The sequence below is a fragment of the Zingiber officinale genome, chromosome 8A (genome assembly GCF_018446385.1).
Source record: "Zingiber officinale cultivar Zhangliang chromosome 8A, Zo_v1.1, whole genome shotgun sequence".
Classification (NCBI taxonomy): Eukaryota; Viridiplantae; Streptophyta; class Magnoliopsida; order Zingiberales; family Zingiberaceae; genus Zingiber; species Zingiber officinale.
The window spans coordinates 136,505,105-136,577,193 of record NC_056000.1 but is presented as its reverse complement, the minus strand read 5'-3'; the positions used below and the strand labels follow the sequence as shown (position 1 = coordinate 136,577,193).

The window sequence follows — 72,089 nt, the reverse complement described above, 5'->3', positions numbered from 1 at the left end:
TATCCGGCTGGTTAAAGTCGAATGGTAGCATCATACGGACGAGGAGGCTACTTGGGAGCTTGAGGATACTATCCGAGCTCGATACCCCCACCTTTTCACTTGAGGTATGTGATTTAATTTACCGTTTAGCATTTATACGCTTTACCTGTTGTTAGTATATGTTGATGGTAGATACCGAAATTTGGGGACCAAATTTTTATTAGTGGGGGAGAATGTAAAATATCGAAAAATTGGTGAAACGCCATAAGAGAATTTTCTGGAATTTTTAGAATTTTTTCAGGAATTTTTCGGAGACCGTATGGACGAGTTTACGGGGATAGAAACGGGGCCCGGGAAAGCCTATTTAGGCTACCCCACCGAATGAGGAAAAGTTTTTTTTTCTTTTCTTATGTTCTTTTCTTTTTGTTTTCCTTTATTTCTTTCCTCCGTTTCCTTCTTCCCCGCGAACCTGTGCTGTGCCAAAACTGCTCCGAGGCAGTTCCTTCTTCTCCTCTTCTTTTATTTCCTTTCTCCTCTTGCGTGCCGACGCCGCCTCCCTTCCTCTTCCCTGCCCAAGCGCCGGCGATGTGCGAGCCACCGCCGACCGAGCCCATCCCGATCCTCTCCTTCGCGGGGCGCTGATCCTTTCTCTTCCCTCTGCCCTAACGCCGGCAGCCTGATTTCCTCTCCGACTCCACCGCTCGACGCAGACCCCTCTCCTAATCTTCCGGGGGGGGGGGGGGGCTCACCAGGAGTCGGTTGACACGTCTGCTGCCCACAGGTCTCACTGAGCAGAGCCCTAGCCGACGATCCACCATCGTCGATCAGCCCTTGCTGAGCTTAGTGGATCTGCCCGCAATCACCACCGACTGCCAATTAATTCTCTTCCATCTACTTCCCATCCCTTAGTCCCTGGTGATGAGATTTTCTTCCTCGCGCATCACAGCAACATCCGGATTTGCATCAGAGAGGAAGCTCGAGTTGGAATTCGGCTTTGGCGAGGGATTGGCTGTTCATGGATAGCTGCTGCCACTAGATACTTTGCTTCGGCTGGTTCCCTAGCTCTAGGATCTGTAATGGACTTCTCATTTGGTTCGACATAAAGCCTTGGCCAAATTCCCAAATAGCACTAGTTCGGTCACCATTACCGCAGTGAACGCACTCCGACACTGATCAAGCAGGTAATCTTCTAGAAATTAATGAGTTGTTGGAGGTTAATTCATTGTTTTATCATACTGCTACAAATTGAATCAAAAGATAGTTGGGATTGGTCCGAATGGTGGAACGATTAGTGTTAATGGGTGATTAGTTGTTTATGTGTTAAAAAGGGTTAATAAAGCTAAACCTAGATGGTTGGTGAATTAGGAATTTGTTTAGCTATTTGTTTATAATTATATTAGCTAAACTGTACGATTTACCACAGGACTTTGACGCGAGACGAGTACCTCGATTACCAGATTTGGACTTTTCGATTGGAGGCGGGTACTTTGACTTATGTCTTTTGATATGCATAATAATGTGTTTAACATATAGCAATGATTGTGTTTTCCATTTGTTTCGGTTGGTCACTACATGATTTGTTACATGTTGCTTGTTTACTTATTATGCACTGCATGTTATTATTTACCTGATCATACATGCTTTAGAGGTAGTGACACAACCATATTATATAGTATGTTCAGGACCTAAGGTTTATTTGATACCCTATCTGATCGGTGTACCTTCCATTTGATACATTGTACTGTGGTACACACTTTGTATTTATTTATATGGTTATTGTTATGTTGTTCATGATATTGCCATATTTAGTGTCATGCATCATCTTGCATGATTGCATGTTGTGCGATTGTCTGCTCCATTATTGTCGAGCACATCGCCAGTTACATGTATCTGTACACACCACCACTCATGGGTTAGTGGTATATCAGACAGATGTGTGACAGTTCTGCTGTTTGGCTCCGTTGGTCTGGTGACTCAGCGTGGTAGCCGGCAGACAGTTCTGCTCTGTTTGGCTCCGTTGGTTTAGTGTAGCAGCGTGGTAGCCGGCAGGCAGTTGGACTTTGTTTGGCTCCGTTGGTCCGCTCATGGGTAGTGTGACGCAGCGTGGTAGCCGGCAGAGAGTCCTCCCCGTCATCGTGTACCGGGAGTTGAGGCATTGCGCTCCCCCATTTATGATTTGGGGTAGGAGTATGTGTGTACTCCGACAGCATCCCGTCCACTCGGTCACTCATCAGGGGCAGTGATGTCAGAGTGCACGGTTGTCACAGCCCTACCCACTCGGACTCACCATTGTGTGTGAGATGGCTGACTGGCGTCAGGGGTGACCATATCATTGGCATCATATGCATGATGCATTTATTGCTTGTGTTTGCTGCATTTACTTGCTGCATTTATATGGATGCATATGATTGACATGCATACAGGATTATGACACCCTCGGTCTGACGACCCTGTTACCCTTATACCTTGGTCCGGGTTAGTACAACTTTTCTCCTGCATTCCTCAGTTGCATTTACCTTTCTTGTGTCAGGAGACTGTACGCATGATTAGTGCTAGTTGTTATATTCTTTATTATGCATATCAGTTGTACCTGCTGAGTGTTGGACTCACACCCTCCTTCGTTGCTATTTTCAGGATGATGATGTCCGGAGAGAGTTCAGTCGCTAGTCTCCTGCAGTCCACGAGGATGGTTATTTGTCTTTTGGTGTTCTTTTCTAGACTATGTTCGGACTTGTTCCATTTTAGATACTTTGGATCTTGTATGGATTGTTTTACTTGTGGATGACTTTTATTCGGATTTGTTTTTACTACATGTGTGCCTAGAGGACAGAAGAGGTAAGTTCGTTGTGATTTGAGCTTTATGAGTGTAGTGGTGTAGGATATCGGTTTTGAGCTTTACGAGTGTAGTTGAGTAGGGTTGTTTTTGAGTCATATTATCCCTGTTCTAGTTTGTTAAATTGATATAAACTGCATGGATGGCTGTGTGATGTATTTTTATTATTGTTATTATTCCAGCCGCATGTGGCTGAGGTATATGGTGGTGTAGGAAGTTTCAGATTTTTCCCCGTACAGGGGAGATGCTGCTGAAATTTCTTCGGATAGGGACTCCTCCGGGGCGTGACACTAGGTTTAGATAACCTAGTAACCCTACTGGATTCGGGACTTGCTACCTCGGGCCTATTTAGGGATGCGCACATAGCAAGTACAGTTGGCGGGCCCATCAGCAGCATGTTTATTATTTTTATCTATTTATGAAAATAGTTTTCAAACGTCACAAACCAGATATGTGAATGCAACTTAGCTTTAGTTCAATTTTCTTATTGATATAGCAAATAGCTTTATGTTCAGTTCTTGATTGCCATGACTTACATGCCCATATGCCATGTTTTTAGCATTTTCCGTATGATCATTAGCATCTATTTCATTAGCATCTTTTAAAAGCATGATTTTATCGAATGCATGTTTTGTGAGGTAGATGATTTCTTACTAAGCTCCCAAGCTTATAGTTTCCTTTTTCCTTATACTGCAGATAAAGGTAAAGGGAAGATGGATTAGCGGAGACTGGAGGACAATGCGATCAGATGTGTGTGAGAAGGAACTTGGAGTAAAGACCCTTGGGGAATTAGCCCATCTGAAGATTTAGAATTTCTGATCTTGGTACTTTCTACACTTTTAGGATGTTAAGTATCATGAATTATGAACGTATGCACCATATCATGCTTAGACCACTAGTTTTCTTGATGTTAGTTAAATAACTAGGAATGATGCAAGTAATGACATGTCTAGTAAGTTAGTAATGCTTTTAAGTCGATACAATTGTGTTGTATGTGGATTGTGGTGAAATGCAGCAGAAATCGCAGAAATCAGAGCTCCAATCGATCAGCCGATCGATTGGGAAGTGATCTGCTGCATACAGAAAGCTGATGAATCGATCAGCTAATCGATCGGCCATGGATCGATCAGCCGATCGATCGGCCATGGATCGATCAGCCGATCGATCGGGAATTTAATTCCCGCGAACAGAGAGCTGTTGAATCGATCATCGGATCGATTGGACAGACTAGATCGATCATCCGATCGATCCAGAATTGGCCCCCGTGCACAGTAGCACGTTGAATCGATCAGTGGATCGATCGAATAACTCCAATCGATCAGCCGATCGATTAGAAAGTCTGATTTCAGCTTTTGACCAAATGTTAAGTTTAGGTTTCCTTCTTCAGTACATGTACAACAATGACTAGGTATTTTGAACACAAGTTATAGGTTTCTACTAGTCGTTAGCAGAGTGAGACTTTAATTATTACAGTATTCCGCACCTTATAGTTCAGTTTAGCATAATGATTGTAACCCCCGACCTTACAGTCTAGACAGTAGGAGGCGGGGCGTTACAGGCCAAATGCCAGGCATGGAGACCTAACAGGTTATGGTTGACCGGAAGTTGGCTGTGGGACTTTGGACTTGAGTTTGAGTTAAGTTCAGAGTGTTCAATCGATCGGTCGATCGATTGAACATGGTCCAATCGATCGGTCGATCGATTAAACTACGCTGTGATTGTAGGAAGGCTCAATCGATCGACCGATCGATTGGGATGTGAAATCGTGAGCACAGAGGCTTTCCCAATCGATCGGGCGATCGATTGGGAGCTTCCAATCGATCAGTTGATCGATTGGGCGGCAGAAGCTCTCATGCGGACGCGAGAGCACAGAGAGGCGTTGAATCTATCGGGCGATCGATTCAGGCAGTCTCAATCGATCGGTTGATCGATTGGGAAGTGACCGTTGCGCAAGATGTAGGTGATGGACGACTGCGATAGAGCGGTGCTAACATGGCAATCTATTGAGGTTGATTTCAATCGATTGGGAGCACAAGATATAGCCATTGCGGAGCGTTTTCTCCGCAGATCCTTGCGATTTCTTCCTACGATTTCTTAGCAATCTTCAGCGATAGTCTCCAACATTCACTGCAGTCTTGAAGGCACTTGGAGATGTTTCTCCAAGGTTCAAGAGGCAACAACAAGCAACAAGTAAGCAAGAAGAAGTAGTATTTTCATTTGCATCTTGTACTCTCCTCTTGTATTTTTGTGTGTGTTGTTGTTTGAGTTTGTACGAGGCTTCTCCACCTCCGGCTGCGACCGAGAATGAGTGTTTTATTAGTGGAGATAGCATCGTGTGTAGATCCTTGGATTAGTCACCTCATCTTGAGGTGGATACCAAGTAAATCCGTGTGTTAGCGTTGTAGTGTATTTGTATTTTATTTTCTGCTGCATATCAAAGAAGAAGCAAGAACAAGCGCGCGACGAGACGCTATTCACCCCCTCTAGCGGACACGATGGTCCTAACAATTGGTATTAGAACGAGGTCGCTCTTCTACGGACTAACCGCCAAGAGAGCAAGAAGCTAGAGGAAGAAGAAGATGGAGATTGAAGGACCGCTCGGATGGGATATCCAAATTCCACCTTCGTACGACAAAGAAGACTTCAATTATTAGAGGACACGATTAGAGACATGGTTTCAAATGGATTGGAACCAATGGGTTGCATTGGAAAACCCATTTGAAGCCCCTAAGGATAAAAATGGGAAGCACCTCCGAGCTCGACATTGGACCGAGGAACAACGGGAGCAAGCGGAGACGGATAAGGAGGCAACTAAAATTTTGCTAAATTTATTATCCTCTAACATTATTTTGAATGTAGGAGAATACTCAAGTGCATGTGATCTTTGGAAAAAGATCATTGCTTATCATGAGCATCCTACACAACTCCAAGGAGTTGAGGAGCCCAAGGAGAAGGGCTCATTGGTCCAAGAAGAGGAGGACCAATCGGATGTTGACACGAGTGCAACATTCGAGGAAGAAAAAGAAGAGGAGGAGAAGGAAGAAGATGAGAGACCCTCTACATCTTCAAGAGAGGAAGAGGTGGAAACATCCACATCCTCAAGTAAAGAAGAGTTAGAAGATAAGGCAACCTCCACGTGTCAAGCTACATCAAATGGAGGATTGAGTGCTACTCCTACAAGCAAAGGTATAGAAATTTCCTTTGTAAAAAATAAAATCATATCATTTGCTTTGAGTGTAGGGAGCATGGGCACTACAAGAGCAAGTGTCTCAAGTTAGCCAAGAAGAAGAGCCAAGTAGTACCCAAGGGCAAGGAGACAATCCCCACAACAAAGAAGAGCAAGGAACACATTGTGTGTTTCTTATACAACCAAAATTGACATTATCGAAGCCAATGTCCAAAGGGGAAGAAAACAACCAAAGTCAAATGAGGAAGCACAAGTCTAGGGGGAGCTTCCCAGGTAAAAACCAAGGTATCATTTAATGAATCTATTCCTTTGACATATGATAAAAAGCATGCTAGAAATAATTCTTATCATCTTAATGCTATTTATCATGAGAATAGGAGGCATGATTGCTTTAAAGATAAATATATTCCTCCTCATGCTAGATTTACCACATCTAAGGTTAGGAAGGTAAATAATTGTTAGAGTGTATATTAAAAGCCTAGCTTTTGTAAATATTTATTTTTGAATAAAGAATCACATTGGTCAAATGTCTGTGTTTATTTGTTAAATATAGTTGTTCATTTAATTTATATTATAGATAACATAGTATGTAGTGTCACACACAGAAGATAATATTATCAGTTCCTTACAAATTATAAACAGTAGCTCACGACCAAGATGGACAGGAATAAATCATTGGAAGGTCGTAGTATAATTAGGTATTAGTTTATCTTGACTATATAATTACACTAGTACACTCAGAGTGTATTGAATAAGACCATTTGAGGTAGTTTCTTTTTATACTGACTTTATAAAAGAACATAGCCTCTGTTATTATGGAAGTGTGTGCTCTTAATCCTAATATAATAACAAGCACATATATTTAATATCTATTTCTTTAATTTATCAATGGGTGAGATTTAGTTCGATAAATCAATAAGCCCGATAAGTTGGAAAATAATATTACTTAGAGTGTGTGTTGTTGATTTAGGTTAATAATGTCCCCAAGAGGAGCTCATAAGGATTGTCATGTAAACCTTGCAGGTTGACTTAGTCTGGCATGACGATAAGGTTGAGTGGTACTACTCTTGGAACTAGATATTAATTAAGTGAGTTGTCAGTAACTTATTTAATTAATGGACATTCGATATCTTAAACACAGGGAGACTAACACACTCATAATAAGAAGAAGCCCAAAATGTAATTTGGGATTGGTGTGGTAGTTCAATAATAGTTATTTAGTGGAATGAATTATTATTGATGAAATTAAGTTGGGTGTTCGGGGCGAACACGGGAAGCTTAATTTCATCGGGAGACTAAAATCAATTCCTCCTCTCGGTCCCTATCGTAGCCTCTTATTTATAAAGTATTATACCCACCTATACACACCTTCTTACCCATCCTAAGGTGGCCAGCCAAGCTAGCTTGGAGCCCAAGCTAGGGCCGGTTAAAGCTAGGTTCAAGGGTGCATGATAGTGGTCGGCCCTAGCTTGGAGTCCAAGCTTGGTGTGGCCGGCCCTATTAAATAAAAAGGATTTTTATTTTTTTAAATTTTTCTGATGTCGAAGCTATGGTTTAAAAGAGAGTTTAAAATTTAAATCTTGTCTTTTATAGCTTTCTACAAAAGATTAAGAGAAGGGTTTAATCTCTTTCCTTATTTGTAGTTTTAAAAGGAAGATTTTAATTTTGGCAAAAACTTTCCTTTTTGTAACCATCAATATATTTTAAAATAGAAATTTTAATTTATAAAATTTTCTTTTATAACCAACCATGAAGGGATTCAAAAAGAGGAAATTTTATTTTTAAAATTTTCTGAAAACAAATAAGGAAGTTTTAATTTTGTGTTTTAAAACTTGCCTTATTTGGAGCATGATGAGGGGCCGACCATGTAGGTTATGAAAATAAACTTTTAATTAAATTTTCCTTAATAGCCATTGGCAAGTAAAATAAGTATATTTTAATTATAATTAAATTTCCTTATTTGCCAAGACCAAGGAATATAAAAGAGAGGGTAGGGGTGCCTTCATGGAGAGATAACTCTCTTCTAGTTTCCTCCCCTCTCTTCCTTGGTGTGGTCGGCCCCCTCTTTCTTTTCGTTTTTACTTTTTATTTCTTCTCCATTGGCCGAACCTCATCTCTTATAGCTTGGAAGAAGTGGCCGGATATAGCTTGGAGAAGGAGAGAAAGGAAGCATCCCTTGGAGCTTGGTGGTAGCCGAACCTCAACATCTCTAGGAGCTCTTGAGGTGGCCGAAACTTGCAAGGAGGAAGGAAGCTTAGGTGGATTCTCATCTCGGTAGATCGTCGCCCACACAACGTCCCGGATTAGAAGAGGAATATGGTAGAAGATCAAGAGGTCGTTAAAGTTTACAAAGAAATATATAACTAGTAATTGTTTTCTACATCATGCTAGTTTTTCTTTGTATGAATTCCAAACACAAGAGGCTAGAGATTCTAGGTTTTGAATTATGTTTCGATTTGTGTTTCTTTTTCTTTTTCGATCTTGTGATTCGATTGTTCTTTAAGGTTAAACCTAGGGTTACTATAGGAAGATTAAATATTGAATTTCTTTAAAAGGCTTTGTCTAGTCGGTGGTGGATGTTCTCATACCCAAGAAGGCCTAGTGCCTCACCATGCAGTACTAGAAGCCAATTTTAGAAATAAATATTTAATCGACTTTGTAACATGGGTGGACTTGGATCAATAGTGTTAAGTTCTGCTTGCGATCCAAGTCTAAACCTTTAAGAACAGATAAGTTAAACTTGGAATCAATAATGTTAAGTTCTGTTTACGATCCAAGTTTAATTTCTAAAGAACACAATAGGTTGTTAGGAAAGGTTCGACACTTGTACAAAAATTTTTATACAGTGGAGCCGGTACGATATTTCGAGTAGCAACCAACAATAATAATTTAGGCAATAACACTAAGGACTTTAGATATATGCCTAAGAATAGAAATGCTCAAGAATTTAAGGAAAAACTAAAATCTAGAGATTTATGGAGGGAAAACCAAGTCTTGAGGTTAAAACTTGATAACTTGGAAAGACCCTAGCAAGAATGGAAAATATTCTTAAGGGTTAAAATGAGCAAAATCTAGGGAGAACTAGGCAAGAGTCATTCAATGGTCATAGAGGTTTGGGATACAAGCCTAAGGCTAAGAAAAATATGACTTCCTTTCATAGAGTCTCATATAGTTATGGGACCAACCCTAGGTTTAGAGGTCAAATCAAAGATACTAGGGAAGGAATCCCTAAAAGTACTTTTGGTAAGACCAATGTGACTAAGACTTCTAAGAAGTCTAATAAAGTCACAAAGAAGGTCACAAGGGAGGCCATCCCTAAAGTTGATCTAGTAAAGGTGACTAAGGCTCCAAAAATGTCAAATCAAGTCACAAAGAAGGTTACAAGAGAAGTTATTCCTAGAAGTGATCTAGTGGAAGTGACCAAGGCTTCTAAGAAGTCTAGAAAGGTCCTTACGAAATTATCTAGGGAAGTCATCCCTAGTGAGTACCTAGAGCATCCAAGGAGCACCAATAGTTTTGGGTGCCTAGAAGCATATTCTTTACACCCTAGATGGGTTTAGAGAGTGTCAACTCTAATTAGAAGGGTAGGTAACCTAACCTTGGTAAAGTTGACACTTGAGAGCATTTTCAAGGTTATTGTTAACTTTTGAAAATGAAGAGGATTATTAGTGTTACTCTTTGAAAGAGTAAAATGTGCCAAGTCTTGAGGAATTGGACTTAACTTTAATTTGTCACACATGCAAAAAGAATAAGGGGGCTAAGGGACAATTTAAACCTTAATCAAATTAATTACTCTTTAGAAGAGTAAATGGTGCCAAATCTTGAGGAATCAAATCTAATGTAAGTTGACACACTTGAAAAAGGATAAGAAATGTCTAGTTGAGATCTTAGTATGTTCTTAAGGAACTAAGAGCAAATCTAAGTCTTATGTCTCGAAGATTAATCCTTAAAAGGAGTAAAATGTGCCAAATAAAATTTGAGGATATAATTTTTAATTTCAATTGGCACAAATGGGAAGAGGTAGAAGAAATGTCAAGTTGGGTTTTGGCGTTTCTTCAAGAGATGGACAATCTAGTATTAAATTTTAAGGTTTAGCATAGGATTAAGGATGCTTAGATAGATTATCTAGGTATGCTTTATTAATGCTAAAATGTCATGATTGATTGCCTATCACATGTCATGACATGATGTGTTGCATTCATCCTTATTATGAAAAATATAAAAATATCATGTCATGTCATACATACATCATGTAGATATAGCATGTTTTTCTTTTGAAAATTACTTATTTTGATGTATGCCATGTAACATCATGAATTATGTTAATTTCCTTATAATTAAGGACAAATGACAACTACTATGAGTAGTAAAGATCCCAACAAGTGGTAGTATACCAAGTGACATCCTAGGTGGATGATCATAAATTTCATAATGCCTAGATATATATGCATGATTCCTTCGTTTAGGGTAAAACCAAATATAAATCTCACAAAGAACTATAAGGTGACTTGTATGTATTTTAATACACGTTAGATACAAGTGAGATGTTAGGATGGTGAACAAAACTCAAGATGTTGATTTAGTGCATCTTGTTGAGTTTTATATTTATCAAAACATATAGTTATGTGTTTCCAATCATTGGGAAAGCTAATGTACAAGTCATGTGCATTGAGCTAAAAGAACATGATTGGATATTGGTTTTGAAAATCATTTTAAAATGCTTTTGGAAAACCTTGGTGAAGACTATCTTTTGATAGTATTCATCATTGAAAAGTTAGACATAAATTAGAAGAAAACATTGAAGTTTTCGAGAGTTTTCAAGATTGTGTCAATCTTTGAAAATAGCAAGTATTTTTGTAGAAAACTATTTTCCCTTGATAGAGTATATATACCCTAAAGAGTATTTACATGAATTTTCATAATTTTTGTAATTTTGTAAAATTTTTGGGGAGTTTCTGAATTTCGCTAAAACTAAATTTCAGGAAATTAGAAACCCAATCGATCAGCCGATCGATTGTGATGGTTTCAATCGATCAGTCGATCGATTGGGAAGCCAATTCTCGCGAACAGAGGGTATGTGGATCGATCAGTCGATCGATTGACTTAAACTATATCGATCAGTCGATCAATTTAGAGGGAATTTCTGCACACAGAAGCGCGTGGAATCGATCAATGGATCGATTGAAGTGGTTTCAATCGATTAAGTCCCAACTTCAATCGATTGGAAAGTCTGATTTTGGCCTGAAAAACCTAATTTCAGCACTTTAACCTACTTTAAGTTCCAATAACTATTCCAAATCCCTTGGAATATATTTGTATACATTTAGGGGAAGTTTTCTTGATGAAAACAAGTATGGATTGGTTAAGATAAATCAAGGTGAAGTTTAGGATGAGGTTTAGTTTAAATTTCGAATTTTGGAACCTCAAAACTTCAAGTTTTGATTTTCAAGGGTCATTAACCATTGCTAACCCTTTGGAATACACTTGTATACATTTAGGGGGAGCTTTCATGATTAAAGCAAGTATGGATTGGTTAAGGTAGACTTAGGTGAAGTTTAGGTTGGGGTTTAGTTTTATTATGAAATTTTGAACCTTAAAACTTCAAGTTTTGGCTTTCCTAACTGTTTAGAAACTCTAAATCATTATTGGTGCAATGACAAAAGTTTGACCATATTTTTAGGGGGAGCTACTCCTTGAATGCATGAAAATTTACTTTTAAGGATCTTAGAAGGGGGTTAAACCTTCGTGATGGATAATACTCAGGGTCGAGTATTGGGGAACAATGGAAGATTGGTTACCTTCATTGGTAAAGTGAAAAATGCTCTTGGATGAGCATTGAGAAGAAGATTACTGCTCAAGGAGGAGCATTGAATACAATGAATGGGAGTTTCATTGGGAAGTTGATGCATGTTCTAGGATGAGCATTGTGAAGTGAAGTATAGCTCAAGGGGGAGTTTTGGCGGCAATGAAGAATATGAGATCTTCATTGTGGAACAACATATGAGGTTGTAAACAATGTAGAGTTAACTCTTACGGAGAAGAGTTTGTTTTTTGGTTTTGATGTGTGCCAAAGGGGGAGAATTGGAGGTTAGGTTAGGCCTTCATCCCAAGAAGGGGGAGTTTGTCCTCTAGAAAAGGGAGAGAATGAAGGAAACCTCCATTCATGCTTTATCCATTCATGCTTTATCATGGGGTTAATGCTATGGGATTTAGCCTTGTGATAAAGAAGATGTTAAGGCTATGGGATTTAGCCTTGGTATAAAGAAGCGGTTAAGCCTATGAGATTTAGCCTTGTGATAAAGAAGAGGTTAAGGCTATGAGATTTAGCCTTGGTGTAAAGAAGCGGTTAAGGCTATGGGAATTAGCCTTGGTATAAAGAAAAGGTTAAGACTATGAGATTTAGCCTTGGTATAAAGAAGAGGTTAAGGCTATGGGAATTAGCCTTGGTATAAAGAAGAGGTTAAGGCTATGAGATTTAGCCTAACTTAGAGGTATTGTCAAACATTAAAAAGAGGGAGATTGTTGGGGCAATTTCCCTAGGTCAAGTTTGACCAGTTTGACTAAGCTTGAGTTGAGTCAAGCTTGAGTCAGGATTTGAGTTTTGATGTTTGACAATATAAGGAAATTGCTAGAGCAATCGTCTGGTTGTGGAGATGGTCAAAGGGTTGACCAGGTTGATGAGAATACAAGTCAAGTAGGTCAAGGTTGACAGGAGTCTTAACTGGGAAAGTCCTAACTAGAGGTTAGGCATTTGGAAAGTCCTGGTGAGGAGCCAGGCAATTGGTAAGTCCAAGCATGTAGTCTTGGAAAGGTAAGTACTAGTGTGACTTGGCAAGGAGAACCTGATAACTAGGATGAGGTCGAAGGAAGCTCCTGAAGGTAAGGCGTGAAGGATGGGGAGATATCTGAGGGATGCAAGGCTGATGGAGGAGGCTAGAAGGCTAGTTCGAGGTTGGTCGGGTGTGGCCAAATGCTAGGCATGGAGACCTAACAGGTCATGATTGACCGGGAGTTGGGTTTGGGACTTTGGACTTGAGTTTGAGTCAAGTTCAGAGTGTTCAATCGATCGGGCGATCGATTGAACAGGGTCCAATCGATCGATCGATCGATTGGACTGTGCTGCGATTGTAGGAAGGCCCAATCGATTGGTCGATCGATTGGGATGTGAAATCACGAGCACAGAGGCTTTCCCAATCGATCGGGCGATCGATTGGGAGCTGCCAATCGATCGGTCGATCAATTGGGCAGCAGAAGCTCTCACGCGGACGCGAGAGCACAGAGAGACGCTGAATCGATCGAGCGATCAATTCAGACAGTCCTAATCAATCGGTCGATCGATTGCGAAGTGAATGTTGCGCAGGATGCAGGTGATGGACGGCTGCGATGGAGTGGTGCTGACGTGGCAATTCAATCGATTGGGAGCACAGGATATAGCCGTTGCGGAGCGTTTTCTCCGCAGATCTTTGCGATTTCTTCCTGCGATTTCTCTGCGATCTTCAGCGACAGTCTCCAACATTCACTGGCAGTCTTGAAGGCACTTGGAGGTGTTTCTCCAAGAATCAAGAGGCAACAATAAGCAACAAGTAAGCAAGAAGAAGTAGTGTTTTCATTTGCATCTTGTACTCTCCTCTTGTATTTTTGTGTGTGTTGTTGTGTGAGTTTGTACGAGGCTTCTCTGCCTCCGGCTGCAACCGAGAAGGAGTGTTTTATTAGTCGAGATAGTGTCATGTGTGGATCCTTGGATTAGTCACCTCATCTTGAGGTGGATACCAAGTAAATCCGTGTGTTAGCGTTGTAGTGTGTTTGTATTTTATTTTCTACTGCATATCAAAGATGAAGCAAGCACAAGCGCGCGACGAGACGCTATTCACCCCCCTCTAGTGGACACAACGGTCCCAACATAAGGTCTTATATAGTTTAGTTAAAAACCCCTAAATTCTAAATATAAAAGGGAAAAAGACCAAAATATCCTAAAAGCTATAAACAAATAAATATATATAATCTAACATTCCCCTCAAACTCACGATGCTACAGCTAGAAGTATTGAAAATTTGTTAGATAAGAAATGAAAGCGTCAAGTGGAATGTAACTTGGTAAACATATCAGCAATCTGTAGCTATGAAAGAACAAAAGGTAATGTGATGATGCCAATCTGATGATGGTGACGAGTAATGTGACAATCAATTTCAATATGTTTCATCTGCTCATGAAAATTTGAATTGCATGTAATTTGAATAGCACTCTGATTATCACAATATAACGGAGTAGGTTGATGAAGAGAGATACTCATATCCGCAAATAACCAACACAACCAAACTATCTCACAAGTAGTTAAGGTCATGACACGATATTTAGGTTCTGTGGAAGATCTAGAAATAACATCTTGCCTCTTACTCTTCCAAGAAATGAGGTAGTCACCAAGAAAAATGCAAAAATCAGTGGTAGATTTATGATCCGTAGGATCACCAGCCCAATCCATATCCGAGTATGCACACAGTTCAAGAGATGAAGTAGAAGAAAATAACATGCTTTGAAATTAAGTGCCCCAAAAATACCTGAGAATACGAAGAATAGCAGTCCAATGAACTGCAGTTGCTGCAGGGACAAATTGACTAACCACATGAACAACATACACAATATCTAGACGAGTCATAGTGAGATAAATCAAGCTTCAAACAAAAGTTCTGTACAAACTAGGATCCGACAAAGGTGAGACATCAAATGAAAAATATCGAGCATTAGTCTCAATAGGAGTATTAATGACTCTATTATCAGTAAGACGAGCATCCTCGAACAGATCAGATATATACTTTGACTGTGATAAAAAATAATCTTTCGGGAAATAAGCTGTAAAATACTAAACAATTAATAATTAAATAATAAGGTTATTTGATGAAATAATCTTATTGGATTTTTCAGAAATTTTTAAAAAAATTCTGGGAATTAATTAGAGCTCGTATGATGAGTTTAATAGGATAAATATATAGGCTTGGTAAAACCCGTTTGAAATACCCAATTAAGGTAGGAGTTGATTAAGGAAAATAACTTAGGCTTTAATTAAGTTAAACCTAAGTTTATTTCCTTTTTCTCCCCTCTCTTTTTCTATTTTTCTCCGTGCCCTAACCCCTCACGCAGCCGACCCCCCCTTTTCCCTTCTTCATCGCACCGCCGCCGACGCCCTCTCCCCTCTCACCCAACTCGTCGCGCGGCCTTGCCCAATCGCTGACGCCGCCCTCGCCGTCCATTAGCGTGAGACAAGTCGACATCGCTGTAGCCACTGCCGACTAGGGAGGCGACGTCATGGGCTATTGCGAGTGCCGCAAAGCCCCTTACCGTCGCCCCTCTTCTACTAGCGTAACCCTTGCTCTCGATGCAGCCGACATCACAGCTGCAGCAACCACCACATCGCACCCAACTGACCTCTCCTTCCTCGACGTTGGCCCCGTGCAGAAGCCCTATCATACTACATCCTAGCCATCGCTGCCCTCTTCGGTCGTGCCATCCCCAACCCTAGCCGTGGACACCAAGAATTTGTCGGGAGCCGAGCACTTTATGCCACCTTTCCGGCAGAGCTCTATGGTCGATCCACCGTCGTCCGATCGTGCCAGACTCTGCTCGACACTACCACCCTCTCGACCACAGGAAGTGATGTTCCGAATTGTAGATCCCTAGCTGCAGCGATCCCTATGACTCAGACGATTGTTGCTAGGGTTTGTAGATACCATCAGCTCCGGCAACAATCTTCTCCAGCAGCGAATAAATTGTTGGGGGCATTTGGATTGAGGTAAGAGAGGTTAATTTCAGGTTTGAAACAATCTGAAATTCTATTGTGGCATTGAGAGGTATATAATTTGGGGTGTTTATTTAGATGACAGCAACTTCCATCTTGCTCTAGCCACGATCCTCAGGAATAAGCACATCTTCGACTGTGGATCACCAGTTGATCTTCTAAATTTGGGTGAGTTTCGAAGATTATTTCATGTCTACATTTGATGTGATCAGTATGATGAAGATTATTAGTGTTGTTGCTTGGCTGCAATTTCACAGCCATCGTTTATTGGACAAACCGAAGATAGAGAAGGTAGATGTGAAGGACGAAGGAATATTTCTGAAAAACTAATAGAATTAATATTTTTTTTAAAAAAAATAGAGTATATAATTTTGAGTATTTGGGAGCATTAGTTATGATGAGCACATAAGAACGTCCTATTAATAATCAAATTGGATAATCTTTATTGTAAATCATATTTTTATTATCAATTTAATAGAATAGGTTTGAAAAATGACAATCTCTCTAATTACTAATTTCTCTAAGAGACTCTTTATTATTTTTCTCCCTTTCAACTTTCCTAAACCAAGTTTAACATATTACAAATAGTATATAATTATACAATTATATTTATAAGATATTTATTATAATTTTTATATAATAATAATTTTATAATTAAATTTTAGATAGATAAATTAATAAACAAATTTATTTATTAATTATTTATGAGCATTAATGAGGCCATAGACAATTATAAATTTATTTATAATTAATTGTGGTAAGAATGTACTTGTATGCATTTATCTTATCTAATTTTTAAGTATATTTATTGAAAAGTTAATTGAGCTTTACTTTTTTATTGAGCTCAAAAAGTGATATGATGCGATCATGCTATTAAATTAAATCATTGATTTAATAAATAAAACTTATATTGTCATTAATTTTTAACCTATTATAAATAATTTAAAAAACTATAGTGTCAATATATATATATATATATATATATATATATATATATATATTAAATTAACAAAATAATAATTATGTTACATGTTTAAAAAAAACTTTAGATAATAAATGAGTCAGTTATAACTAAGTTTCTCTAGAAACATAACTATTTCTGAGTTTAAATTTTCTTGTTAGAGCTATTACCTATTAAAAAAACTTCAATAAATAAAAATCATTAAGTTTTATTTTTGATATATTTCAAATACTATATAATTATATAATTTATAAGATATTTATTATAACTTTTATATAAAAATAAATTTATAACTAAATTTTATATAGATAAATTAATAAATAAATTTTTTTATAAATTATGTATGAGCATTAATGAGGCCATAGCCAATTATGCAAGTATTGTAGTTGAACATTTATCTTATCTAATTTTTAAATATATTTATTGAAAAATTAATTGAGCTTCAATTTTTCATACGATTATTCTTCTAAATTAAATTATTGATTTAATAAATAAAACTTATATGGTCACTCGTTTTAATCTGCTATAAATAATTTAAAGAAAGATAGTATTTTTATGTATTTAAATTCAAAATTAAATTAGCAAAATAATAATTATGTTACATGTTTAAAAAATCTTCAGACAATAAGTTCATATAACTAAATAAAGATAAAAATAACATTCTAATCTTTCGCCTAAGTTGGCTCAAATTGGTTCACATGCATAGTTTACAAAGAAAAAGGAAAAGATGCAGTTATCTAACTTTAATTTATTGTTTATCAATTAAATAAATAATAAATTAATTTAAGATAATATCAACAATAATAAATATTTTTTTAATAAATCTGTAAAACATCCAACAAATCAAATCAAACAATTTTCTTCATAGGCATCATTAACTATATGCAGGAGTTTTGTATGCTTGATGAGCATTAATGAATCGATTTGATTAGTTGCTTGATAAATATGTGATTCAATGGTGGTAAAAGGTGAGTACGTTCACCCTCAACGCCTCCGTCAGCCCCAACTGTAAAATTCAATGTAATGGAGCTTGTCCCAACTGTAAAATTCAATGTAATGGAGCTTGTCCCAACTGTAAAATTCAACAGACCATATTGTCTCATTGTTCAACCATACTCTTATTGTAACATCATAAAATAGAGAAGGTCGAGAATGCAAATCTATTTCCTTGAGTTTTGGGCACTGAATTAGTGTCAATTGTTCAAGCTCAACAAAAACATTTCTTTCCGGCATAGACCATTTCTCTAGCGCAAGCATTTCTGAAAAAGTGAGCTCTCTCAACACACAAAATGTGTCGCCGTCACCATAAAATGTATTGTCTATGTGTTTTATTAAATCCATGCCACTTATCTCAAGCTTCTCAAGACAAGGAAGTTGACCGAGTGATGGTAATGTAGCACACCTCCTGAGATTGATGAGTCTCACTTCAACCAAAGAATCAAAACGAACAAGTTGTCGTTTACTCATCCAAGTAGGAAATTCCACTCCCTTATAAGACATGATCTCTAGACTTTTCAAATGCACGTTGGGGCGGAGAGCTTCGAGTACCTGCTGTGACAGAGCTAATTCAGAACTCTCATCTACTTCTTCACCACCCCAATGCAATGACAAGTCGTGAAGACTTTGTTGGCCCATCAGCAACTCAGTTTGAGTCTTCTCTGCTCGTTCTAGGTTTCGTAATCTTATTTCCTGAAGATTTGTTAAAGCTTGCAACTGGGTGAGCACAAATCCTCCATCGACACTGATAAATATTCCTGACAACTTACGAAGGTCAATTGATTGCCCGATCCCATGAGGAATTTGAGACAAGGATGCACATCTTGTGATGTTGAGGATTCTCAATGATTTAAAATTGACCAAATCCTCGGGGAGCTTGCTGAGCCAACAACAACCTTCCACATCAAGCGCTTCTAAGTTTTTGAGTCTTGTTATAGATTTGGGCAACTGTTGAAGCTTTGTACAATAAGCTAGTTTCAAAATCTGCAACTTCTTAAGCTGATGGATTCGTTCAGGTATCTTTTGAAGCTTTTGGCAGCGAAGCAAACTTAAAATTCGTAAATTTGGTAGGTCAAAAAGTGATTTCGGAAGTAATTCCATCTTAAGCTTTGAAAGGTGGAGGTATCTCAAGTTAACCAACTTGCTAACTTCATTGGGTAGCCTTTGGATCATACCACTTTCTACAACTAATATACGCAAATGTACGAGTCTTACCGACATCTTGTTGAGGAACTTTGATATTGCAGTTGTTGCTTTCATGCGTCTTTTTTTATATAATTGAAGTGTTATTTCCTCAACATCTTCTTGTGTCGCTTCCTCTTGTTCTCGTAGAATCAATGTTATCAGTTTATTGCTCACCTCAACTGGCATGGTCGGTAGTCGAAATGGTATAGCTCTATGACTAATTTTCAAACACAAATAGCGACAACACCTTGAAATAATAGTTGAATTTTCGGGAACCTTCATATGCAAGTAGACCATCCTTGATAATCGTAATGCTAGTTCTCGCTTGTTTATATATCTTAAAGATCTTGCATAGAGCTGAATCCAACCTCGTTCGAGGCCTTCAGTTGGTATGAGGTATTCAGCAGTCAACATGTGTAAGATAACATCATAATCATTATAAGCATCAAGTAGGTGATGGTATTGATGTAATCGTATGATGACAAGAGGAAAATTCCTAACCATATAAATATCATTAAGCAAGTGAGTTGCAGCTGTTGCATTCTGGCTTAACAATCCAAAAGCCTTTACCCCAGAAGTATGACTAGGAAAGTAATTTCGGATGCGCCATGCATCCTTCTTTGATTTGTCTTGCTTCAATGAGGGGATTGTCGTTGCTGCCTGTCTCTTGAATAATTCCACCCATGCATCCATCGATAAGGGATTCAAGCAGTATGTTATAATATCCTTCATCCCATTTAAAAAATTCATATCTCTTAAAGCTGATTGTGTTGATGATTTGTCGATGATCAAGACTCCACTCCCCGGCCCGCCCACACGCAATAAGATGTTTTTCAATTCATTCCACTCAGTTGGTTGCATCAAACTAACCAAATTTTCACAATGAAGCACCAACAAGTATCTACTATTGCAGAGTTGTTCATTAATATATTCCCACATGGCTGGTAGCGGCAAGTCTAGGTGTAATTTCTGATCACAATATTCTTCCTTGTTCATGGACCTTACAAATTCGTTTCCAATAATATTAATCGTCTTGAATGTCGAAACGAGGGGAAGATCCACCCAAATGCGATGATGAAATTGTTGGCAAACCCAAGTATGGTGGTAGATCATATGAGCCAAGGTCGTCTTCCCAACTCCTTGTTCGCCATCTATTACAATTACGAACGGGTCGTCATCATCACCATTGTTGTTGGATGATACTAGTTGTTGTTCCAAGATTGCAATGAATTTCTCTAGATCTTCCTCTCTACCCACCACCTCATTTTTTAGGACAATTGAGTAGTCTTCTCGGAGTGGGTTCATAGAACCCATAGGGTCCCTCCGAAGACCCATTGAAGATCCTCTCAGCACAAGAGAATTCAAGCTGCACAACATCTCTTTCAGCTCTACTAGAATAACATGGCGAAAGTTCACCTGTTGGGTGTTGCCCACAATGGAACGATGGAAACTTGCTTCCCAATCCATGATTCTACTGAGCAACTCTCCCACATCTATAACTGCTGCAGCCACATCTCTCTCCCAATCTTCAAATTCTGGAGGCACATCTAACACCTTGCCAAAGTTCGCCCATCTTTCTGAAAAATTTTTAGACAGCATTCTCATCTCAGGGAAAGCGATCATTGAATTGATGGCCCAAAGGTTATCACAAACCATGGCCAAGTGGTTTTGGATACACAGCAAGCGACCTTGTGCCATCAGGGAAGACGATGGGAGCACCTGCAGCAATAGATGCTTCAATTCGTGGAACACCGACATTATCTCTTCAACTTCTTATTTTCTTTGCTAGTGAATGGGTTTATCAAATGGTGGAGAGAATGGTAGTCAACCAAATTAGTTTTGATATGTACACCATCGTGAAGCAAACTTTCTTACCATCATCTGCATCTTTCATTTGCCATCGCCACAAGCAAAGCAAAGTATTCTTTTGCTCATGGAGTAGAATAAACATCATGCTTTACCCTGGTCCGCAACATAAAATATCCTTAATCTACATCTCACGCCATGGAAAATTCAATTTTCTTCAGAATTAAAGGCTTGTGACCAACCAAAATCCTTGTCAGCTTTAATTTAATTTATGTATTTAATTTCTTTTTCTTTTCTTTTCTTTACTTTTTCCTTTAAGAAAGTAAAAAAAAAAAATCTTCAAGGCTTGTAAGATGCTTATATCCTTAACAGCTTTAGTTTATATATATATTTTTTTTCATCTCTCTCCCAATCTGTAAATTGGTATTTGAATTTGAACGTGGAACCGCCGAACCTAAATATGAAATTCTCCGTTTCGACCAGCATCCTTTATAGATAAGCCAAAAGGAGGATTAACGTGTGGAGAAGCTGATGAAGTTTAGCATACTATGTATAGACTCTGATTAGTTTTGATTAGTTTAATTACGAGGAAATTGAGTTTCATTTAAAAAATTAAAGGATTAGGGATTAAATTGTTGGAAATTGGCTTTTGCTAACTAATTAGTCCAAAAATATGGACATGAACAGCAATGTAATTATATTTGGCGAATGAAAAATTAATATTTTTTTATTATTTGAGTGATGAAAGATTATTTGATAAAAGTGTTAGTTCGCACGTGAGTAATTGAGGTTTATGAACACATGTATGTACCCCAAATGTTAACTAAAGATGCGTGTCAATTCTCATAGGGCTATAATTAATCAATTATACTTAAAAATACTTAATCATTGGAAATTAATTATACTTAATCATTTGAAATTAATTAATTAATAAATAAAATAAGATTATTGAAAATTTCAATGATCGGGAACACATTCTAAAGCTAGGAAACAACCAATTAACAATTGATTAATTTAAATAATAATAATAATAATCCTTTTTGAAAGAAATCCTTATTCTATAAACGGAAGTTACTAGCTCAACTTACTGATCAATACTCAAGTTGGAAGTTTATAAACTCTTGAATGCTTATGGCTCTCACTAAAAAGTTCTAAAGATAGGAAGGTTTGTCATGACTTATAATTATAATTTATTGTGCTTCTATTTTATTTTTTATAACCCACATGTTCAATTTTTACAATCCAATTAATTCTGGAGATGACTAATTCGACCTATAGAAATTTTTCATTAATTTTCAAGGTAAACTATGAAAGCACATCAGTAAGTCGTCTGTAGTAGACCCTATAGTTTTTGCCTTGTTTGTAAGGCCATCCAATACCAAATCAATATTTCATTTATGAAGATAAACTCGTAGATTTTTTTTCATCCATGGGTAAGTGCTTCTATTTTAAGTTTTAAAAGGCAATGGTTAATCAATTGTACAATATTAAAATTTACTTTTATCCTAAACTTTTTCTCTTATCCAAAATAATAAGTCAACTTGAAATGGTATGTGTACTTAAAAATAAATTGATATAAAATTGATATATAGAATCGATAACAATCTATTAATTTTGTTAGTAGCCGAATTAACTAATTTTTAAAATTTTAAAAAATAGTAAAACTTTTATTGAAAAAATTAATCAGTTTAATAAAAAAATTAAAATTCTCAATATTTTTTATTCAATAAAAAAATAATTTAATTGAATTTTAAAATTCATAACGAACCTATTTCATCAAAATAATCAATATTTTAAAAAATAAATTTTGAATAGATTGAATCGAATTTTCAAATTAATTTATTTAATTATTTTAATTGAATTAAATTTTATTGAGCATCCACATCATCTTGAATAACTTAATAGCAATTTTTTTTCCTGAATACAGAATTTCTCTTAAAATTTATATTTTAAATAAAAATATTTAAAAGGATTGTATTGGGTAATGAAAAGTGGATATTATATATGAAGAGAGATAAAAATAGAAGAAAGAGAAGAAAATAATAAAAAATAAAAGATAATAAAAATTTTATGGTAGTTGATATGGTGTGTAGTAAAAATTAATTGTCTAAATTTAATAAAGTAAATGATTTATTTTAAATTTTAGAAATATTATAGATAAATTGATATCAATGTGGCAAAAGATGATTCGCTTGCATCAGTGTCCTTGCCAATTCGTTTCTAGGCCAACACGGAGGAGGTAAATCATGGGTGGTTACTAGCCATTAGTGCAGGTGACAAGACATGGGGAGGTATGCTCGGACATGTCGAGTTTAATTTCGACTCCAAGATCTCATATGGTAACACCCCATACTTTAATCATCATACCGTCTTAAGAGGACAAATAAATTGATATGAATTGTGACAAAAGGCGAATACGCTTGCCCCCAGCGCCCCCACCAACCCATCCCATGAGCATCCCCGCCAACCAGTCTCAGGGTCAACACGGAGAAGGTAAATCACAGGCGGCTACTAGCCTTTGGAATAGTGACTAATACATAATGGAGATATTTACCTCGGCTTTACCGAGATTCGAACCTAATATCTCATTATGACAACACCTTATACACTAGCCACTAGACCATCATGAGGGGACAATAAATTGATATGAATGGTGGCAGGCGAATACGCTCGCCCCCAGCGCCCCCGCCAACCCGTCCCAGGGCCAACATGGAAGAGGTAAATCACGGACGGCTACTTGCCTTTAGAATAGTGACTAGCACATAAGGGAGACATTTACTTCGACTATGCCGAGATTCGAATCCCAAATCTCATGATGGCAATATCTCATGCGCTAGCCACTAGACTATCCCGAGGGGACAATAAATTGATACGAATGCTCTTGCATGAAGTGAATTTTGAGGTGTTAATTGAATGAGTGAGTGATAGGAAACGATGGATCCTCTCCATAAACGAAGAATAGGGAGATAAGCTAGTCTAGTTTTCTAATCTTCTTACGTTTGGGCTTGGGATTTTACCCGCATGAATAAATAAATTATAGCACCCTCAACTCCACATTAAACGAGTTTGTTTACTCCAAAAAAAAAAAAAATTATTAAATTAATTTTATACTTTAAAATTTTAATAATTTATCTAGATTATTAAAATTAATAAATCTCAACTAAAAGAGTATTTATTATAAGTACTATGTGGTAGTTTTGATGTGATCAACCAAATTAAGTTAGGTCCTATTGTGTTTTAATCATTATGTCTAAGTGTGCAAGAACTTAGTAGCACAGGAAGTCGAGTGAAAGACGCAGCTGATGAGAATGATGGTACGGGAGAGAGTCGACGGACTCGGTGCGTCTGAGGGATGATGTGTTGTGAAAGAGTATGCTGACGAATGAGAAGGAAACACGTGACGTTTCCGAGGGACGAGAAGCTGGAGCAGAAGCTCAAATAGAAAGTCAACTTTGAGTTGACTCTGGTCCAGGCACCCGGACCACTTTGGTCAAGCCGAGGCGCCTTGACCTCTTCGACGTTGTGCATCAGATCAGCAAGGATTCGAGCCTTCGGAGCGGGATAAAATTTTATCCCGCGTCCGTTACGTAGCCATTTGCGAGAAGATAAGAGTTGTCATGCTGGGGGCTCTTGGAAAGGGGGCGGGCCCAAACCGTGCCACATCAACAAATGACCATTTTTTACTAGTGGGCTATATAAATAAAGCCTTGGTCTTCTCAATTTCGAACAACACATTCTGTACTTCGAAATCTATTCAGTCTTTTATTTCTGAGCTTCATTTTCTTATACGAGGCTTCTTCGCCTCGAACGTTTTATTCGAGAAAGAGATCTTTATAGGGAGTTTATCTTCCTTAGAGTAGCAATCTTCTGATTATCAACTAAGTAAAAATTTGTGTGTCTCATACTTATTTTAATTCCAATATTCCCTTTTGATTAAGTATGTAATTGTATTAAGTTCCATTGTTTAAGAAAGGTATTCGTTGTTTTAGTTCTGCAGGACAATTTATCCTTCTCTTACTAGGCGCAAGGGACCAATACTTATCACCCTCTACGCCGTCACTAATATGAATCAGTTCGTCATTTGTTCCAAAAATATGTAATTTGTTCTTTTGTTTACCACCATTTTCGTAGTTAAAGATGGACAAGTAATTTGAAGTTTCGATATTAGTTGGAGTGAATATTCGATTAAAACTAAATCAAATTTATTAAAGTTAAACTAATAAAAAAAATCAATCAAGATTGATAACCCAATTGACTATTGTTTAAAAAATATTAAAACTTTTAAATAAAAACTTAATCAATTTAATAAAAAATATTTTATTATTATTTTTTAATAAAAAGCAATTTGATTGATTTAATGGAATTTCAAAATTCATAATCGAAATTGAACCGATTTACTTGAAATAATTCGGTTTGAAATTTGAAAGTCAATACTCGATAATAGTAAATTGATGGTGATATTATTCTAAGGGGTGCATCTACCACTTTAAATTATTTACCATAAGGAGTATGTATACCTTTCAAAGGATTACATCTACTAACCAAAGGATGCATTTAACACTCAAAGATGCGTCTCGCCGGTTCAAGAGGTGTGCCAATTAAGGGTGATCATGAATCGGATTGATTCAATTATTAGGGTAAAAAATTATCCGACCCTACTAGATCAGATAATACAAAATCAGGACCTACATCCGACCCTATATCCGGTGGTTCTTATATTTCAGATATCCGACAGGTTATCAGTTATTTGGATATCCGACCCTATATCTAATGAAATATAAAATATAAATATAACAAAAAAAATAATTTTTTTAAAAATGATAATAGACATTACTCATTACACGTTATAGCAGCTAATCGGAAATAACTATTACAACGTATAGCAGTTTATCGGCAGTAGTTGCTACAACGTGTAACAGCTTATCAACATTAGTTGCTACAAGTAGGATGATCGGATCGGGTTGGTTCGGATATTGGGATAAAAAATTATCCGACCCTACTAGATCAGATAATGTAATATTAGGACCCTACATCCGATCCTATATCCGGTGGATTATTTTTTTTCGGTTCGGGTCGGGTCGGTATAAACGGGTTGATCGATTTGACGGATTGACTGCTCACTCCTAGTGCCAATGATTTTAAGATAGAAAACTTACCTATATCACTAATCATGTTCAATAATTTCTTTTCTTTTAACTTAAAATATATACCTACTCCATTATATTATAAATAATATGCATCCTATCAAAATATTTGGAGCTCAATATGAACTTTTCATGATACTTTTTAAATTCTCATCAAAATTTTAATTTTTTAAAGAATCACGTTCTTGACTTTTACAAATGTAAAGAGTTTGGAAGTTAGAATTACTATCAAACAATAATAGTTAGAAGCAAGAGGTAGGGATTTAACGGATATAAAGACTATAATAAAAAGATTTAGAAGATTTTTTTTGGTAACTTTATGGATACACTAAGTTGTGAATATAATTAAGTAAACAAATTTATAGTTAATTGCAAGCTAGGGCAAATAGAATGAGAGGTTTATGTTACATTGATTATAAATAAGAGGAAATGATCTTTTTAGTCCCGTAAATTACACTTTTTTTAATTTTGATCTTATGATCTATAAATTCACATTCTTAATATATTAACTTGTATTGTTTTCCAATTTTAATCTTTTTTTTAATTGAAACACTCCGGGAGCTAGGGGTGATTAGCTCCCTTCCCTTCGTTGAGTTGATTTACAGTGGAATTCTTGAAGCAAACGCTAATACCTTCGTTTTACTTGGTATACACCTCCTTAAGATGACTAATCTAAGGGTCCACTCTTCCTCACTCACATCCACTATGAAAAGCATTTTCTCAGAAACACTCCAAAGACAGAGAAACCTTGTACATGCTCACAATACAACAAGAATAAAAGAAAAGCTAGTACAATAGAAATCTTACAACATTTATACAAGTGAAACTCTAGCTAGCTTCTTTTTCTTGATTGAGAATGCCTTTTGATCCTGGAAGTGCAACAACACTTGTCTCCAAGAAGCCTCAAGAACCGACGGTGATGACCTGTGAGCACGGTGAAGAAAGTGGGAGAAAAAGTTATGCGAAGAGATGCAACATTTGAACTCGCCATCACCTTTATATTTGTACTTTTAGGGCTCTCAATCGATTGGGCATGCTCCCAATTGATTAGCACCTCAGATCCGTGAGATCTCAGCTGTATAAACCTTGCAACCTGCGCAATAGTCATATCCCAATATATTTGGGAGGCTTTGATTAATCGACTGATCGATTCAGAGCACCTCTGTGCTCTCGCAGATTTCCCCGGATTCGATTGACCAATCAATTCAGGATGTCTCGCACCTTTGTAAGAAAATCTTCCCTAATCGATCGGTTGATTGATTGGGAAACCCTCTATGCATTTTTACGATAACCTTCCAATTGATCGATTGATTAATTAGGCTTGGGCTAATGATCAACCGATCGAATGTCCAACCCTATTTCGGTAAACACAAGTTTAGGGTTTCACTTCCAACATCCGGTCAACTGTGATCTATTGGAACTCCTCATGGCTAGCATCTGGTCAACATTAATCTGCTGAGACTTCATCACCAGGTGTTCAGTCAATCCTTTGACCCACTTAGACTTTTCCCTATGTGCCAAGTGTCTGGTCAACCTTGACCCGCTTGGACCTACCATCTCATGTCAAGTGTCCAATCATCCGTGACCCACTTGGACTTCCAAACACCAGGTCTCCGATCAACCTTAATCCACCTAAATTTTCATATGTCTAGCTTCACTCACCAGAACTTCCTCACTGTCTAACTTCACTCACTAAAACTTTCACACTGCCTAGCTTCACTCACTAGGACTTTTCACCTAATTTCACTCATTAGGATTTTCATCTACCTAGCTTCATGCACTAGGAATTTCACCTGACTTCACTTACCAGGATTTCCTTCTGCCTAGCTTCACTCACTAGTATTTTCCATCTGTCTAGCTTTACTCACTAGGACTTTCCCACTGTGTGGCTTCACTCACCAGGACTTTCCAACTATCTGGTTTCACTCACCAGGACTTTCACACTAAGTGTCCGGTCAACACTGACTCACTTGGATTGTCATCTTCTGCCAACTTTTCCATTAGACCTTCCCTTGCCTGACCTCCAGTGAGAACTTCCCAGTCAGATATCTGATCAACCTTGACTTACTTGACTTCTTTCTCTCATATTGTCAAACAGCGAAACCCAAACATCACAACTTAAACTGAGCCAACTCAAGCTTAATTAACCTGGTCAACCTTCATCGAGGCGATATTGCACCAACAATCTTCTTCTTTTTGATATTTGACAATACATTTAAGTTAGACTAATCCTATAGCATCAACTTCTCCTTCATGCCAAAATATGAATGGGAGTTTCCTTCATTCTCTCCCTTTCCAAGAGGGCAAACTCCCCCTTTGAGTAATGAAGGTCTAACTTAAACCCTACATTTTTCTCCATTAGTACACATCAAAAACTCTTCTCCTAAAGAGTTATCCACATATTGTTTACAACCTTACTTGTCATTCACAACATCATAATGAATGTCTCATACCCTTCATTATCCCCAAATGCTCATCCTAGAGCATACTTCCATCATACAATGCTCATTCTAGAGCATTCACACTCCATAATGAAGATATTCAATCTTCCATTATTTTCTAACACTCAACCTTGAACATTCACAATAATGAAGGTTTACAATCTTCTAATGTAAAAAATATCTAACTCATTTATTTAAGGAGTAGCTCCCCCTCAAAACATACTCCAAACTTTTGTCATTACATCAACAATGACTTGGAATTCCTAAACCTTTAGGAAACTCAAAATTTAAAGTTCCGAGGTTCAAAAAGTAATAATGAATGCAAACCTCATCTTAAACTCCAACTTAATCTTTCTTAATCATTCTTTTCTTGTTTTCATCACGAAAACTACCCTTAGATATCATAAATGAGTTCCATGGGTTTAGAAATGATTAACATGAATAAACATGGCTTTATGGACTGAAAACAAACAAAATCAGCCTTAATCAGCTTTTCCAATCGATTGAAGTTGAGACTCAATCGATCAAAGTCACTCAATCGATCAGCTGATTGATTCCGTGAGGCTCTATTAGCAGAAAATGCACTTGAATCGATCAACTGATCGATCAGTTTAGGTCAATCGATCAACGGATCGATTCCGCGAGGCTCTGTTCACGAAAAAACCATGTTCAATCGATCGATTGATCGATTCAACATGCCCAATCGATCAGTTGATCGATTGGGAAATCGTCTATGCATTTTTGTGATAGCCTCCCAATTGATTGACCAATCGATTGGGCTTGGCCAATCGATCAATTAATTGATTGTCCAACCCTATTTTGCCAAATATAAATCTAGGGTTTCACTGTTAGGACCAAATATGTAGCTAGAGGGGGGTGAATAGCTCGGTGCACTCGTCGTGCTCTTCGTTGCTTGTTTCTTCAAAGATATGCAACGGAAAATACAAAGAAAACAAACACAACGCTAACACTAAGGATTTACTTGGTATCCAGCTCAAGAAGAGGTGACTAATCCAAGGATCCACACATTCATGCACCCTCCACTAATAAAAACACTCCTTTATGGTAACTACCAAAGGCGGAGAAGCCCTACAAGTTCACACTACAAGAAGAAAGGGAAGGGAACAAAATACAAGCAAGAGCTTACAAGTTTGCACAAGAAAAACCCTAACCCTAGCTTTCTTCTTCGCCTCTTGACTTGGACGTGCCTTCAAGATCCTTCAAGAACTGGCGGTGAGAACTTTGTGGAGATGTTGTGGAAGCGCTGAGATGATCTGAGATGAACAGTGCGAGCTTTGGTCGTGATCTACTGTGGAAATTGCACGCCACCAGCTAAATACGACGTTAACGGTCGAATCCTAATCGATTGGATTGCTCCCAATCGATTGGGGAGACTTTGGATCGATCACCCGATTGATCCAGAGTGCCTCTGAGCTCTCGGGAATGGCCTGGATCGATCGGTTGATCGATCTAAGGCTTATCGCGTGAATACAGACCTCCCAATCGATCGCCTGATCGATTGTGGGCTCTGGATCGATCGGCCGATCGATCTAGAGGTGTTCTGTGCGATCGCAAGCCTCTCCCAATCGATCCACCTATCGATTGGGAGAAGGCTTGTCGCGGGGACTCACCCAATCGATCGGCCGATCGATTTGGCATGAGCCGATCGATCGACTGATCGATCCAACTCCTTGATTTTGCCCAAAATCAAGTCCAAAGTTCCCTAAACCAACATCCGGTCAACCATGACCTGTTGGTACCTCATGCCTAGCATCTGATCACCCTTGACCTGCTAGAACTCGCTCACCAAGTGTCCGGTCAATCCCTTTGACCCACTTGGACTTTTCCTCCTCGTGCCAAGTATCCAGTCAATCCCTTTGACCTACTTGGACTTTCACCACCAAGTGTCCGATCAACCTTGATCCACCTGGATTTCCTCGTGCCAAGTATCTGGTCAATCCTTGACCTACTTGGACTTTTCCTCTATTGCCTGGCTTCACTCACCAGGACTTCCAATCTACCTGGCTTCACTCACCAGGATTTTCACCTAGCTTCACTCACTAGGATTTTCATTTGCCTGGCTTCACTCACCAGGACTTTCACCTAGCTTCACTCACTAGGATTTTCATCTGCCTGGCTTCACTCACCAGGACTTTCACCTAGCTTCACTCACTAGGATTTTCACCTAGCTTCACTCACTAGGATTTTCATCTGCCTGGCTTCACTCACCAAGACTTTCAGTCAAGCTTCACTCATGAACAATTGCACCTGCAATCTTCATGTGTTGTTTACATGTATTGTCAAACATCGAAACCCAAACATCATGACTCGAGCTTGACTCAATTCAAGCTCAGTCAACTTAGTCAACCTTGACCTAGGGAATATTGCACCAAAAATCTCCTCCTTTTTGATGTTTGACAATACCTTCTTTAAGTTAGGCTAATCTCATAGCCTCAACCTCCTTCATGCCACTAGGTAATGAAGACGTAAGTTAAACCCTACATTCTCCACCTAAGAGGGCAAACTCCCTCTTAGATAATGAAGGCGTAACTTAAACCCTTCATTCTCCCCCTATTGGCACACATCAAAAACAATAAACTCTCCAGGGGGAGAGTTACTCATCGTTGATCACAATTCCACTTGTTGTGATTAACACGATTTTGAAAGTCCCATACCCTTCATAATCAACAATGCTCACCCTTGAGCATATACCACTTAAACCAACGAAGGTCTCATACCCTTCATTGCTATCAATTGCTCATCCGTGAGCAGACACCACTTGAATAATGAAGATATCCACTCTCCATTATATTCAAATGCCCAACCTTGAGTATTTTCACGAAAGAAGGTTAACCACCTTCCAAGGTGTATGAAAAAATATTTTTCATGTCCTGAAAGAGTAACTCCCCCTAAAGACATGCACATAACTTCTGTCATTGCACCAACAATGACTTGAAATCCCTAAACCTTTAGGAAACCCAAAATTAGAAGTTTTGAGGTTCATAAATTCAATAATGAAACCAAATCTCAACCTAAACCTCTACTTAGTCTTTCTCAACCAGTCTATCCTTGTTTTCATCATGAAAACTCCCCCTAAATGTATACAAATATGTTTTAAGGGGTTAGGAATGGTTTCATAGACTAGAAATGGTTCAAAATGCTGAAATCAGGTTTTACCAGCCAAAATCAACATTTCCAATCGATTGGAGTTGGGTCCCAATCAATTGAACTTGCTTGAATCGATCCACTGATCGATTCAGGAGGGCTGGATCGATTGGTGGATCGATCCAGGAAGCTTCTGTTCGTGAGAATCTTGCTCTCAATTGATCGCCCGATCGATTGAGACCCTTCAATCGATCGGGTGATCGGTTGAGGTTCTGAAAAGACTGAAATTCCATTTCAGACAATTTCAGAAACCCCTAGAAAAATCTACAAAATTTCAAAAATCATAAAAATTTGTGTAGACATTGTTTAGGGCATATATTATTATGAAAAAAAATAGTTTTCTAAAAAAATACTTCATATTTTCCAAGATTGACACAAACTTGAAAACTTGTAAAAACTTTAGTGTTTTCTTCAAGTTTGTGCTCAACTATTCAATGATGATTACTATCAAAAGATAGCCTTCACTAAGGTTTTCCAAAGACATTTTGAAATCATTTTCAAAACCAATATCAACCATGTTCCTTGGGCTCAATGCACATGACTTATACATTAGCTTTCCCAATGATTGGAAAATACATAACTATGTGTATTGATGAACCTAAAACTCAAAAGAATGCACTAAATTACATCTTGAGTTTTGTTCATCATCCTAACATCTCACTGTTAGCTAGAGCCCTAGAGCCAATCATTTGATGATTGTATTTTGGACTTATTGTATCATATTCTATATAAATAAAGGCATTTGGATTTTGGTTATTATACTTACTTGTATTGGTACCAAATAAACTAAGTATAATAATGTCCTTGAGTAGACGGTTCTCACCTATATCAATCGGTTAGTTGAACCGATAGTGAGATGATATAGGGAACACTACTCTTAATCATTCCTAGTCGAGTATTAACATTCAGGGACAATGTTAATGCAATAAGACTAGCATGTAGGTCAACTCGATGACTTGATCTCACAAGTCATGGATATAGAGATATCAAGTTGACACATGGGTATGCATTAGAGAATGTATACTGAATGACCCGCCATGAGAAAGTATCATGGATCGTTATATGAGTGTCATATACTTTCTCATGTGACTATTAGTATGACTACTAGTCCTTAGACCTGAAGTCACCATGGTTCCCTATATAAGGAGTTATGTACTTTGGTTTCCTCAAACGTCACCCGTAACTGGGTGGACCATAATGGCGATTACTGGGTATGTAACAAATTATGCGGAGGGATGTGAGTGATGTAGATGGGATCTATCCCTCCTATATGACGGGAGAGACATCGGTATTCTTGATAGAGTGAGACCACGAAGTGCATGGTCATGCCCAAATGAGTCAATATAGGATATTGAGCTCATTTGATTGAGTGAGTCTACTTGGAGTTCAAGATTTAGATTGATTAGAGGATGACACGGTCTATGCCTCACATTGATCAATCTAGATGTCTAGGATAGAAGGACACTTGTCATATTTTGTGAGGAGTCACAATTAGTAGTCACAAGGTGATGTCGGATCTCGACATTCTTGTAACTTGGGTTGTAATGATGTGTTGCTAGATACCGCTCATTACTTATGCTCCTAAATGGGTTTAGGGCATTGCCAACGTTACAAGAACCTATAGGGTCACACACTTAGGACAATTAGATGGAGATTAGGTTCATATGATGAACCAAGAGGATTAGATTCATTTGATGAATCAAATTGGATTAAGAGTAATCATAATTGGGCTAACTTGAGTTGGACTCAAGTGGATTCATGTATTCAATGAGTCTAATTTAGATTATGACTCATTAAATCAACTTAATTTAATGAATTAGATTCATTATATTAAGTTGACTTTAATCAAATGGTTAGATTAGATCAACCATGGAAGAGATTTGGTCAAGTTTGACTTGACTTGAGAGGAAGATTAAAAGTCAAGTTTGACTTGACTTTATGCCACCTCATTGGTGAGTTGGCATTGATGTGGACCAATGATGTTACTCCACATCATCATGGGTGCCACCTCATGGAAGTTACAAAGTCATTCTCTTTAATGGCTTCACATTAATTGCAGTTAATGCAATTAATTTGGGGTTACACATGGAGAAGTGGCCGGCCACATTTTTGAATGAAATGGATTCATTTTTCATTCAAGTGGTATTATTGCATCTTCTTCCTCTCAAGCTCTTCTCCTTTCTCCCTCTTATCTTCTTGCCGTGACCTATCAAGGTGCTAGCACATCTTCGTTTAGGTCTTCTCCACCTAAGTGTTCGTGTGGATATTTCTAGAGGAGTATCTATCTTGATACTCTTGAGATCCGGCACCGTTTGGACGAGCGGGAACACGAAGGGCTTCACTTCAAAGGTATATCCTTTCTTCTTGTAGATCTAGGAGTAGATCTAACTAGTAAACTCGTACTCGTATTCGAAATTTTGAAATATACTCTTCGCACGAGATCCGTTGGCTAGGGTGATTCAGGGTTTCCGCGACGCGAAAAGCGGTTTTCGCGGCCCGAAAAACCCAACACTCACTTGCATCTAATGTGTACAAAAACACATACAAGCCACCTTATAGTTCTTTGTGAGATGTAAGTCTTGGTTTTGCCCTAATCTAGGGATCATGCATATCTACCTAGGCATTTTGAGGTTATGAACATCCACCAAGGATGTTACTTGTTAATAAATGCCATTAGTCCTTAATTGCAAGGAATAAACTAATGCATGATAATGTTATGACATACATCAAAGAAAAATAATTTTCAAAAGAAAATTTCCTATGACTATATGATGTATGTATGACATGACATGGTATTTTTGTATTTTTTATAATAAGGTATGAATGTCAAAGCAAATAAATATGATGTCATGACATATAAAAGGCAAACAATCATGGCAGGTTTTAGCATAAATAAAATACCTAGATTACCTATCTAAGTATCCTAAAACCTTGGTTAACTTAAAATTTAAGTCCTAGATTGCCCTTAAGTCTCTAATAAAATGTCAAACTCCCAACTTGACATTTCTTTTACTCATATTTTGTTGTGCCATTGAAAATACATCAAAACTTCTCAACTCATAGCACATATTACTCTAATTAAGAGTAAATGATAATCCTTTTCATTTTCAAAGGTTAATAATAACCTTGAAAATGCTCCTTGAGTGTCAACTTCATCATGATTAGGTTAACTACCCTTTCAATTTGAGTTAACACTCTCTAACCCATCTATGGGGTAGAGAAAATGCTCCTAGGAACCCAAAACCTATTGGTGCTCCTTGGATGCTCTAGGTACTCGCTAGGGATAACCTCCCTAGATACCTTCCTAGTGACTTTGTTTGGCTTCTTAGAAGCCTTGGTCATCTTTTCTAAGTCAACCCTAGGGATTTCTTCCCTTGTGACCTTTTTAGTGACTTTGTTAGACTTCTTAGAAATATTAGTCACCTTAGTTGCAAAAATACTCCTAGGGATAACTTCCCTTGTACTTTTGACTTGACCCTTAGACCTAGACTCGGTTCCATAGCTATATGGAATCCTATGGTAAGAATTTACATCCTTCTTAACCTTAAGTTTGTATCCCAAACCTCTATGCTCATTGGATGGCTTTTGTTGTCCTAAACCTAGGTTTTGCTCATTTTGCCCTTTTAGGATATTTTCCATACTTTTTAGGGTCTTTTCCATTTTATCAAGTCTTGACCTCAAGACTTGATTTTCTTTCCATAAATCCTTAGTTTTTGATTTATCATTAGGTCCATGAGCATTTCTATTTCTAGGCTTATAACTAAAATCCTTAGAGTTATTGCCTAAATTTTTATCTATCTTCCTAACCCTAGGTGTTGTAGTTTTAGCATGAAGAGCCATAGGATTTCCCTTAATGCTATCATGCTTCCTATGTTTATGGTAAATAGCATTAAAATGATATAAATTAGAACTAGCATGCTTTTTACCATTATTTAAAGGGGTAGACTCAATAAATGATACATTTCATTTTACCTTGGAAGCTCCCCCTTGAGTTGTGCTTCCTTCTTGAGCCTTGCCGCTTTATTCCCCTTGGGACATTGACTTCTATAATGTCCCTTTTGGTTACACAAAAAGCACACAATGTGCTCCTTGCTCTTCTTTGTTGAGGAAGCGGTCTCTTTGGGCTTCTCCTTACCCTTTGTTGCCACTTGGCTCTTTTTCTTGGACAATTTAGGGCATTTGCTCTTATAATGTCCATGCTCCCTACACTCAAAACATATGATATGATTTTTATTTTTAACTGAATCATTTGTACCTTCACGTGTAGGGATGACATCTCCTTCTTTTGATCCGGATGTAGAGGCTTCCTCTTGATCCGATAATGGTGGTCCTCCAATAGATTCGACTCGACTTGTGGAGGTGGAAACTTCTTCATCCTCTTCTTCTCTTGACCCGGATGTGGAGACTTCTTCTTCTTCTTGATCCGGTGTCATCGAAAATTACTCCCCCTCAATCCTAGAGGTGGAGGCTTCTTCATCTTCATCTTCTACAAGAAACAAAGAGTATGCACCCTCTTTGCCTTTTTCGTTGCATTCCTTTCAAGATGAAGCTTCTTAGACTTCTTCTTCGGAAGTTGAGCATCTCTCAACTTCGGAGTCCTCCTTCTCTTGGTCTTGCTCCAATGAGTCGCCCTCTTTAGATTTATCTTGATTTCGTACAATGGAGGGTTCTTCATGAAATTTGGCCAACTTGCTCCACAATTCCTTTGCATCTTCAAATTCTCCAATTTTGCAAAGAATGGTGCTTGACAATAAATTAACCAATAATTTGGTTACCTTATTATTCGCCTCACACCTTTGAATTTGTTCTTGGCTCCATTTGCTCCTCTTGAAAATTTTGCCCTTTGAATTTCTTGGAACCTCGAAGCCTTCCATTAGAGCAAACCATTGCTCTATCTCCATCATCAAAAAATTTTTGATTCTTGATCTCCAAGAATCGAAGCTTATAGATACATACATATGGTGGAGGCACCCTTGTGTCGAATCCAAGTCCGTCTTGGAATTCCATGTTGAAGTTGAGCTTGAAGAAATCTTTGACTTGAAGAATTTTTGCTCCAACTTCTTCACCCTCTAGCTCTAGCTAGAGGGGGGGAAGGTGAATAGCTCGGTTCACTCGTCGTGCTCTTCGTTGCTTGTTTCTTCAAAGATATGCAGCGAAAAATACAAAGAAAATAAACACAATGCTAACACTAAGGATTTACTTGGTATCCAGCTCAAGAAGAGGTGACTAATCCAAGGATCCACACACTCACGCACCCTCCACTAATAAAAACACTCCTTTATGGTAACTACCAAAGGCGGAGAAGCCCTACAAGTTCACACTACAAGAAGAAAGGGAAAGGGAACAAAATACAAGCAAGAGCTTACAAGTTTGCACAAGAAAAACCCTAACCCTAGCTTTCTTCTTCACATCTTGACTTGGACGTGCCTCCAAGATCCTTCCAGAACTGGCGGTGAGAACTTTGTGGAGATGCTGTGGAAGCGCTGAGATGATCTGAGATGAACAGTGCGAGCTTTGGTCGTGATCTACTGTGGAAATTGCACGCCACCAGCTAAATACGACGCCAATGGTCGAATCCCAATCGATTGGATTGCTCCCAATCGATTGGGGAGGCTTTGGATCGATCGCCTGATCGATCCAGAGCGCTTCTGAGCTCTCGGGAATGGCCTGGATCGATCGGTCGATCGATCCAGGGCTTATCGCATGAATACAGACCTCCCAATCGATCGCCTGATCGATTGAGGGCTCTGGATCGATCAGTCGATTGATCCAGAGGTGCTCTGTGCGATCGCGAGCCTCTCCCAATCGATCCACCAATCGATTGGGAGAAGGCTTGTCGCGAGGACTCACCCAATCGATCGATCGATCGATTTGGCATGAGCTGATCAATCGGTTAATCGATCCAGCTCCTTGATTTTGCCCAAAATCAAGTCCAAAGTCCCCTAAACCAACATCCGGTCAACCATGACCTGTTAGTACCTCATGCCTAGCATCTGGTCACCCTTGACCTGCTAGAACTCGCTCACCAAGTGTCCGGTCAATCCCTTTGACCCACTTGGACTTTTCCTCCTCGTGCCAAGTATCCAGTCAATCCCTTTGACGTACTTGGACTTTCACCACCAGGTGTCCGATCAACCTTGATCCACCTGGATTTCCTCGTGCCAAGTATCCGGTCAATCCTTGACCTACTTGGACTTTTCCTCAATTGCCTGACTTCACTCACCAGGACTTCCAATCTACCTGGCTTCACTCACCAAGACTTTCACCTAGCTTCACTCACTAGGATTTTCATCTGCCTGGCTTCACTCACCAGGACTTTCACCTAGCTTCACTCACTAGGATTTTCATCTGCCTGGCTTCACTCACCAGGACTTTTACCTACCTTCACTCACTAGGATTTTCACCTAGCTTCACTCACTAAGATTTTTATCTATCTGGCTTTAGTCACCAGGACTTTCAGTCAGGCTTCACTTATGAACAATTGCACCTGCAATCTTCATGTGTTGTTTACATGTATTGTCAAACATCGAAATTCAAACATCATGACTCGAACTTGACTCAATTCAAGCTCAGTCAACTTGGTCAACCTTGACCTAGGGAATATTGCACCAACATTCACTTCCAACATCTAGTCAATCGTGACCTGTTGGAACTCCTCATTGCCTAGCATCTGGTCAACCTTGACATGCAGGGACTTCGTCACCAAGATCCAGTCAATCTTGATCTTTGATCAATGACGAATAAATTCATCGCTGATCAAGGGTGATTACGTTTTCGTCCACGATCAGCAATGAATTTTGCAACGAATTGATCATTTATCGTAAAATTTTGCGACAAATTTATGTTTTTTGTCATGAAAATCTACAACGAGCTATTTGCAACGAAAATATAGTCATCACTAATTCCGTTACCAAAAAATTTTGCGATAATTTAAAAAAAAAAATTATCGCAAATCATTATTATTTTTTTTGTAATGGTTGGTTAATTAGTAAGGTAATTAGGGTGGCGACCAAGATGGAGAGGAAGGTGGAGCGGGATCAGATGCTGGTCAAAACAGAGAGGAAGGGGAGGTCCGGGATCAGGTGGCGACCAAGAAGAGGAAAGTGAAGTTGGAGCTCCTCTCCCCGCCAAGACTAAAACCCAAATCCAATAAGAAGAAAACTAATGAGGTTTGTCCCTAGAAGCTCGGGGATTGTCATTAACGCTTGCTGCTTGTAAAATTAAAAATTAATTACGCACATGCATGGAGTTATGTTGGAGAATGATTTGATGTAGAAAATAAAGATCCCGACCATTAGCGACCTGCTAAAGTTTCTTGGGCAGATCAAAATATCTCAAATTTCAATTTTAACGTAGATTATTAATTTAATCACAAATTCATAAATTTATCCATCTTTAAAATAAATACTCATTAATCTATGTAATATTGAAGAGGAAGATTTTTGTTTATTTTTTTCAATCATGTCAAATGAGATATTATGTTATGTATATGATCCCGTCCGGAAGTTGAGTCGGATGAAAGCGGGCCTTGTTGTGCTAAAAGTTGACGGAAAGTCGTTGAGATGCTGAATCAGCGAGGTACCCCGTGGACAGGTGCACACGGGCGATTGTACGGAAAGAAAGGATCAGGATGATGGCGCTGTTGCTCTGCACACACTCAGACGAGTCACACGGTCGTTAGAGACCAGAAACCAGGGAAAAAGTCCCCGGGTCAGGCCCTCCGACGCTCAAGTCAGGTACTTTTTCCCAAAAATCACAGAGAAAAACACGAAAAGTAAAAGACTGGTAAGAAATGACGAGCGAGCGTACCTTCGTAAGGGACAAAGCATTCCTTTTTATACTGCAACTGAGGCTTCTGGAACCTGGCGAATGTCAGGGAATGTCGGGTGTCAAGCTCTGTATGACGGTGGTCGACACGTGGCTTTCTCTTATAGGCTGGCGGAGGAACCAAGAGGAGTATGAGCCTCCCTCCGTTAGAATATTCCCTGACATGTGATGATTATTCTCTGACAGGTGGTTACGATTCTTTGCATGCTTATTTGTCATGTAGTGTCCGGCCTCCTGATCCACCTTCGTCTGCGTCATTCGAAGTATGTATATCTCGACGACCTGCTGATTCTCGACCGCCTATGCTTATTGCTATCCAAGGCAAGTACGTTTCGACCTGCATGCTGGGTCTAATTCCCGACCCGCATCTGCTTATTGCTATCCAGGGCATGTACGTTCCGACCTGCACGTTGGGTCTAATTCCCGACCCGCATCTGCTTATTGCTATCTAGGGCATGTACGTTCCGACCTGCACGTTGGGTCTAATTCCCGACCCGCATCTGCTTATTGATATCCAGGGCATGTACGTTCCGACCTGCACTTTGGGTCGGATCCCTGACCTGCATCTGTCCACTGATCCATGGTATGAACGTCCCGATCTGTACGCTGGGTTGGTTCCTTGACCTGTATAGCTTCATCGGAAGTTTTATTTGGTATACCCATCCAATCAATAAGCTGGCTCCTTGGTCGCACTCAATCCCTGATTATATCTGACCCATGGACCCGATCCTCAATTACTTTGATCCTGTGGGTCGGGTCCATTTTCGATTCCCTTCAAGGTCAGATCCGGCCCACCTCGTAAATACTGTCCTTTGACCAGTCCCTCAACTGAAGCTTTGACTTTAACCACGTGTGCCGGAATCTTGACCTCATTGTAATTCTGATTCTTGACCTCCACGATGGCACTGCCACAGAGGCAAGACTTTTGACCTCCAGGCTGGTGTAACTTTTGACTAGCCACGAGGGCTAGACTTCTGACCTCCAGGCTGGCGTGACTTTTGACCCTTCTGTGGCTTTGACTCCGTGCCAGATCATCTCACAGGCCCCACATTCATACATCGTATCACAAGACTCCCCCTCAAGTCTAGTCGAAGGAAGACCCAAGTCTGACTGACTAGACCCATACACACCTCTGTGCTCTCTGCCTCCTGCCCTACATACCGTACCAACCTTTATGTCCTACCGCCTGGGATACCCTATCTGCTTAATTGCTTTAGTGGTTGCTTATGGTACGGCGCATGCGTAATTGCTTTAGTGGTTGCCTGGGGTACAGTACCTGCATAATTGCTTTAGTGGTTGCCTAGAGTACGGTGTCTGCGTAATTGTTTTAGTGGTTGCTTGTGGTATGGCGCCTGCGTAATTGCTTTAGTGGTTGCCTGGGGTATGGTGTCTGCGTAATTGCTTTAGTGGTTGCCTAGAGTACGGTGCCTGCGTAATTGCTTTGTCTTGAGTACTCAATCTCCTCTTTAAAAAGACCTCAAGACGCTCCCTTCTCGTATCCTTCTTTTCCCCTGCTTTCTTCCTGCTTTTCGTCACTCTGCCTTCTACCGGTTTCTCCTTGACACCATGCATTCTCCCTCTTCCGACGAGGTTGATCAGCCATCCCCCAAGTGCGGATAAATCAACTCACCCTACAGCTTGCAGAGAAGGAGCACGAGCTGAAAAATATGTCCATGGATCGAGATCGTCAACTCGCTCCCTGGCGGGACGCAGACGCCTTGTATCGCCTTGCTAAATCTCGCGTTCACGCTGAAAAGGCAATGAAAGAGAAGTACCAGTCTGACCTGCAACACCTACTTAGCCTCCAGGAGCATCTGCAGCGGAAGCATGAGGCCGAGCTATCCCTCCTCCGTACGTGCCTTAATGATAAACAAGACACCATCTCTCGGCAACAGAAAATCATCAGATCCCTTTAAGCGGAGCTAGCCCGAGCTTCAAACATCCCAGTGGCTTTTGACCCTCAGGATGTTCCTTCCAGTGGCAGTGCGTACACCCCTTAACTAACTCCTGTAGCTCCTAGCTGGGCTTTAGTTGTCTCAGTGACTCCTGTCCGGGTTTTAGTTGTCTCAGTGGCTCCTGTCCGGGCTTTAGTTGTCTCAGTGGCTCCTGTCCGGGCTTTAGTTGTCTCAGTGACTCATGTCCGGGCTTTAGTTGTCTCAGTGGCTCCTGACTTGTAGGACGTTCTTTCCTGTAGGACGTTCCTTCCTGTGGCAGCGCCTGTACTTGTCTTATGTAATTTATAAACAGTAATTCAGCTATTGAGCTCGTATAATGGGTGCTGGCTTTGTAATGAATGTTTTGTACGCTCATTGAACTATGTTGCTGTAGTTGCCCGTGAAACCTGATTCTCCAGTTAATATTGCTGATCACTTGAAGATGCTTCGATCAACGTGAGACCTGCTCGCCTGACTGAAAGGTCGTTGGGCGTGAGAGCAGAGCTCACTTATAACTCACACTGAGGCGAGAGTCTGGAAAAGCCGACCGATTTGGCGTTCAGCAGACCTGTGCGACAGCCGGGCGCCCCTTATGATCACACTATCTCTTCGACTTCCGAGTATGGTCTGTCTTTACTGTTACACTGGTTTCCAAGCGTCTTCTCCGGTTCCAAGAGAGTCCTTTCACCTTCCTCTTTGGTATAAAAGATTTGGGGCACTTCACCCTTCCTATCCGCATTCTCTCTTTATACCTGCTCCTTAACATGTTCATGGAATCCCCCGAGTTGTCCGCTCTGGGTCACCAGCTGGCTTTTACCGAGAAGGCTTTACATGATATGACCTTGAGCCGGGATCTACAGACCTCTCTTTTCCGGGAACTGGAAGAGTTATGGCGAGCGGCCAAATGTAGGACCCGGGCAGAAATGGCTCTGAAGATGAAAGCACAAGCAGACTTTCACGCTCAACTCCATCATATCCTCTATCTGAAGTTGAAGCACGAGGATGAGGTGACATCTTTGAAGGAGGAGAATCGACTACAAAATGCCACCATTGATCAACTGCGGGACACCCTTGATCGTACCCAGATAGAGTTGGCTCAAGCAAGAACGCGCTTAGAAGAAGGACCTCCAGTGTCTGGGTCCGATAGCAATTGAAAGCACTATTAAATGTTCCTTTCTATGAATCCCTCTTTATGAAATGAAGCCTATTTTCTACTTTATAACTGTATTCCTTCATCCTAATGTTTGTGTTTGTATCACTATAAAACACCTGCATTCTTTTAGCCTTTTTAGGAAACATAACAAAAGCACTTCGCGTACCTCACTTTCTTCTTACCCCTTGCCAACATAGTAGTAAGCATTAATACCTGTAAGGCGTGTTGTATTTTGCTTTATATGTAAAAGACTCTGACCGAGAAAGTGCTTGAGCCAACCGAGAAGGTTGTTGGGCGTGAGAGCAATGCTCACTTATAACTCGCACTGAGGCGAGAGTTTGGAAAGCCGACCAAGCAGCTCAGTCGTTGGGCGTGAGAGCAAAGCTCACTTATAACTTGCACTGAGGCAAGAGTCTGGGATAGCCGACCGAGCAGCTCGGTCGTTGGGCGTGAGAGCAGAGCTCACTTATAACTTGCACTAAGGCAAGAGTCTGGGACAGCCGACCGAGCAGCTCGGTCGTTGGGCGTGAGAGCAGAGCTCACTTATAACTTGCACTGGGGCAAGAGTCTGGGACAGCCGACCGAGCAGCTCGGTCGTTGGGCGTGAGAGCAGAGCTCACTTATAACTTGCACTGGGGCAAGAGTCTGGGACAGCCGACCGAGCAACTCGGTCGTTGGGCGTGAGAGCAGAGCTCACTTATAACTTGCACTGAGGCAAGAGTCTGGGATAGCCGACCGAGCAGCTCGGTCGTTGGGCGTGAGAGCAGAGCTCACTTATAACTTGCATTGAGGCAAGAGTCTGGGACAGCCGACCGAGCAGCTCGGTCGTTGGGCGTGAGAGCAGAGCTCACTTATAACTTGCACTGAGGCAAGAGTCTGGGGCAGCCGACCGAGCAGCTCGGTCGTTGGGCGTGAGAGCAGAGCTCACTTATAACTTGCACTAGGGCAAGAGTCTGGGACAGCCGACCGAGCAGCTCGGTCGTTGGGCGTGAGAGCAGAGCTCACTTATAACTTGCACTAGGGCAAGAGTCCGGCGGCTCGGTCGTTGGGCGTGAGAGCAGAGCTCACTTATAACTTGCACTGAGGCAAGAGTCTGGGACAGCCGACCGAGCAGCTCGGTCGTTGGGCGTGAGAGCAGAGCTCACTTATAACTTGCACTGAGGCAAGAGTCTGGGACAACCGACCGAGCAGCTCGGTCGTTGGGCGTGAGAGCAGAGCTCACTTATAACTTGCACTGAGGCAAGAGTCTGGGATAGCCGACCGAGCAGCTCGGTCGTTGGGCGTGAGAGCAGAGCTCACTTATAACTTGCATTGAGGCAAGAGTCTGGGACAACCGACCGAGCAGCTCAGTCATTGGGCGTTAGAGCAGAGCTCACTTATAACTTGCACTGAGGCAAGAGTCTGGGATAGCCGACCGAGCAGCTCAGTCGTTGGGCGTGAGAGCAGAGCTCACTTATAACTTACACTGAGGCAAGAGTCTGGGACAGCCGACCGAGCAGGAGCTTTCCTGGTCCAGATAAATATTGCCAACCTGCGGATCAATCCACCAACCAGGACACATGCAGCCGACCTGGGAGTCTAACTCCCGACCCGGATATAAGTTGCCGATCTGGGGGTCGAACTCCCGACCCGGATATAAGTTGCCGATCTGGGGGTCGAACTCCCGACCCGGATATAAGTTGCCGATCTGGGGGTCGAACTCCCGACCCGGATATAAGTTGCCGATCTGGGGGTCGAACTATCGACCCGAAATCGTTCGAAAAACTTCCACTTCGCCTGTCATCAAGAAACATATTATTAGTGGTGTTGAGGGGATAGCTATATTAACACTTTACTTAGCCTTGGCCCTGTTGTGTTTGAATTCCTTTCCCGCTACTTTTCTTTCACGGTTCCCCAGAAAAGCGTGTGGTAAGCGTTTCCGTACGCTTGCTTCATATCATGATCTTGTAGGACCGTTAGATTCGATAGAGGGGGGGTGAATATCGATTCGAAAATATTGAGTATAAGCGCAGCGAAAAAGTATAGTAGACACAGGGTGTTTTTACTTCGTTTGGAGCCTGTGACGACTCCTACTCGAAGGAGTGTTACCCGCACCAACAGATTTCCTTATCACGTCCATCATTAATACGGCTCCTCGGAGGTCGACACCTGTCCTCTGCCTTTATTGCTTATGCAGAGTGACGCCGCCCACACCACTCCTTTTTGTACACGCTTTCCCATAAGAGCATGTTCTTCGTGATCGGACGGTTTTAAGCGCTTCACCCAAAAAGATACTCTTCTTTTCGATATTCCCTAGGAACACTCCCTTTATAAACCCTAAAGGCCGTCTGCAGTCATTGCCTTGCTCGTCTTGACTGCTTGCTTCCTGTCGCTTCGACTTCACCGGCGTCCACACCTTTCCTCTTCTAAGCTCCTCCGTCTAGCGTTCTTCTCCTCTTTGACTATTCTCATCCTCAACCCCCTTTACTCTGATAATGGCTGATGGTAAGACCACTCTTTGGTATTCCTGCTTCATTTCAGATATGGATGACCACGACCTGTCAGTGATTCGCTCAGACCTGCATCTTAATGACGCTTATGAACTCTGAGTTCCCACACGTCGAGAGCATCCTGCTAGCCCTCCGGAAGGTTTCGTGACCATTTTTAAAGACCAGATTTTAGGAGGTCTTCGTTTTCCCATCCATCCATTTATTTCTTCCCTGAGTGAATACTTTGACATTTGTATCTCTCAGTTCGCCCCTAACTTCTTTAGGGCAGTCTGCGGCACTGTGATCCTCTGTCGCGTATATCAACTTCCCTTGACTGTTCATCTTTTTTACCACTTCTATTCTTTCAAACGCTCGGAGCCAAGAGTGTTTATGGTGCAAGCTAGGCCCGGCTACAAGTTCTTCTTCGACATGCCTTCTTCAAACAAAGGGTGGAAATCTCGTTTTTTTTCTTTGTTAGACTACCTCAACCACTGGTCGGGCCCATACAATGGCGCCCAGACCTCCCTGCCGACCTTCCTACACACCAGCACCAGCCTGCTTGTATCCCTTCCTCCGAAGCACTTCAAGGCGTACTTGTTAACTTTTCTGTGTTGTTGTTGGAAGGCTTTCTATATTTATTTGGGCTCAGCCCTGTTCAGAAGGACATCGGGGCTCCGTTTAGTAAGACCCCGTTTTCCTTTTATCTATTATTCGCTAACTGAGGTATCTTTCTTCTTTATCGCAGAGGCTGCCATGTACCGAGCCTACTCATCCGATGTTAAGCGTCGGTCCTCCTCTTATTTGAAAAATCTAGGTGAAGAGCTTAGACGGGGTGTAGCAGCTTCCTCCCGATCTATTCCTTCTGCTTCGCAATCCGCTCCTTCTGTTCCACCACCCATTCTGCCAGCGAGGACCCAGGAAGTAACTTTCACAGCGCTTCCCCTGGAGGTGGTTCCTGCGGAAGGTCCGGTTGCTATAGAACAGGCTGAGCTATCCACGGCCGGGCAAGTTGAGGAAGCCTCTGAAGAACAGGCCGGGGAGGGAGCTGGAGAACAGGTTGAGGAGAAGCAAGTGGCATTTCCCCGACCGGCTGAGCGCCTAAAACTCCAACGCAAGAGAAAAAGAGTGACCCCAGCTATTCAAGCATCACCCCCACCTATCCTTCCCAGCCGCCGCTCTTCTGCCGCTCACCGTCCTTTGGAAATCCCGGCTGCATCTTCTGCCCGGGAGAGCACTATGGGCCTGAGGTTCCTGTTGTGTCCCCCCGCATATCAGTCCTAGCTCCCGGTCGAGATATAGCTCCTGAGCAAGCTTCTTCACAAGCGCCAACCCCTTCTCCCGGTCAGCCACCTTTACCATTAGCGGACCAACCTGGGAGCTCTGATACTCCATCTGCCCCCCTTCCCTTAGATGCTCCCGCGCCTACTTCGAGATCCCGGAGAAAAACTTGCAAGAAATATTCCTTTACTGATTTTTGGCGCGTGCCTTCCTCCACAGGCTCAGGGGTCGCCGTAGGAACTACTGATGGGGCTCCTCCCCTTACTGCTTTGATCGAGTTAGAGGGCGATTTAGCGGCCTCCTGGCGCACTGGCAATCACAAATTTTGGAAGAATGCTCCGTTGGGGGGACTAGATCAAGTAGCTTGTCAGATGGTTGCTGTAAGTCTTTCTACCTTTATGTTCCTCTGCTGCGATCTTTTATAACCTTTCTTCTTATGTCTGACACAGACCTGCTCCGCCAATCTAAGTGCCGTTAAGTACGCCTGCAGTTTGCAGAGAGAAAATGAAGTGCTGAAGGCTCGGCTGGAGGAAATAGAACTGCCCTTGACTCCCTGCGATCCGCTCAACCCAACTCCTGGAGATCTGGCGCACTATCTTCGCTTAATTGGAGAGTCTGCCGAATCGGCCCGCGATATTTCTCACGTAGCTTTTGACAAGATAAAGGCCTTGGAAATAGCTTTGCAGACAAGTGAGTCGTAACTGGCCTCCGAAGCAGAAAAGCGCCGAGAGCTAGAGGCTGAGTTGGAGAAGAAAGATGCTCAATTGGCTAACTTGCAAGAAACCCAGGAGAGTCTTCAAAAGACCCTGGCAGAAGTCCAAAGTCACCTGGCTTCTAGCGCTGACCGAGAGAAGGCTCTTCAAAGCCAGTGGGAGACCAGCCAGGCGACTCTCAAAGCTGTGCAAGCTGACCTTCTGAAAGTTCAAGAGGAGGTCTCCCAAAGTCAAGAAGCCTTGACTCAAGCCCGCGCTGACACGGAGAAAGCAGAGACCAAGCTGGTCGATTATCTAGCAGGCGAAGTGGGTCGGCTGAGGGCTTATAGGCAAGCATATGTTACCTCCCCCTTCTTCATGAAGAAAATGGGTGATTTAATGAACTTCATGGTATGTTGCGGCGTGGGCGGAGGAGCTCGTCAAATGCTGGAACAGAATATGATTTTAGCTGTCCCTTCAGAAGATTTTTTAGATATAGGTCGCATCATGGATGAGATTCCTGATGAGTCATTCCCCTCTTTTAAGGATGATGACGACCTCTTTCTCTTGCCCGAGCCTCCGGCTGACCCTGCTCCCTGCCCACCTGAACCTCCGGCAGACCCAACTATTGATGACTCAACTCCCGCAGACAACCATCCCTAGAATAGCACCCTGTATTGCCTGTCTTAATGTGAAATTGTAATTAACCAACTTTACTTCTATTTCAACGTCTTTCTAAACTTATCTTTCTTTTGGAATGCTTGTGCTTCTCAGGATAGGCTTTGGTAACGGGCCCTTGACTTTTATCATAGTAATCGGCTGATATTATGTTGATCTACTATTGTTGATAATCGATCATTCTCCTGTTCATGCTTCAGCCCTTTGTTTTAGGTCTCACTTACCCCTGGTCAGGGATCTTTTTAATTTCCCGACTTGCTTCGTTACCTTCCCCTGCTGATCTTGCCTTATTCTTACTCTGCGATCTTTCCTTGGCCTCGTTTACAGGTCGATCTAAGTTTTAAGACCGAGTCATTAAAAATTATGTACAGGCCGAGTACCGTCAGGCTCCAGGTCTGTATTGAGGACGACCGAGAAATTAAATGTAGACCAGGACCCCTCGTTATTCAGGTTTGCTCAGATACAAGTCTTTGCTTAAGAGATAAGCCAACTCGGGAAACGCGATTACTTTTTCGAGTACACTGGGTATCTTTTCCCAAGGTTCACATCTTCGTATTTCGTGCCAATACTTTTCCCAGTATACCCTTTGGCATTATTTTCGAGGCTGATCCTACGGCTCTCGTTGTTCCCGCCCATTATTTTGCGCCGACAACTGATAATTTGACGAAAATACCCCTCTGCTAGGCGCCTATAAATATTCTCCTTGCTTTCGCCTTGCAACGTTTGACGTCCTCTTCTTCTGCCTTTTACTTGCATCCTTCCTGTTCCTACCACTTTCGACCCGATCCTTTTTCACTCAATCCTCCCTCTTTTCGTTTCTGCTTCTCATGACGTCCCCTTCTTTTCTCTCTTCTTTGGCGTCAATACTTTACCCCAGCTCTTCCTCTTTTGATGAATATGCTCGAGATGATCTACGTTACACCTATGGGGTCGAAGATGACGTGCAAGTGATCATCCCAACTGGAGTACATCGATTCTCTAATCCCCCTGTTAGCTCCAGCACCTTTTTCAGAGAACAATTTATGGCTGGCCTCTGTCTTCCCATCCATCCTTTCTTTACCGACATAGGCCACTATTTTCAGATTCCTCTGGGGCAACTGACACCAAATTCCATAAGAATCCTTTGTGGCTTTGTAATTCTGTGTGAAGTGTGCGAAATATCCTGGTCCGCCTATTTATTTCATTGCTTCTTCACCCTACGGCACCAAGAAGAAGGCACCTTTCGTTTCCAGCCTCGTCTTCGAACTAATTTTTTCTCATCCCTACCGCCTTCTGACCCGAGCTGGAGAGGCCAATTTTTCTTCATTGTCTTTCCCCGTGACGTGGAATGACCCCTGCGATGGCAACAGTTACCTCCTTCCTCTCCTGAACTGGGAGAGTTTCATCTAGACGCTTCTTATTTGGAAGCCTCGTCTCGCTTGGCCGGCTGGTGCATTAACTTAATGCGTCTACTATCTGAGGAATTGTTGTCCTACTTTCGCCTGAGCCATCTGACCCAAGAGACGCTTCGCTCCCTGGGTAAGCTTTTCTTTCTGCTCTGTCATCACTGCATAAGTATTTTATTTCTTTTGAGGATCTAGGGAAAGTAATTCCACACTTTACTCGGTGCAGCTGAAATCTTGATCTATGCTTCGGAGGTTCATCCCCGCCCTCTAAGTGACATGGAGATAATGAGGCGAGGGCGAGTTATCCTGGAGAGAAGAGCACTTCCCCACTCGTCTTCGACCTTAATCGGTGGGGCTTCATCGACCAATCCTCCGCTCAGACTTGTTCGGCGAGGGTCTCCTGCTGCCCGACCTTCTTTACTGGCCCCTCCTACTCGCTCTCGGACTGCTCGTGCCCCTCGATCGACCATTCCCGCTAGCCCCCGGGCTGCTCGTCCACCTCGGCCGGCTACTCCCGTTCGCCCCCGGGCTCCCGCTCGCCCCCGAGCCCCACGTACGGCCCGACCTACTCCCCCAACACCGCTACCCTCGGTTAGTCCTCCTCGAGCCCCTTACATCCCCGGTCAGGGCCTTGGTGAGAGGCATACGGGCCTTGGCGGAAGAACAGGCAACGTCTCTCTTGCCAGTCCTGCTTTCATAGAGGCTTCTCAGGCAGCTCGCAGGGCTCGTGCCACAAATGAACGCGTAAGCCAAAACGCCCCAACTTCCTCTAGACGTAGGGCTCGGTCGTCCTCCGATGATTCTGACTCTGACGATCAGCCGCTATCTCAAAGACGTCGGCGCCGAGCCCCTCGCCCGATGTCCGACTCCGGCCCATCATCTATCCCTTCTTCTCCTCCAAACGCAGCTGCCTCTCCTACATCCCCTCAGGCGACTCCACCCTCAATTCCGAGCCATGTGGCTGATCCCCCTACTTCATCTAATAATCAAGCCGAGCCCCCATTGGCTCATCCTACCACCTCCCAGCACACTCATGACAATGAAGTTGGCCCCTCAAAATGACCTTCTACTATCCCGCCTACAGTACCTCCTCAGGGACCTTCTTCAGCTCCATCTGGTGCAACCGCCGAGCCTTCAGCTCCTCCCAGCTCAGCTGCGGGTCCTTCAGGACCCCCTTCGCTTACTTATTAGGATTATTGCACTACTCTCCCTTCTGAGGCGCAGTTATGGTCCCGGACGGATGTTCCCACCAGCTCCCTAAAAATAAAAGGTCGCCTGACCACTCTATGGGAAGAAAGCCTGCGGCATATGGATTCCTTGCCTCCCCCGACCTAGATGGACCAATTTGCAGAGTTATATATCAAGGTAACCTTTTAAAAATTTCCCAACTATTGTTTTTCCCGCTCTTATCAGATACTTCTTGTATGTCCCAGGCCTATGCAGAGTCTCTGATAATGAATTGTTCCTTCCATGCTACTCATCATCAGAATAAGATGTTGCGGGACCGTGTTGCTGAACTGGAATTGCAACTGAATGATCCTCCCCAGGCCAGCCATGCTTTGCGAGCGGAAATAAAAGCCTTGACCAGCAGGAAGAATAGTCTAGAAGTGTCCCTAGCCCTAACCGAGCACGAACTTGAAGAGCTCCAGGAAAAGCAGAGTCAGGGTGATAATGTACACCAACAGAGTATGAATCAGCAGGCTTTAGAGCATCAAAGAGCTATGGACCAGTTGGTTCAAAAACTGTGTGAGGCCGAAACTCTGGTGCAAGATTAGGACCAAAAATTAAAATCGCAGGAGGCCCTTTTAAAATCTCAAGAGACCCAACTGACTTCCCAAGCAACAGAATTGGCCATTGCCAGAAGTGAACTAGCTCAGGCTAGGGCCACCACAGAGGACGTGTCAATAGCTCTGGCACTTTACAGACAAGGGGAGAACGATCGTTGCTTGCAAAACTGTGCCATGTATCTGCGTTCTCCAGAATTTTGTGCACAGGTGGGACATCGTTTTTCTACATCTGCTATCTACGGGGCGGGCGGGGCTCTGCGACAACTTCACGAGCAGGACTATTTAAAGTCCCTTCCGCCTCCTGAATTCTTAGACCATGATCGGATCATCAAAGAGATACCGGATGAGATATTTGCTCCTTTCGACTGACATTTTTTTGACTTTTTGTACATAATAATTCGAGAATTGCTTGTAAACTACTTTGTTGTTTCTTTGTTTACCTTCCAATGCTTGCCTTAAATTGCTTAGCTTTGTCATAAAGTTTACATACAATCTGCTTTCACCTTTCTCGCTTTCTCCGATCTGCCTTTCCCCGGTCTGATAACCCAATTTGTGAGATAAGTCACAGCTCGGCTTATCACTCGATCTGCACTTCTCAGTCTGTCTCTTCAAACTCGATAAGGTCATAGGTAATTAGTGCTCCAGGGCCGATCTAGCTTCTTGCCTCGTTCATCTTGTAAATAATAGGCCCCGGAAGCTAACTTTTTAATGACTTTATAAGGTCTATCCCATTGTGGTGCTAGCTTAGTCACGTCCCCTACTGGCTTGATTTGCTTTCAGACCAGATCTCCTTCCCCAAAGAATCGAGGAATTACTCTTCTGTTGTAATTTTGTCTCATTCTTTGTCGATAAGCCTCCAGCTAAGCCACAGTCAGGTCGCGAGTCTCGCTAATAAGATCTAGCTCAGCTAACCGCCGCTCCGTATTTCCTTCATTGTATAGTGTCCTTCTGACCAGCGATACTCCAATTTCTATGAGTACCACTGCCTCATTTCCATAAACCAAGTGCAATGGCATCAGACCTGTGCCTTCCCGAGGTGTTGTACGATAGGCCCACAGAATGCTGGGCCGCTCTTCCACCCAATTGCCTCCGACATGATCTAGCTTGACCTTCAAACCTCGAACTATTTCTCTTTTAATTATCTCGGTTTGACCATTGCTTTGAGGATAAGCTACTGAAGTGAAAGCTTGCGTTATATCAAATCCCTTGCACCAGGCCTGTATTCTTTGTCCTTGAAATTGCCTTCCATTGTCAGACACCAGCTTATGAGGAATACCAAATCTACAGAGGATGTTCTTCCACAAGAATTGAATGACAGCATCTTCCGTAATCCGGGCCAGAGCTTCTGCTTCTACCCACTTAGAAAAATAGTCCACAGCCACCAATAAGAAGCGCCTCTGACCTGGTGCCATCGGGAATGGTCCCACGATATCCATGCCCTATTGATCAAAAGGACAAGACACTATGGACGTTCTCAACAGGGCCGTAGGTCGATGGGTCAAGTTTTGGTGTTTCTGGCAAGACAAGCATGTGTTCACCAACTTGTGAGCATCCCTCTGTAAAGTAGGCCAAAAATATCCAGCCAGGAGCACCTTGCGAGATAATGTTCGACCTCCTATATGATTGCCACAACATCCCAAATGTATTTCTCGCAAGGCCTGGTCTGCTTCCTCCATACTCAAGCATTTAAGTAAAGGTCGAGAGAAGGACCTTTTGTAGAGCTGGTCCCCGATCATGACATAAGCATGAGTCTGCCTCCTTATCAATCGAGATTCTTCCGGGTCGGTCGGTAAGATACCCTGCCTGAGATAACTGGTCACGGGTGCCCACCAATCAATAGTTGCTTCTGCGTTGTTTTGCAAATCTATTTGGGCTATCAGAAAGGTTTGTGTCGTTGACCGATCCAGCACCCAGGTAGTTAAGAAACTGGCCATCTTTGCTAACTCATCTGCCCGCTCATTCTCTGACCTAGGTATCTTTGTCACAATGACCTCTGTAAATTCTGCCTTCATCTTCTCATAAGCTTCCCGATACATTTGTAATTTATCACAATTTATAACAAAGTTGCCAGTAACCTGTTGAGTCACCAATTGGGAATCTGAATATATGATTACCCTAGCTGCCCCGACATGCGGGGTTGCTTGCAATCCAGCCAACAAAGCCTCATACTCTGCTTCATTGTTCGTGGCTCGAAAATTTAATCGCACTGCCAACTGGAGTATATCTCCTTGAGGAGATATTACTAATACCCCGACCCCGCTTCCATGATGATTAGCAGACCCATCCACATAGATCTTCCATGTTTCTTCAGGGCTGGCTTGATGTACCTCTGTTAAGAAATCTGCCAAGGCTTGTGCCTTAATAGCGGTGCGAGGCTGATACTGTATGTCATATTCTCCTAACTCTGTGGCCCATTTAATAAGCCGACCTGCAACTTCTACGTTAGTCAGTGCTCTTCCCATGGTGTTGTTGGTTAAGACTGTGATTGGATGCGATAAAAAGTAAGGACGTAACCGCCGAGCCATAAGAACCAATCCGTAAACCAACTTCTCGAGTGCCATGTATCGGGACTCGGCTCCCTTCAATAAATGGCTGAAAAAATACACTGGTCGTTGTACATTGTCATGTTCTTTAATGAGCACAGCCCCCACAGCCTCAGGGGTGGCTGACAAGTAAACCCATAAGGGTTCTCCTACAACTGACTTAAAAAGAGAGGGAAGAGTCTCCAGATACTTCTTCAGCTCTTCAAAAGCCTTAGTACATTCTTCATCCCACTGGAACTTGGAGGTCTTCCTTAGCACCTTGAAAAAAGGAGCGGCCCGGTCCGCAGATCTGGAAATGAATCTTGACAGGGTTGTTATCCTGCCGACCAACTTCTGGGTTTCTTTTAAATTCTGAGGAGGCTGCATATCCTTGAGCACTTGAACTTTTTCAGGATTGACCTCTATTCCTCGCTCGGTCACCAGGTAACCCAAGAATTTTCCTCCTTTAGCCCCGAATAAGCATTTCAGGGGATTGAGTTTCAGCCCATATTGTCGGAGAGTCCTGCATGTTTCTTCCACATCTTTGATCAAGTTGTCGGCCAGCGGGGATTTTATGAGTATGTCGTCTATATAGACCTCCACATTTCGCCCGATCTACTCCCGGAAGATTTTATCCATCATTCGCTGGTATGTGGCTCCGGCGTTCCTGAGGCCAAAGGGCATGACAGTATAACAGAAAGTACTGTCAGCCATAATAAAACTAACCTTCTCTTGGTCTTCCCGGGCTAGAGGTATCTGATGATACCCCTGGTAGGCGTCCAGCATACATATTCTTTCACATCCGGCTGTAGAATCTACCATTTGATCAATCCGGGGCAGAGGATAGCAGTCTTTGGGGCTGACCCGGTTGAGGTCCCGGAAGTCGATACATACTCTCCACTTATTGTTGGGCTTCTTTACCAAACTACATTGGAGAGCCAGGATGGGAACTGAACCTCCCGAACATGTCCTGCTTTTTTGAGCTGATCTACCTCGGCTCTTATTATTTTATTCTGGTCAACTGAAAAATTTCTTTTCTTTTGCTTCACGGGCCAGAAGTCAGGTAACAGATGCAACTTGTACTCAGTCACCTCTGGCTTGACCCCAGGAAGTTTCTCAGTAGACCAGGCAAAGACATCACGATTGCGGATTAAACACTGAATTAATTCTTCTTTGAGGGGAGAAGGAAGGTCGCTCACCACTCGGGTCAGACTTTCAGGTCGATCAGTGTGTAGTTGTACTTCTTCCCAAGGGATGGGCTCCTCAGCTACAGGAAGAGGCTCTTCTTGAACGACATGAACATCTCCGTCCTGCATCCTTTGATGTTTCCAAGCTTCAACTCGAACCATGTCAATATAGCACCGCCGAGAAACCTTCTGTTCTCCTCTAACTTCCCCGACCTGCTCGCCCACAGGAAACTTGATTTTCTGGTGAAAGGTCGAGACAGCAGCCCTAAATTCATGCAGGGCGGGCCTCCCTAGGATAACATTGTAAGAAGAAGGGGAGTCCACTACTATAAATGTGCTCCTCCTCGTGCGCACCAGTGGCTCGGTGCCCAAAGATATAGCCAGCTTAATCTGGCCCATAGGCTTCACTTCATTGCCTGTAAATCCATATAAAGATGTGGCCACTGGCTGAAGCTCAGCAGCATCAATCTGCATCTTTTCAAATGCAGTCCTGAATAGAATGTTGACCGAACTCCCAGTATCGACAAAAACCCGAGCCACTCGGCTATTGGCAATGATGGCCTTAATGATGAGCGCATCGTCATGAGGCGACTCCAGACCCTCCAGGTCTGCTGGCCCGAAGCTAAGAACAGGGCCAGCAGCTTGCTCCTGACTACATCCAACAGCATGAACCTCCAATCGCCGAACATGAGACTTACGTGCTCTCCCTGAATCTCCGTCAGTCGGCCCTCTAGAGATCATGTCGATCTCTCTGACGGCTGCATTACCTCTGTTCTTGACCTCCCATGATCCTTCTGGCTCTTTTCCCCGGCCAAGCTGATGAGTGCTAGGTCCTGTAAGGTCAAGACGAGATGGTCCAGCCTGTCCTGCCACCCTTTGTTCTTCCATCATCTTGATCAACTGAGGAGCTAGCTCAGGTGGGGGCAAACCCATCTCGGCGGCTCGTTTAGAGTCTCGAGCAAACTGAAAACAACGATTAGTATCATGGGTACGGGATCTATGATAGGTACAGTACCGATTACTCCCTGGCCCTAGTCGGGGGATATGTACAGCAGTAATTCGAGGGGCAGGTCGAATTTCTGGCCCGGGATGAAAGGCAGGTCTGGCTTTCCAAACTCACGGTAGAGGTTGAGGGGGTGGTTGAGGCGCTGTTCTTTCCTGCTTGTTGGTGGAAGGAAGTGGTCTTTCGGCCTTCCTTCGAGCTGCTTGTGCTTCTTCCACCTTGATGTAGGAAGCAGCTTTTTCCACCATCTCATCAAAATTCCAAGCAGGATTTTTGATGAGATCCCTGAAGAATTCTCCCTCCCCTAATCCATGAGAGAAAGCGCTCATCAGAATCTCTGAAGTGGCAGTGGGGACATCTTGAGCCACTTGATTAAAGCGGTTGATATAACTTCTCAGAGGCTCAGTCGGTCCCTGCTTTAGAGCGAAAAGACAATGATCTGCCTTCTGATATTTCTTATTGCTAGAAAATCGGCGCAGAAAAGCCGTTTTGAAGTCCAGGAAACAGGTGATGGACCCTTGAGGCAACCCATCGAACTATTTTAAGGCTGAACCAGATAAAGTATTCAGGAAAGCTCTGCATTTAACAGCATCGCTATATTGGTGCAGCAGGGCTGCGTTTTTGAATTTTCGCAAATGATCTTCCGGATCCTTGCTCCCATCATATTCTCCGATCGATGGAGCTCTATAATCCTTAGGCAGTGTTTCATTTAGAATCCTGGCTGAGAAAGGTACTTTCTCGTCCGAATCTTCGGGGAATACCTCAGATATAACAAGAGCCTTTCCCTTCTTCGAATCCCGCGGCTGTGAACTCTCAGCCACAGATGCTTGAGGCTGCTCCTTCTTGAGGCTTTGTGCTTGGAGCTCTGGCTGATAATATCCTATACCAGGCTCGTGATAAAGATGTTGAGGAAATACCTCAGACTGCTTTCTTTTGGAACCCCGATCTGAAACAGGGAGGGGCTCCTTGGAAGCCTCAGCAGGGGCCTGTCGTGGTCGTGAAATAGTTGCCTGTCTCTCAGAGGCTACCAACCTTTTGGCCTTCTTGAAGAGCTCGTACTCTCCAGCGGTCATAGTGACGTGAATGCGGCCAGACTCTTCCATCGTCATGTTCCAGAACAGGTTGTTGTATTCCCACAAACGGCGCCAAATTTGATCTCGTCCAAAAGCTGAGTCGGATGAAGGCGGGCCTTGTTGTGCTAAAAGTTGACGGAAAGTCGTTGAGATGCTAAATCAGCGAGGTACCCCGTGGACAGGTGCACACGGGCGATTGTACGGAAAGAAAGGATCAGGATGATGGCGCTGTTGCTCTGCACACACTCAGACGAGTCACACGGTCGTTAGAGACCAGAAACCAGGGAAAAAGTCCCCGGGTCAGGCCCTCCGACGCTCAAGTCAGGTACTTTTTCCCCAGAAATCACAAAGAAAAACACGAAAAGTAAAAGACTGGTAAAAAATGACGAGCGAGCGTACCTCCGTAAGGGACAAAGCATCCCTTTTTATACTGCAACTGAGGCTTCTGGAACCTGGCGAATGTCAGGGAATGTCGGGTGTCAGGCTCTATCTGGCGGTGGTCGATACGTGGCTTTCTCTTATAGGCTGGCGGAGGAGCCAAGAGGAGTATGAGCCTCCCTCCGTTAGAATATTCCCTGACATGTGATGATTATTCTCTGACAGGTGGTTACGATTCCTTGCATGCTTATTTGTCATGTAGTGTCCGGCCTACTGATCCACCTTCGTCTGCGTCATTCGAAGTATGTATATCTCGACGACCTACTGATTCCCGACCGCCTATGCTTATTGCTATCCAAGGCAAGTATGTTCCAACCTGCACGCTGGGTCTAATTCCTGACCCGCATCTGCTTATTGCTATCCAGGGTATGTACGTTCCGACCTGCACGTTGGGTCTAATTCCCGACCCGCATCTGCTTATTGCTATCCAGGACATGTACGTTCCGACCTGCACGTTGGGTCTAATTCCCAACCCGCATCTGCTTATTGCTATCCAGGGCATGTACATTCCGACCTGCACTTTGGGTCGGATCCCTGACCTCCATCTGTCCACTGATCCATGGTACGAACGTCCCAACCTGCACGCTGGGTCGGTTCCCTGACCTGTATAGCTTCATCGGAAGTTTTATTTGGTATACCCATCCAATCAATAAACTGGCTCTTTGGTCGCACTCAATCCCTGATTATATCTGACCCATGGACCCGATCCTCAATTGACTTTGATTCTGTGGGTCGGGTCCATTTTCGATTCCCTTCAAGGTCAGATCCTGCCCATCTCGTAAATACTGTCCTTTGACCAGTCCCTCAACTGAAGCTTTGACTTTAACCACGTGTGCCGGAATCTTGACTTCCTTGTAATTCTGATTCTTGACCTCCACGATGGCAGTGCCACGGAGGCAAGACTTTTGACCTCCAGGTTGGTGTAACTTTTGACTAGCCACGAGGGCTAGACTTCTGACCTCCAGGCTGGCGTGACTTTTGACCCTTATGTGGCTTTGACTCTGTGCCAGATCATCTCACAGACCCCATATTTATACATCGTATCAGTATACAAATAGTACGAAGAATCACCTTATATAAAAAAAATAAAAACACTAAAATTATTTTAATAATTTGATTAAAATATTTTTCTAAATCAATCGATTATTCTCGCTGAAATTTAATAACATGAAAAATGATAAATTATTATTTTCAATTTGTGATTAATGAAGAAGTTTATAAATGCCTAAATAATAAATTCTACTTTTCAAATTATTAAATCACATACAGATTTTTCAAAATATCTTACCAATCTCCTCCTAATTGTAAACTCATGGCCACAAATCATAGCCGTTTTGCGGTCGAGCCGACGGTGAAATCATGGCCAGGAGGTCACTTGACCACTATGATATTTGGTTAAGCGAACATTTGATCCTGATTTTTGCTAACTACTGCTAAGTGCGGTGGCTTGGTTGCAATTTCACAGCAAGTTGGCCCCACTTAAGGCTGGTTGACCATCACTTGTTGGATAAATCAATTGATTAATTAAGTCAGGTAAAGTTAAATTTAGAATGATCGATTTAGTTCTATAAAAATTTTCTATCAATTGTTAAGGAAAAATTAGAGAGTGCTCGCGGCGGACGACTCAAAAGTCTAGCATCTCTTGACTGCACGTTTTATTTGGAATTTTTTTTTTTTACAAATATATTGTAACTGAGAATCGAATTGTAAATATTTATGTGACAACTTAGCACCTTCTACTGCACCATAGTCCTTGGACTGGACAAATCGAAGATAGAGAAGGTAGATGGGAAGGACAAAGGTATATATTTTTGAAAACCTAATATGAATTCGTAATTAAAAACAAAAAGAGTAGTGTATATAATTTTGAATATTTGGCAGAACCAAGGATGAGCATAGAAAAATGTCCTATTAATTAAAGACAAAATTTACATACACTTCCCTAACCGAACACGGTGGATATCAATTTATCTAATTGTTCTTTATATATATTTTTTTTAAGTATAGAAAGTTTGAAAATAAGTATAATTCTTCGTAAATTCAGCATATTAAAATAGAATTTAATATATTTTCTATCAAATTGAGTATTACTCTTTTTCCATCTCAATTAGATGAAAAATATACTAGATTCTTTTTAAATGGTGCTCAATTAGATGGAAAATATACTATATTATTTTTAAATGGTGCTGAATTTGGGAGGAATTATATTAAGCGGAAAAAAATTGTACTTAATTTGTTAGAAAATATACTTGATTCTAGTTCAAAGTGTTGAATTTAACTAAAATTATACTCATTTTTAGACTTTTTGTACCTAAAAATATGAGAGACAATTTTGATAGAAAATATATTTGATTCTAGTTTAAAGTACTAAATTTAAGAGAAATTATACTCATTTTGAGACTTTTTTACTCATTTTCTGACTTTTTGTATTCATTTTTGAACTTTTTTTATATCAAAAAGATGAGGGACAATTAGATAATAATGTTTGCATGAGAGAGTTGAAGCAAATAAAATTTTACATGCAAGGAGTGGAAATAAAATTTTTTAGACAAAGAAATTGCATGTAAAGTTGAAATTATGATGGGAGATTTTCTCGAAACTGCATGTAAAGTTGAAATTATGATGGGAGATTTTCTCTAATTAACTCTTAATTAATTTAAATCCTATTAGTAATGATGAGCAAATAAAAATTGGATAATCTGTATTTTAAATTATATATATATATATATATATATATATATATATATATATATATATATATATATATATATATATATCAATTTAATAGATTAGGTTTGAAAAATGGCAATCTTTCTAATTACTAATTTCTCTAAGACCCCCTTTAATTTTTTTTCTCCCTTCAAATTTTTCTATACCAAGTTTAATATATTTCACATGCTATATAATTATATAATTTATAAGATTTTTATTATAATTTTTATATAAAAATAAAATTATAATTATATTTTAGATAGATAAATTAATAAATAATTTTTTTATGAGCATTAATGAGGCTATAGACAGTTATGTGGTGAGAAAGGCGATTCGTTCACTCCAACACCCCTATCAATCCGTCTTTAGATGAATATGAATGAGATAAATCACGAGAGACTATAGACAATTATGCTTGTAATTGTAGAATTATCTCATCTAATTTTTAAATATATTTATTAAGTTAATTGAGTTTTACTTCTTTTTTTTTATAGATCCTATTAAATTAAATCATTAGACACTAAGCATCTACGGTGAGATCCCTAACTACAATGTATTTACAAGAATTTTTCTTTCAAATGAGATATGCAACCACGATTGCTCGATTTTTGGGCCGCTCGTTACGAGCGCTTCCCAATTTATCCTAACGGTCGATGGGGAACTTCTATAGGATCAAATCGGTCGCTCCAGATTCAATGTTACCGGTTCATCATTTTTTATTATTAAATTAAATCATTGATTCATAAAACTTATATGGCATTCATTTTTAACCTATTATAAATAATTTAAACCAATATAGTATTTTTTTTATCTATTTAAATTAAAAAGTAATTAACAAAATAATAATTATGTTACATGTTTAAAAAAATTTTAGACAATAAATTTATGTAACTAAATAAATATAAAATATAGAGTTGAGAAGTCTCAAATAACACTCTAATCTTTCGCCTAAGTTGGTCTTGGCTCAAATAGATTAACAGGCTAGTTTACAAAGAAAAAGAGAAAGATGCACTTATTGTTATTGTAATAGTCCATCTAATAGGCTTGGTCTAACTTTATCTATTATTTATCAATTAAATAAATAATAACATAATTTAAGATAATATCAACTTTAAAGCATCCAACAGATCAAGTAACTTTCTAAGTTCATAGACATCGTTAACTATATGAATGCAAAGTTTTGTATTGTTGATAAACATTAGTAAATCCATTGGATTAGTTGCATAAATTCTCAAGAGTGAGAAAGTTCACAAGCCATAATTTGTATCTAATTAATGATGCATGACAAATAAAGGGTTTCAATAAACACACATTAATTTCACAAAGTAAAAAAAAAAACTAAGCATATCAGCATGTCCAGGGAATCATTCAATTTGGTGCAGAGAACTACTTGCATTGTCATATTTTTCATCATTTTTTTTTCTTTTTTTTCTTCTGTCCTTCGTTTCTTTTCTTCGCCTTCTTCTGTCATCGTCGTCATCATCGTTTCTCTTCTTTTTTCTTCCAGACATCATGATAACTAAAATGCTAAGCAATTATTAGTCATATGCAATTTTAATATGCTTGGATAACATTAAATTGATTGAGGATATGAATCTTGGTCTGAGTTTCCAACCTTTGCACTACACTTTATACTCAAACATCCAAGTACAGTAAATAAAAGTAAAAATAAATTTCATAATTTTTCCTTTTTTATTTTTTATTTTTTATTTCAATATGTTAAGTTTTATTGACAAACACTTTATATTACTAATCATACAAGTCAGTTAATTTTTGTTTAATTATCTAAGTAACAAGTTTACACATGCAGTGATGGTATGTAACATCTAATAGTACTAGAACAAATAAGGGGGAAGAGAATAAATAACTATTCTGGTTGAATATAAGCATAGGAGGAATAATTAAATGAAATCTACTAGGAGATGACGATCACACTCACATTTGCATCTTCGGGCAGCCTTTAATTGTAAGCCTCCCAAGTCTTGTAAATGCTTCTAGGTTGAATGCTAGCAGTGGGCAAGCATATATGTTCAATTCTATAAGTGAATCCAATGCTACCAAAGTCGTCAAATTGTTGCAGCTGTTAATTGTCATCCCATATAGATACTTCAAACTTCGTATACCCTGTGGCAGGCACCATAGCTCTTGGCACCCGACTATCTCTATTATTCTAAGGTCTTGGAGGTTGTCCCAATTGTAATATTTAGCAGACCATATTGTCTCATTGTTCAACCATATTCTCATTGTAGAACAATTATGCAGATCTATTTCCTGGAGTTTTGGGCACTGAACTAGTGTCAATTGACTAAAATTTGGAAAAAAATCAGCATCTTTTCTTTCCGGTACAGATAATTTCTCTAGCGCAAGCATTTCTGAAAAAGTGAGCTCTCTCAACATAGAAAATGTGCCGCCATCACCGTAAAATGTATCTTCTATGTGTGCTATTAAATCCATGCCACTTATCTCAAGCTTCTCGAGACAAGGAAGTTGACCGAGCGATGGTAATGTAGCACATCTCCTGAGATTGATGAGTCTCACTTCAACTAAAGAATCAAAACGAGCAAGTTGTTGTTCACTCATCCAACCAGGAAATTCCACTCCCTTGTAAGACATGATCTCTAGACTTTTCAAATGCACGCTGGGGCGAAGAGCTTTGAGTACCTGCAATGGTGTAGCTGATTCAGAACTCTCATTTGCTTCTTCACCACCCCAATGCAATGACAAGTCGCGAAGACTTTGTTGGCCCATCAACACCTCAGCTTGAGTCTTCTCTGCTCGTTCTAGGTTTCGTAATCTTATTTCCTGAAGATTTGTTAAAGTTTGCAACTGTGCGAGCACAAAACCTCCGTCGACACCGACAAATATTCCTGACAACTTACGAAGGTCAATTGATTGTTCAATCCCATGGGGAATTTGAGACAAGGATGCACATCTAGTGACATTGCGGATTCTCAGTGATTTAAAACTGACCAAATCATCTAGGAGTTTGTTGAGCCAACAACAACCTTCCACATCAATCACTTCCAAGTTTTTAAGTCTTGTTATAGATTTTGGTAACCGCTGAAGCTTTGTGCAATAAGCTAGTTTCAAAATCTGCAACTTCTTAAGCTGATGGATTTGTTCAGGTATCTTTTGAAGCTTTTGGCAGCGAAGCAAACTTAAAATTCGCAAATTAGGTAGGTCAAAAAGTGATTTCGGAAGTAATTCCATCTTAAGCTTTGAAAGGTGGAGGTATCTCAAGTTAACCAACTTGCTAACTTCATCCGGTAGCCTTTGGATCATACCAGTTTCTACAACTAACATATGCAAATGTACGAGTCTTACCGACATCTTGTTTAGGAACTTTGATATTGCAGTTGTTGCTTTCATGCTTCTTTTTTTATATACTTGAAGTGTTATTTCCTCGACATCTTCTTGTGTCGCTTCCTCATGTTCTCGTAGAATCAATATTATCAGTTTATTGCTCACCTCAATTGGCATGGTTGGTAGTCGAAATGGTATAGCTCTATGATTAATTTTCAAACACAAATAGCGACAATACCTTGAAATAGTAGTTGAATCTTCAGGAACCTTCATATGCAAGTAGACCATCCTTGATAACCGTAATGCTAGAACTATCCTGTTTATATCGCTTAAAGATCTTGCATAGAGTTGAATCCAACCTCGTTCGAGGCCTTCAGTTGGTATGAGGTATTCAGCAGTCAACATGTGTAAGATGACATCATAATCATTATCAACATTAAGTAGTTGATGGTATTGGTGTAATCGTACGATGACAAGTGGAAAATTCCTAACCATATAAATATCATTAAGAAACTCAGTTACAAATGTTGTCGGAATATTCTGGCTTAACGATCTAAAAACCTTTACCCCAAAAGTTTGACTAGGAAAGTAATTTCGGAAGATCCGTGCATCCTTCTTTGATTTGTGCTGCTTCGATGAGGGGATTGTCGTTGCTGCCTGTCTCTTGAATAATTCCACCAATGCATCCACCGATAAGGGATTCAAGCGGTATGTTATAATATCCTTCATCCCATTTAGAAAACTCATATCTCTTAAAGCTGATTGTGTTGATGATTTGTCGATGATCAAGACTCCACTCCCCGGCCCGCCCACACGCAATAAGATGTTTTTCAATTCATTCCACTCAGCTGGTTGCATCAAACTAACCAAATTTTCACAATGAAGCACCAACAAGTATCTACTACCACAGAATTGTTCATTAATATATTCCCACATGGCTGGTAGCGGCAAGTCTAGATGTAATTTCTGATCACAATATTCTTCCTTGTTTATGGACCTTACAAATTCGTCTCCAATTATATTAATCATCTTGAATGTCGAAAAGAGGGGTAGATCCACCCAAATGCGATGATGAAATTGTTGGCAAACCCAAGTGTGGTGGTAGATCATATGTGCCAAAGTCGTCTTCCCAACTCCTCCTTTGCCAACTATGACAATTACAAACGGGTTGTTATCATCGCCATTATTGTTGGATGATACTAGTTGTCGTTCCAAGATTGCAATGATTTTCTCTAGATCTTCGTCTCTACCCACAACCTCATTTTTTAGGACAATTGAGTAGTCTTCTCGGAGTGGGTTCATAGAACCCATAGGGTCCCTCCGAAGACCCATTGAAGATCCTCTCAGCACAAGAGAATTCAAGCTGCACAACATCTCTTTCAGCTCTACTAGAATAACATGGCGAAAGTTTACCTGTTGGGTGTTGCCCACGATGGAACGATGCAAACTTGCTTCCCAATCCATGATTCTACTGAGCAACTCTCCCGCATCTATAACTGCTACAGCCACATCTCTCTCCCAATCTGCAAATTCTACAGGCACATCTAACAAATTAAACCCAGGCCAATTTTTAAAATAATTGTTATGCATCATTCCCATCTCAGAGATAACGATCATTGAATTGATAGTCCAAAGGCTATCACAGACCATGGCCAAGTGGTTTTGGATACACAGCAAGCGACCTTGTGCCATCAGGGAAGACGATGGCAGCACCTGCAGCAATAGATGCTGCAATTCGCGGAACACCGGCATAATTTCTTCAATCTCTTATTTTCTTTGCTAGTGAATGAGTTTATGCAATGGCGAAGAGAGTGGTAGTGAACCAAATTAGTTTTGATATGTACACCATCGTGAAGCAAACTTTCTTACCATCATCTGCATCTTTCGTTTGCCATCGCCACAAGCAAAGCAAAGTATTCTTTTGCTCATGGAGTAGAATAAACTTCATGCTTTATCCTGGTCCGCAACATAAAATATCCTTAATCTACATCTCACGCAATGGAAAATTCAATTTTCTTCAGAATTAAAGGCTTGTGACCAACTAAAATCCTTGTCAGCTTTAATTTAATTTATGTATTTAATTTCTTTTCTTTTCTTTACTTATTCCTTTAAGAAAGTAAAAAAAAAAAAAAAATCTTTAAGGCTTGTAAGATGCTTATATCGTTAACAGCTTTTGTTTATATTCTTTTCTTTCTTTTTCTATTTATTTTACTAAAGTAAAAAAAAAAAAGAAAAAGTAAAAGTAACTGCTGTAGATTGGTATTTGAATTTGAACATGGAAACGTCGAACCTAAATATGAAATTCTCCGTTGAATTTCGACCACTGATCATTATAGTTATTATCTCATGTATTTATCAACAACGCCAATACTAAGGGCCACAAATTGATATTTGAGAATGGATATATAGTTAGTTTATTTAGAATTAATTTATTTATTAAACTGCTCGCTCACCATTAATTATGAAAATTATGTTAATTAATTAAGAAGAACAGAGATTGATTAATTGTGTGAAGAAGGTAGAGAGGTTTAGCATCCTTTATATAAGCGGAAAAGAGGATTAATGTGTGGAGAAGCTGATGAAGTTTAGCATCTTATGTATAGACTCTGATTAGTTTTGATTAATTTAATTACGAGGAAATTGAGTTTCCTTTATAAAATTAAAGGATTAGGGATTAAATGGTTGGAAATTGGTTTTTGCTAACTAATTAGTCAAAGAATATGGACATGGCCACCAACTATATAGTTATATCAAGCGAATGAAAATATGATATTTTTTATTATTTGAGTGATAAAAGATTCATTCGATATGAGTTGATAAAAGTGTTAGTTCGCACGTGTGAGTAATTAAGGTTTATGAACACATGCATATACCCAAATGTTAACTAAAATATACTATCAATTCTCATAGGACTATAATTAATCAATTAAACTTAATAATTGGAAATTAATTAATCAATTAATAAAATAAATGATCATGTCTGAATGAAGGAAGCTGGAAAGTCAAGGATGGAATAACCACTGACGAAAGAAGACTTCGATCCTGCAAAACAAAACCAAACCAGGGAAGGAGTTCCTGACGTTGACCCTCCGACACTTAAGTCAAAATCAGGAAAAGAATGAGTAATCCAAAAAATAAAAAATCTTGCATTCCTCATACTTGATATACCCTTTTATACCTTTTTCTGTGATTGTTCATCTGCCCTTATTTAATGATATTAATTGTTGGAGGAAAGCTTCTTTGTCTTGACTTTCGTACATTAATGATAGGTGGAGTGTCCTTCTTTATCTTGACTTCTGTGTATTAATGATAGGCGGAGTGCTCTTTTTTATTTTCTTTCCTCCTGTGTAGTGTAATTCCTTGCGCCGAATGGGCGGTCCGAGCGGCTTGCTTTCCTGTCAACCGGAACAACTGACTCCAGGCTTGTTCATTCGTCCGACCTACCCATAATGTCCGCTCGTCTGACTAGCCGGGTGATCTGCTCGTCTGCCCCCCCCCCCCCCCCCGGGTGATCCTCTTGACCTTCTCATTTTGTCGATCGGGATAAACAGACAGCCACCTTTGGCTGAGTTTCTTTTCGTAAGCCCTGACGTTGATCACTTTGACTTTGACCGACACCGTGTCAACTGACCCGTGACAAGTGGGCTCTCCCTTATCGTCGTATCACAAGTCTCCCCCCTCAAGTCTAGTCGAAGGAGGCTACATGTCTGACTGATTGGACCATCACATTAGCAGTCCCCTAGAGTCGGTCCCATGAATATGGAGGGAGGTAAATGCAGGTACACAACTGAAAGCACATGGACGGGACGCTAACCCCAGGCAATGACACCCTGAAGATCGAACCCTAGACCTCTCGGGCATAAAACCATGCGCCCCTAGTTGTGCTATGCCCTGGGGATAAAATTTAATAATGAAAAAGTAGATATTACATAGGGAGAGAGAAAAAAAAAAGGAAGAGAGAAGAAAATAATAAAAAATAAAGATAATTGAAATTTTAGGATAGAAAAATGACTGTCTAAATTTAATATAGTGGATGATTTATCCTAAATTTTAGAGATATCATAGAGAAATTGATGTGAATATGGTAAAAATTGATTCATTCATCCCAGCAACCCCGACCCGTCTTTAGATTAACACGGAATTAAAAAAAAAAAAGAAATTGATGTGAATACTCTTACATGAAGTGAATTTTGAGGTGTTAATTGAGTGAGTGACTGACACTACAAAAATACTGTCACTTAGGGACAAATTTTGCAACAAATTTTAGAAAAAAATTCTTTGGAAATTGGATTTGGGACGAAAATTGTGATGAAAAAAATTCATTGCAAATACGGCGTCGCAAAAATTTGCGACGAAAAATTGTAAATTCGTTGGAAATTTTGCAACGAAAACAAAATTCATTGGAAATTTTGCAACGAAAATAAATATTTGTTGGAAATGTCGGCAGAAAAAATCTCCGATGAACCCCCAATTTGTCGCAAATTAGCAACGAAAAAACGTATTCACAAACAGATTTGCGACGAATAATTATTTGTTGTAAAAGTTACAAAATACAATTTCTGCAACGAAAATACATAATTGTTGGAAATTTCCAACGAATAATTTTTTCATTGGAAATTTCCAACGAATTCTAATTTTCGTTGGAAATTTCCAACAAATCCATATTTTCGTTGGAAATTTCAAACAAATTTTGATCTTCGTTGGAAATTTCCAACGGATCCTTATTTTCGTTGGAAATTTACAACGAAAAAATGATTCGTTAGAAATTTCGAATGAATTTATATTTTCGTTGGAAATTTCCGACAGAAAAAAGAATTCGTTAGAAATTTCCAATGAAAGTAAAGATCGTTGGAAATTTCCAACAAAAATATAAATTCATTGCAGTATTTCGATAAAATATGATATTTCCAACGAATCTAATTTCATTGCAAAATTTGTGCCAAAATTAAACACAAACATCCAGACCCATCTAATTTCAATATTTTTTCTTATTACAATTTTTTTTCATAATATATATATATATATTATAATACACAACTAAACACGATAATATAAATATAAACAAAAAATCAACTAACATATTAGTGTACAACACAATGAATACAAACATCAATAATATAAACACAAACACATACGTCATCAAACATGTTCCATATACAACCTAAACTAAGAACGTAAAACTAACAATACAACACACATCATCATCCAACAATACAAATTACAACAATATACAACTACAACTAACACCCTAAACCAAATACTACAACAAAGTTACAACAAACATGTCATAGTATCCAAATTCCAATGTCATACAAAAACATTAAAAAGATAGAGTAAAAGATAATCTCATGGAGATCCTTCTCAATCGAAATCCTTCTTCTACCTACATCAAAAGATAAACAAACAAAAAGAAAATCTTATAAACCAACACAAAAATAAATAGGTAATGACTTACATATTTTTACGTCAATACCACCATCATCTTCACTTATCAACCATGTTTGAAACAAAAATAACAATACTAATCAAAATACAAAAATTAAGAATTTACAAAATCAATAAAATAAAAGAAGTAAAAAATTCTAATTACAAACACTCATGCATCAACATCAACATCATCGGCAACATCATCGTCGTCGTTGGCATCATCACCAATACCAGGAGGAATATAACTTGAACCCGATGAATTGTTGAAATTGTTGCAAAAGAAAGGCTTGTTGTTTGCGCATTCCAATCATATCCAGATCTCTTTGTGAATTTTGCTATTGAATTTCTAAAATTTGCTGATCCCTTTGAGATATTATGCCTTTCAAATTGTCAATCTCTTCAGTTAAGCTAAATCTGTGTTGTTACTGCGGGTGGGGTAGAAGAAGATAAAGATCTTCAAGGAACATTATGGATTCTGCTCATAGAACTCATACCTATTATCCTTCCCCCTTTGACTGTTGAGTCAGATAACATGAAATACAACCGAAAAGTAAACTGTAAATAGCTTACATGGATCTCCCGATGAACTCGCTGAAGATATCGTCAAAGATGTCGCTGCTGATGAAGACGTCGCTGTTGTTGTCCCCGAGAAGATCACCACTCGAAACCTCCTCGAACTTTTTCACGAACCAAATCCCAGCCTCTGGACGTTCTCTAACGCTCGCTGATCACCTCACAACTTCGTTGCGCTCTCTGATCACCTCCGCTTCATCCGCTGCCCCTTTCTCATTGCTTGGATGCTCCTTTTATAGGGAGGTCGAGGAAGACGAAGGGGAGAGGACGCCCCTTCGTCTCCTTGGCATTTGCAGCAACGAGACGTTTGCAGCAACGAGAGAGACGACCCCCTTCGTCTCATGTTGTTGGGACCCCAATGTTGTTTTTTGTGTGATCAACAAGTTAAGTTAGGTCCTATGTGTTTTAACCTTATGTCTAAGTGTGCAGGAGCTTAGGAGCACAGGTAGTCGAGCGGAAGACGCATCTAGCGAGAAGGATGGCACGCGGTGCGTTCAAGGGATGAGGCGCTGTGGAAGAGTACACCGGCGGACGAGAAGGAAGTGTGCGGTGGTTCCAAGGGACGAGAAGCCGGAGCGAAAGACTGCTCGAGGAGCAAGAGACGCAGCTAGCGAGAAGGTCGGCATGGGGTGCGACCGAGGGATGAATACTATGGATGAGTACGCTGGCAGACGAGAAGGAAGCACGTGGCGATTCCGAGGGACGAGAAGCCGAAGTGGAAGCCTGCTTGAGAAGACCGGACGTTGGGTTCGAGTGAGCCCTATTCCGGATGGCAGAGATCACCCAAGCGAGTGGAAGACTCGGTTTGAGGCGAACGGAGCCGGAGCAGAAGACCCGGGCTGAAAAAGTCAACGGGGTTGACTTTTCCAACCGGGCCGCCCGGAACAGTCCGGAGCACTCGAAACAGTCCGGGGTGCTCGGAACCCTTCCAGGTGCCTGGAGTTGACTTTTTGACCAAATCGCGTCAATCGCGATCTGAACGTTGGGGGATAAAGTTTTATCCCCCCAGGGCGCCCGGAACCCTTTCGGAGCGCTCCGACCAAGGCTATTGTAACGACCCAACTCCTGGGTACTAAGCTGTGAGCCGGAACGCTACATTAACTATTGAAGCTACTGTGCTGTACTATGCGGAAAACTGGGTAAAATAAAATTTCACTAACTGACTCTATTGAACTGACAACTGGTACACCCATGCTGTTATAAGGAAGGGTTCAATACCTTTCCGGTTGGGGTATATGTGCTAAGGAGGATACTTGACCTCCCATTTGAGCTAGAACTCAAAGCTAACCTCCCAGCTAGCTGCTGTTCGATCCACGGATCGATCAAACTTGCCGCGATTCTGTGCCCTGCTGGATCGGTCGGAAGACCGATCCAGGTGTGTCTGCATCGGTCTGCAGACCGATCCAGGCACCTGGAGACGCTGGGATGCCTACTGTTCGATGCTGGGTCGGTCGGCTGACCGATCCAGGGAGATACAGTAGGCTACTGTATCCATCTGGATCGGTCGGCTAACCGATCCAGGAAGAGGAGTAGCACTGGATCGGTCTACTGACCGATCCAGGTTCTGATAGTTTGAAACGAAATCAGAATTTCTGATTTCCAGCACTGATTCGTGCCAAAAATCACATACACAAGCTCTAGATACATGAAAAACACTCTAGCATGTAAACACTAACGTTCTAAACATGATAAACTAAACAAGACATAGGTTACTAAGCTATAACTACTAGTAACAAGACTAAGTCATAAAACTAGGCATGTTAAGTACTAAAACTGAAATAAAAGCGTATATATCCCAAGGATCTTTATTTCAGACCCCTTGCACACACACATCATCATAGCATCGCCCTCCAGCCTCCGCTAGTCCACTTTTCTTTTACCGGTATCTGCAGTATAAGAAAAGTAGCATCTGTAAGCTAAGAAGCTTAGTAAGAAACCATCTACCTCACAAAAACATGCAACGATGCGATTATGTTTTTAAAACATGCTGTTTGAAAACTGAACTGAGCATGGCAACATGGCATGGCATACAAACATGTACTGAACTAATCATGGCATACAAACAAGCTGAGTATAGCATACTGTATCTGAAACTAAGCAGGAATACTGAACTGGTCATGCATATACATCTAACTGGTCATGAACTCAAATCATGAAACTTAACTGAGATAATTAACTGAAACTGAAACTAAGTTAGTGTTTCCATTACTGATTATCTAATTCGAAAAACTATATATAATAATAGATGAAAATACTAAACATGCTGTTGGGGCCCTGGCAACTGTACTTACTGTGCGCGCATCCCTACGAGACCCGGGATTGCAAGTTCCGAATCCAGCAGGGTTACTAGGTTATCTGAACCTAGGGACGACTGTGGGAGTCCAGCCCATGGATATCTGATCCAAGTACAGTGCCATCTGAATAAAAGTAAAATACTGAATACTGTTTTATTTTACTTTGCTGTTCTAGGTTATCTGAACCTAGAGCTAGGTTATCTGAACCTAGGGCTACTGTGGGAGCCCACCCAATGGATATCTGATCCATATAGCTGTAATAACTGATAATAAGCTGAATAAAATGTTTCTAATACATTTTACATGCTGTTAGGACGCCTACTGGTGCATCCTTCTGAACTGGGCATTCTACCGAATACTTGGTGTGCACTAAAAGCACACCCTAAAACTGAAAACTGTAGAACTACTGAACTAACGCCAAAACTAACAAGCGAGAGCAATTATACTGCAGGTGAGGGGTTTCTTACCTCAATCGCAAGGTTTTCTTACGATTCTATTCGCTAGAATTCCGGTGGAGATGATCTTCTCGACGATCCGCTCACGTCTTCGCGTTCCTCTCGCGGAGAAGAACCTTTTTCGTGTTGGAATCGTCGCCGGAAGGAGTTCCCTTGGCCCTTAGGGCTTGGTGTGCCGTGCGTGAGGAAGAGGAGAAGAAGGGAGAGGCGGCGGTGATGTTGGGTCTCGGCGTGAGGGTTTTGGAGAGGGAGAGTTGCCGAACCAAAACTTAAACCAAACCAACTTAAGCTCTTAATTTATATCAAGTGGATGACTAGGCCCAACTTAAATATAAATATAAATGTTTCCCTTCTCTTTCAGCACGGCCCTGCTGGGTTCAACCGGTTACTAACATTATCTCTAAACCATGGGT

At 40.6% G+C, this 72,089-nt stretch overlaps 3 protein-coding genes across 3 annotated transcripts; 1 reads left to right on the top strand and 2 right to left on the bottom strand.

The window, feature by feature from the left end:
• Positions 1-17,746: 17,746 nt before the first annotated feature.
• LOC122011318 (disease resistance protein RGA2-like) lies at positions 17,747-20,689 on the bottom strand. Its single transcript, XM_042567705.1, has one exon. The coding sequence runs from the start codon at positions 20,687-20,689 to the stop codon at positions 17,747-17,749; it is 2,943 nt and encodes a 980-aa protein (XP_042423639.1).
• Positions 20,690-49,178: 28,489 nt separating this feature from the next.
• On the top strand, positions 49,179-49,964 carry LOC122011317 (vegetative cell wall protein gp1-like). The gene has a single exon (XM_042567704.1). The coding sequence runs from the start codon at positions 49,179-49,181 to the stop codon at positions 49,962-49,964; it is 786 nt and encodes a 261-aa protein (XP_042423638.1).
• Positions 49,965-60,978: 11,014 nt separating this feature from the next.
• On the bottom strand, positions 60,979-64,679 carry LOC122011316 (disease resistance protein RGA2-like). The gene is made up of 2 exons (XM_042567702.1): positions 61,564-64,679; positions 60,979-61,143 (listed from the first exon to the last, which is right to left on the bottom strand). Exons 1-2 carry the CDS (start codon positions 64,677-64,679, stop codon positions 61,104-61,106), a joined length of 3,156 nt encoding a protein of 1,051 aa, XP_042423636.1. The 3' UTR covers positions 60,979-61,103.
• Between the last annotated feature and the right edge of the window lie 7,410 nt (positions 64,680-72,089).

Excerpts from the sequence above, each read along its gene's own strand:
- LOC122011317 (XM_042567704.1), top strand. The coding sequence starts at position 49,179 with ATGGAGATAATGAGGCGAGGGCGAGTTATCCTGGAGAGAAGAGCACTT.
- LOC122011318 (XM_042567705.1), bottom strand. The coding sequence starts at position 20,689 with ATGTCGGTGTTCCACGAATTGAAGCATCTATTGCTGCAGGTGCTCCCA.
- LOC122011316 (XM_042567702.1), bottom strand. The coding sequence starts at position 64,679 with ATGCCGGTGTTCCGCGAATTGCAGCATCTATTGCTGCAGGTGCTGCCA. Across the intron at positions 61,144-61,563 it reads GGCTGCCCGAAGATGCAAAT|TTATCATGATGTCTGGAAGA; the intron begins GTGAGTGTGATC and ends TTAGCATTTTAG.